Raw genomic sequence first — 72089 nt, 5'->3', positions numbered from 1 at the left:
ACCAGACGACGTCGCCAACCGCAGTGCCGCTGCCCTCCTCCATGCCGTGCTCTAGCCGGAAGCTGACTGCCACGACCCGATCTCTCTGTGCGTTGGCACCGTGTGTCCATCGTGTTGTGCCCTAGTTCCCGATTCATGGTCTCCGCGACACGGAGAAGCGCCGACCATCTCTGGAGATTTCCTGTTCGCGTGCCCTAGACTTCCTCTTGCTGCCGGATCCGAACAAAGCAGCAGTGATGGTATCAAGAAGGTGCCACGGTCCTGATCATTTGGTGCCACGGTCCTGATCATTTGGTGCCACTGTTGCTTGCTGTCATTGCTTGAGAAGAAGGCCAGCAACAACTCCTAGTTCCAGTCACTATATTCCTAAGGCACGCATCTCCGGCAGTGACTTAACAGCCGAATATACAGATTTGGGTGAGTTTTGGATTGAGGTAAATGTATTGTTGTTAGTATAAATGGATTATGTTTGGAATAAATCTAATGGTATGATTAGGGTTAAGACAATTAACCCTAATTAATCGTTGGAAATAATTTAGGTAGGGTTAATGCTATATGATTAGGGTTTTCCCTAATCGAGGATTGGGTATTTTATTTAGCTGATTGATTCATATGCATTTAGCTAAACAAAATATATATTAATTAATGCAGGATTTTGATTTGAGATGAGTGTCTTGACGACGGATTGATTGATAGGACCTTTCTATTGGAGGCGGGTACCTTGACTTATCTTTGATAATGTCATGTTGATATGTTTAGTAGGTTATAACCTTTAGTAATGATTATGTTCGCCTTTGCTTCGGTTGGTCACTACCCGATACATGTTACATGCTTGTTTTGTTTACTTATTATGCACTTCATGTTAGTACCTACCTAATTATACATGCTTATAGGGGTAGTGATATAACCATGTGTTTATTATGTTCAGGATCTAAGTTTTTATACCTTATCTGATCTGTGTACCTTTGATTTGGTTCATTGTCCTATAGTACACATTATATATATATATGGATATTGCTATGCTGTTCAGGATTTTGCCATGCTTAGTGTCATGCACCATTCACATGATTGCATGCTGCGCGATAATCTGCTCCATTATTGTTGAGCACATCGCCAGTTTCATCTCTGTCGGTGCTCTGCTGGTCCGCTCATGGGTAGCGTGGTGCAGCGTGGTAGCATGTCAGTTTTGCTCGGTGGTGCTCCACTGGGACGCTCATGGGTAGTGTGACTGCAGCGTGGTAGCACGCTAGGATCCCTCCCCGTCATCGTGTACCGGGAGATGAAAGCATTGTGCTCCCACACTTATGATTTGGGGTAGGAGGATAGGTGTACTCCGACAGCATCCCGTCCACTCGGTCACTCATCCGGAGCAATGATGGCAGAGTGCACGGTTGTCACAGCCCTACCCACTCGGTCTCACCATCGTGTGTGAGATGGTTGATTGGCGTCAGGGGTGACCATGACATTGGCATCATACGCATTTATGCATTTGCTGATTGTGTTTGCTGCACTTATATGCTGCATTTGGATGGATGCATATGTTTGACATGCATACAGGATTTATGATACTCTCGGTCTGACGACCTGACTATTCTTATAGGAGGCCCTGGTGAGTACAGTTCTTTTCAGCCTTTTCTATTTTGCATCTTCCAGCTTTTGTCCAGGAGACTGTACTCTATAGTTATTACTATTTGTTATAGTTTACTATATATGTCAACTAGGTATCTGCTGAGTTGTTGAGCTCATCCCTATGGACACTATCTTTTTCAGGTACCAGGTTGTTTATGGAGTCGCTTGGAGTATCCTGCCTGCTGGTTCCCACATCACATCAGAAGACCTGTCTCCGCTTTTGTTTTATTTTTATTTGGGTGTATGAAATTTGTGTATTTAGCTTTGTGTTCCAGTTTTATTTCTGGAGTGTTGTTTTGTTGTGTCATGTAAGCCTAGCCAGCTAGCAGTCTTCGTTTTTAGTTTGTATGTGTTGTACATTGTATTTCCGCTGTGTTTAGTTTTGGTACAGCCGAGTGGGCTATTAGATTTATATATAACTGCGTGGTTGTATTTTTTATTGTATCAGCCGAGTAAGCTACATATAAACTGCGTGGTTGTGTGTATATTCCAGTCGCTTGTAGCTGAGGTATATTGTGTCTGTAGAAATGGTTCAGATTATCACCCGTACAGGGGAGATGCTGCCGGAATTTTCTCTGGCAGGGACTCTTCTGGGGCATGATAATTTATTTGGTATCAGAGCCAAGTTTACGAGTCCAGTTTTTCGGGTTGTAATTTTCATGATTTGGTTTTCTCGATGTGACTTTTCGGGTTTTGGGACCAGGCAGCAGCATGACATCTCCAAGCTATAGGAGGTATGTTGGTATATTGTTATCCTACCTTTTTTGTTAGTATATGCACTATTGACTATTATAGTTATGATATGTATTAGCATTTTTTATTAGTACCTGTCTAGTTGATATAGCATATATTTTATGTATTAGGTAAACCACTGATCATGGTCGACCCTAATAGAGATCAAGGATTATAGTCTCTGGTGATTTTTCATATCATACCACTAATAGTTTTAGCTTCTATTACTACTAGTTGGTTAGGAGATGGAGGCACATACCAGCCTCTGCTATTATTAGCTGTGTAATTGATAGTATCTACATATTCATGTTGACTTAGCCAGTAGTATACCATTTTATCTTAGTTAATTTCATCAGTAGATAATTGATTTACTCTTCTTAGATCGGTCAGTAGAAGACTGATTTACGTTTGTCGACTTGGGTAGTCGTAGATCGATTTACCTTAGTTGCTTACGGAGGATTAACGTACATTTTTTAGATTTAGATAGTCGATTACCAATTCATTTTTTGGTTGGTCCGATCAGCAGGGGATCGACTTACTCTATTTTATAAAGATGATCTTTGGGTTATTCGTGCTTAGTTGGATATCTTGAGCACATTAGGTACATGGCTTGTACTGACATGGAAAAGGACTGAATTTAGCCGTATACCATTGTTGGTTTGGTCAATCAATAGAGGATCAACGTATCCTATTCCATGAGTACTTTAATTTTAGACTGTATGTACCTAGTTGGATAACTTAGAAGGTAGCATAGGGAATGTCAGGTTGATTGGGTTAAATATGCTGATTATTTATATCTATGTTGCGTGTACATATGATTGTTATGTGTTGTAGGAGTCCTGTGGTAGATTGTCCATTTGCAGGTAGTATTTGTATACATGTTTTCGATATGGTTATTGTAGGTTCCTTGTGAATTATAGCTATGTAGTTAGGTGTATGTGTTCGATTGTATTATTGAAGGTATCATGTTGATTAAATCTGTGTTATGGTATGTGTACATGTGTTTGGTGTTTAATGGGAGGTATCTTGTTGATTATAATTGTTCTGAGTGTACACTCGTGCCTATTATGATTTGTTGGAAGTATTACATTGATTATACTCTTGATATAGGTGTATATATATGTTAGGTGAATGTTGTTTGAGGTGTATTGTCGATTATACCTACGTTGATTTATGCACACGGGTTCGGTATGTATTGTTGGAGGTATCACGTTGATTTATACGTGTGTTATGAGTGTGTTGGGTGTGTACTAATTGGAGGATTATGTCGATCATACCTATGTTGTGTGTTCATGTGTGCTAGGTGTATGGTTGGTAGAATCATGATGATTCTACCTATGTTGAATGTAGAATGTTGAGTGTCTACATTATGTTATTGGTTGTATTACCCTGTCAACTAATTCTCCTATTGTTGGGTGACCGACCCACTACGATGTTGAGAGAGTTGACAATGGATTTCATTTACTTACTGGGTTGTTACACCTTTGGTTGTTCACAGTGATATGTGGTAGAGTGATCTCGTGCAGTCTGTAGTTGGAAAGTTAGACGTCTTGGACACATATTATGGATTGTTTGTGGTGGAGCGTTGCTCCCACATATTATGGATTACTTGTGGTGGAGCGTTACTCCCACATATTATGGATTGCTTGTGGTGGAGCGTTGCTCCCACATATTATGGATTACTTGTGGTGGAGCGTTGCTCCCACATATTATGGATTGCTTGTGGTGGAGCGTTGCCCCCACATATTTTGGATTGTTGTGGTGGAGCGTTGCTCCCACATGTTATGGATTGTCTGTGGTGGAGCGTTGCTCCTACATATTTTGGATTGTGGTGGTGGAGTGTTGCTCCCATATAGGTTGCCTTGTTGGTGGTGGAGCATTGCTCCCACATATGTAGTATTTCTTGTGATGGAGCGTTGCTCTCACATTAGATGATCTATTCTTGATGATTTTGGTATTCCTAGGATGTTTGGATCGGTTTCCATTGTCTTTGTTGACAATGATGTGATCTGTTTCAGATCCTAGGTGAATCACTTACACTATTTTCGAATAGTTCTAGAGCTGACGACGGGAACATATGTATGTGAAGTTCAGTAGTGCGTTTTGGAATTGTCTTCTGTGAGATTTTTAGAACACATGGTTACCAATAGGAAATACCGTGGATCCACAGGAGATAGAGTTTGTTACCAGTGGGTAGTAGTCGTAGTCTATACAGGAGACTCGCAACTTCCTTGGTCTGGCTTGATATTACAGATGGTTCGTCGAGGGTTCTCCCGCATAGCTATGCCACTGACACGCCTGACCAGGAAAGACGTGAAGTTCACGTGGTCCGAGGACTATGAGACCAGCTTCTAGGAGCTGAAGCGGAGGTTAGTATCGACACCAGTTTTGGTTTTGTCTTCTAGAGAGAACGGATTCGTACTCTACACCGATGCTTCTCTACAGGGTTTGGACGCTGTTTTGATGCAGCACGGCAGGGTAGTCTCCTATGCTTCTCGGCAGTGGAGGAGCATGAGAAGAACTACCCATTATATGATTTGGAGCTGGCCGCCATTACTTTTACCTTGAAGATTTGGCGGCATTATCGGTACGACATTACCTTTGAGATTCTCACGGATCATAGAGTCTCAAATATATTTTCACCCAGAAGAAACTTAATCTCCGACAGAGGAGATGGATGGAATTCCTGAAGGATTATGACTATACCATTAGCTACCACCCAGGGAAAGCTAATGTGGTTGCCGATGCACTCAGTAGGAAGTCCAGAGCGACTTTAGCTTGCCACCGAGTAGTGGTCACAGATTTGATGCAGGGATTCTCCGAATTGGGCCTTGAGGAGCAGGGAAGGACAGAGCAGGGTATTCTGGTTACCATGGTTGCTCAGTCGTGGATCAGGATGAGGATTCAGGAGGCCCAGGCCGGAGATCAACATTTACAGTCCATTGGCAGCCAGATAGCTTCCGAGTGGCAGACCGAGTTTACTCGAGATAAAGCGGGTATTATATATTTTCGAGGCCGCTTATGCGTACCTTCATCTCACCCGGTCAGGGAGGAGCTACTTCAAAAGGCTCATCGCTCCAGATTTGCTATCCACCCAGGGTATACCCACATGTACCGAGATTTGAGATGTTCTTATTGGTGGAACGGTATGAAAAAAGATATCGCGGAATTCGTAGCTAGATGTTTTGTTTGTCAGCAGGTGAAGGCTGAGCACCAGAGACTGGCAGGATTACTTCAGCGGATTCCTATTCTTGAGTGGAAATGGGAACCTATTACCATGGACTTTGTGGTGGGTTTGTTGAGGACACGACGAGGCCATGACGCGATTTGGGTAATCGTTGATCGATTAACCAAATCCATGCACTTCTTAGTGATCCAGAAGACTGATTCCCTGGATCGATTGACAGATCTGTATTACTGGGAGATCATCAGATTACATTGTAACACCCACTAAGCTTTTAAGATAAAATAAGAGAATGATGAATTTGCCTTAGAAAAATATTAGTAGAATGTTGAACCAAAAAGAAATAAAAATAGGGAGTTGTCAAGGATTGAACCTTGAATCTCTCATGATGTAAATGATAGGATTAATGGGTAATAACCAGTTGGGATAGGAATAATATATTGATAGCAAAGGAGGGAAACTCATGATAAGGATGAGAGTAAAAGCTAGCTAAAAGAAAACAAGAAAAGAATAAGAGAAAGACAACTTGCCTTCCTTCTTTTCTTTTCCTCTTCCTCTTCTTTGCCGTGACTTAAAGAGGAGAATTAAGGGGATTCATTCCCCCTTGTTTCATCATGAATGATGAGAACAAATAAATAAATAAAATAAATATAAAATGGGAAAAAGGGGCTAAGGGAGAAGGAAAGCAAAAACCAATTTTGCTACCTCTTCCCCCTTAACATAAAAGGGAGCATGTAAAGAGAAGATTTTATTTTTCTCTCATTTCTCTCATTCTCCCCTCTCCATCACCGAGAACCTCAGCCCCCTCTCCTCCATTTTCGGCCCCCAAAACAAAGTTCCTCCTAGGATACAAGTAAGGCTACCAAGGGAAAACAAAGGAGGAGAACAAGAAGAAGAAACCCTTTCTTCCATCACCACACTTTAGAACCACAAGCGAAAAGGATGTAAGTATCCCCTCACCTGTAGTACAAGTAGTTTTGATGTGTTTTTGGATTTTATGAGGATTTTAAAACCTAGAACAAAGTTGTGAAAAATTCGGCCAAAGGAAGGACTTGTGATCCTAGGAATGTTTAAAATAAGCCTTGATTCATGATAATTTTTCTATGCTTTGTAAGAAGGTTTTCTCTCATATTTTTATATATAGGTGATGTTGGATTAGAGATGTATCTAACCCTAGAGTTTCGGCCAAAAAGGTTTTATAAGGGCTAGGGAATTTATTTGTTTACCTAACTTGCACAAAACCCTCTAAATAAATGGTTAAGGATCCATTATTGTTTTCATACTTGAAGGTTACTTGGAACCAAAAGTACCCCACTCACAAGCTTCGGCCAAGGAAGGGTTTAGGGTTAGGAAGACTTTGAATTTAAACTCACCATGTTTATATGATAGAATATAGAGTTTCTTAAAGAGTTGCATGCTTGTATGTTGATAGAAACTCATGAACATCACTTTTAATGTTTCGGCCATGGTAAGGTGGATGCTTTAGAATAGCTTAAACAGATTTTTAACATGCTCAAAACCTCCATGACAATAAGATATGAAAGTTGTTTGATGCTCCCATGCTTAATTAGAGTATAGGAAAATTGGTTGCATGATATATGATAATTATGACCACAAGGGTCCTAGCTTGTTTGGGAACCAAACTTATATGTATAGTTTCTTTGATATTTTTGCCATAAAACTTGTTTAGGTTTTCCATACTTTAGGCCACCTAAAACCTAGTTTAAAGACTTGGAAGGTTTCGGCCAAACATATGCTATGAGATAAAGAAAGGAAAAACCTAGGAAACCTAAGATACAATTTAAATGTATGCTTATAGTGCTTGACTTTTATACATGTTATGAAATGTGTTATGACTTTCTATGCTTTTATGCCATTTGAACAAATTCCATGCTTGATGCGGTTCGGCCATGTAGGGTTTAAAGACCTAGAAACCTTAAAATTTAGACCTCATGTGTTAAAGATGCTTCTTATGAAATTGAGATAACATATTGATTGTGTTCACATGCTTATATATTTAACTATGATTCAAATGGACACCTTAAGGTCTCGGCCATGAAGGGATACAGGCCCTAGAAACCCTAGAACTTACATTGAACATGCTCATGTCACTCTCCATGAAATATGAAATGTAGAAAGCTAAAAATTCACATGCTATATGTTGTTAGTGACCTAAATTGATGCTAAGGGAAGTTTCGGCCATGACCACTTGTATGATGCCATTTATGAATTTATACATGATGTTAGAGTAAGTTCACATGCTTGTATGCTTGCTTGAAAACCTAAATGAGTACTTGTAAGTTTCGGCCATGACATAACTTTAAGGGCTTAAAGAATTTAGGAACTAGCTCAATTGTGCTTACCATATTCCTTGAAATAAATGCTATAAATATGGTTAAGGTTCCCATGCTTTATGTCATCTAGAACCTTGTTTCACACTTGTTAAGGTTCGGCCAAATGAGGTTTAAGGACTTGGAGAACTTAGAGTCCAAGTAAATCTTGTTTATAATACTTCCTATGAAAATGATATGTGGATGAATTAGGTTCTACATGCTTGGATGTTGTTTAAAACCTAAATTGGTACCTAAGAGGGTTTCGGCCAAGATAAGAACCCAAGGGATTAGGAAGCTTAGTACCCAAATTAATCATGTTACATTGTTCCTTATGATTGGATGAGCACATGATACACTTTTATGCTTAGACATGTATGCTTGTGAGCTATACAAGATGAGAATTTCTACGATATGTTATGAGTTCAAAATATGCATACTTTATGTTATGATATGTGGGTAAATTTTGCATGCTTTGATGATATGATATGAGCTGAAAATATGCATGCTTATGATATGATATGTGGTTAAATTATGCATGCTTTGATGCTATGTTTAGTGCTTAAAATATGCATGCTTTCATGATATGCTATGTGGTTAAATTATGCATGCTTGATGATATGCTTTATGCTTAAGATATGCATGTTTTTATGATCTATGCCTAAGTGATGCATATTGTTATGATATGATGTATGCCTAAGTGATGCATACTTTTATGGTATGATGTATGCCTAAGTGATGCATACCTTTATGACATGATGTATGCCTAAGTGATGCATTCTTTTATGACATGATGTATGCCTAAGTGATGCATACTTTTATGATATGATGTGTGCTTAAGTGATGCATGCTTTTATGATGTATGATATGTATAAGTATGACATGTACTTTACTTTATATGGCTTGTACCAAGGGTGGACTCCATAAGCGCCCCGGGGTCGATGGAATAAGACTCGGGCCTCGTTAGGGATGGACTCCTAAGTGCCCCTAGGTCGATGGAGTAAGACTCGGGCCTAGTATGTTGGCCTTGTAGGGTTCAAGACTTGCTACCTTGGACCTACATAGGTTGCGCGCAATATGTAAGTGGTACATAGCCGGGATCCCCTTTAAGTTGAGATTATATTCAAATATATATGTAAGAAGAAATGGTTTTAAAGATCATGAGACATACACATGTTTTTCGGATACATGTTTTTCAAAATCATATTGCATATACCTTATGATGATTTATGATATGCCATGGTTAGATATGATTATGTTATGTTCCATGATATGTCCATGTGTAGGATATGCCATGACTCCTTATGACGATATGCCATGGTTATATATGATTATGTTATGTTCCATGATATGTCCATGTGTAGGATATGCCATGACTCCTTATGACGATATGCCATGATTAGATACGATTATGTTATGCTTCATGCTATGCTTTACGCTATGATATGCCATGACTAGTTATGATTTCTTCATGTTGCATGATATGCTTAAAAGAGTATGTTACATTATGTCATGACTAGTTGAAATGATGCCATGTTGAGACATTCTTTGATTATACTATGATTTTCGGTTTTAGTGAGTAGGAAAGGAACTTACTGAGCCATGAGTGCTCACATCTTACTGTCCTTGTACCACAGATAAAGGAAAAAGCTGGATGAGCTAGAGGAGCAGCAGGAGGGGCAAGGAGATGTGTGTGGCAGTGGCTAGGCAACCAAATAAGAACCTGCTTTAAAAACTTTTAAAGAACTACGCTTTGGTATCATGAATTGTAGTACCTTATGTGTGACTCGATGTTATGTTTCTACTAATTTTGATATCATGTTATTGAGGCCATGATAGTGTAGTTCGGTTTTGGTGAAAAGAAAAAAACAAAAGAAAAGTTTTTATGAAACTAAGAAAATTATTTTAAGTCTTCCGCTGTTATTTGTACATAGAGTATCGTAGCCCCGTCCCTTAGGGTTAGCAGGGAGGGCGGGCGTTACATACATGGTGTCCCTTTGACTATTATTTCGGATAGAGACCCTCGTTTCACGTTCCGATTCTGGCAGAGTCTGCAGCAGACCTTGGGCACTCTGCTCCGTTTCAGTACATCCTTCCATCCGCAGACAAATGGACAGTCAGAGCAGACCATTCAGACTCTAGAGGATTTGCTGAGGTCATGTGTATTGGATTTCGGAGGCAGTTGGGAGGACCATTTGCCATTAGTAGAGTTTGCCTACAACAACATCTTTCATTCGGCTATCCAGATGGCACCGTTTGAAGCGTTGTATGGTAGGCCTTGTAGGACACCCACCCTCTGGGATGAGTTGGGGAGGCCTAGTTGTTGGGACCTCATAGAGCTCAGCAGGAGGTAGAGTTGGTTCGTATTATCAGACGGAGGATGTCATAGGCGCAGGATCGCCAGAAGAGTTATGTTGATCGGAGACGCTGACCCCTGGAGTTCTCTATAGGCGACCATGTATTTCCGCGAGTTTCACCCACAAAAGGGGTGAAGAGAATTGGCCTCAGAGGTAAGCTAGCTTCGCGATACATTGGACCTTTCCAGATCTTGGAGAGGATTGGAGCGGTAGCTTACCGTTTGGTACTACCACCATCCCTGGCAGGTGTTCACGACGTATTCCATGTGTCTATGCTGAGGACATACATACCCGACCCGACACATGTGCTGACAGATATCTCAGTTCCTGTTCAGCCTGACGTCACTTATGAGGAGATTCCGGTACGGATTCTGGACCAGAAGGAGCGTCAGTTGTGGAACAAGACTATCCGACTGGTTAAAGTCGGATGACAGTATCATACGAACGAGGAGGCTACTTGGGAGCTCGAGGATACGATCCGAGCTCGATATCGATACCCCCACCTTTTCACTAGAGGTATGTAAGTTATGGTTACATTCAGCATTTATACCGTGTTAGCTTTTAGTATTACTTGCTGATGATAGATAACGAAATTTGGAGACCAAATTTTTATTAGTGGGGGAGAATGTAAAATATTGAAAATGGGCGAATCATCATAAGGGAATTTTTCGAAATTTTTAGAATTTTTCTGAGAATTTTATAGAGACCGTATGGTGTAGGTTACAGGGATAAAAACTAGGCCCCGGGAAAGCCTGTTTAGGCTACCCCATTTAAGTGAGGAAAAGTTTGATTTCTTTTCTTTTTTGTTTTTGTTTTTCTTTATTTTATTTTTCTGCCGTTTTCTTTACCCCCGCGCCTCCTCCTCTCTCGATTTCCCCGACGTCGTGCCCTAACCACCCTTCCCAAACCGACGCCGCAAAACCGCCTTCTCCTCTTACCCTTTTTGATTCCGTGACACCAAACCTTTCCTCTTCCTCTTCTGCCCGACGCCGTCTGAGCCCTAGCCATCTTCTCGGTCGCGCCTTCTCCACCCGACGGCATCGCCAACCGCAGTGCCGCCGACCTCCTCCACGTCGTGCTCTAGCCGGAAGCCGACTGCCACGACCCGATCTCCCTGTGTGCTGGCACCGTGTGTCCATCGTGTTGTGCCCTAGTTCCCGATTCATGGTCCCCGTCGTACGGAGCATCGCCGACCATCTCTGGAGATTTCCTGTTCGCGTGCCCTAGACTTCCTCTTGCTGCCGGATCCAAACAAAGCAGCAGTGATGGTATCAGGAAGGTGCAACGATCTTGATCGTTTGGTTCCATTGTTGCTTGCTGTCATTGCTTGAGAAGAAGGTCAGCAGCATCTCCTAGTTCCGGTCACTATATTCCCAAGGCACGTGTCTCCGGCAGTGACTCAACAGTCGAATATACAGTTTGGGTGAGTTTTGGATTAAGGTAAATGTATTATTGTTAGTATAAATGGATTATGTTTGGAATAAATCTAATGATATGATTAGGGTTAAGACAATTAACCCTAATTAATCGTTGGAAATAATTTAGGTAGGGTTAATGCTATATGATTAGGGTTTTCCCTAATCGAGGATTGGGTATTTTATTTAGCTGATTGATTCATATGCATTTAGCTAAATAATTGATGCAGGATTCTGATTTGAGACGAGTGTCTTTACTACGGATTGATTGATAGGACCTTTCTATTGGAGGCGGGTACCTTGACTTATCTTTGATAATGTCATGTTGATATGTTTAGTAGGTTATAACCTTTAGTAATGATTATGTTCGTCTTTGCTTCGGTTGGTCACTACTTGATACCTGTTACATGCTTGTTTTGTTTACTTATTATGCACTTCATGTTGTGACCTTTGTGCCCGCTAGAGGGGGTGAATAGCGTTTCATCGCGCTTGAGTTGGTTTGCTTCTTCTTGATGATGTGCAGCGGAAAATACAAGAACCAAACACCAACAACGCTAACTCTAGGGATTTACTTGGTATACACCTTAAGCAGAGGTGACTAGTCCAAGGATCCGTACACTCACGCACCCTCCACTATGAAACACTCCTTCTCGGTCGTAGTCGGAGGCGGAGAAGCCTCGTACAAACTCACACAACAACACACACAAAAATACAAGAAGAGAGTACAAGATACAAATGAAAACACTACTTCTTCTTGCTTACTTGTAGCTTGTTGTTGCCTCTTGAACCTTGGAGAAGCCCCTCCAAGTGCCTTCAAGACTGGCAGTGAAAGTCGGAGAAAGCGCTGTGAAGATCGCACACAAATCGCAGATGAAGCTCGCTAAGAACTGGCAGGAAGAAGAACGCAATATTCTAGTGAAGAAAATGCTCCGCCCCGGATTTATACAGTGCTCCCAATCGATCCAAATTAGTCCCAATCGATTGCCACGTCACATCTGCACAATCCCAGCCATCCATTGCTCGTTTCCTGCTCAACGGTCACTTCCCAATCGATCGACCGATCGATTGGGACCATCTGAATCGATCGGCCAATCGATTCAAACCCATTCTGTGCTCTCGCGTCCACGCGAGAGCTTCTCCTCCCCAATCAATCGATCGATCAATTGGTTGATCCCAATCGATCACCCGATCGATTGGGAAAGCTTTTGCGCTTGCGAGTAATGCTCCCAATCGATTGGCTGATCAATTGGAGTCATCCCACACTCGCAGCACACTCCAATCGATCGACCGATCGATTGGACATTGGTTCAATTGATCGACCGATCAATTGAACACCCTGAACTTGCCTCAAACTCAAGTTCAAGGTCCCAAACCCAACTCCCGGTCAACCATGACCTGTTGGGTATCTATGCCTAGCATATTGCCAACACCTGACCGACCTCGAACTAGTCTTCTAGCCTCCTCCATCAGCCTTACGTCCCTCGAATATCTCCCATCCTTCATGCCTTGCCTTCAGGAGCTTCCTTTGGCCTCATCCTAGTTGTCGGATTATACACCACACTCGATCAACCTTGAACTAGCCTTTTAGCCTCCTCCATCAGCCTTCCATCCCTCGGATATCTCCTATCCTTCACGCCTTGCCTTCAGGAGCTTCCTTCGGCCTCATCCTAGTTATCGAGTTCTCCTTGCCAAGTCATACTAGGACTTACCTTGCCAAGACCACATGCTTGGACTTTCAGCTTTTGCCAAGATCACACTTGGACTTTCCCAATTATCTGGCTCCTCACCAGGATTTTCTCCCTTTGCCAAGATCACACTTGGACTTTTCAATTGTCTGATTTCACTTATCAGAACTTTCACCACCAAGTCTAGTCAACACTGACCTACTTGGATTTTCACTCTTGCCAACCTTCCTATTGGACTTACCTTGATGCCTAAACTCCAGTTAGGACTTCTCCATTGCCTAAACTCCAGTTAGGACTTCTCCACTGCCTAACCTCCAGTTAGGACTTCACCACTACCTAACCTTTAGTTAGGACTTCACCATTGCCTAATCTCCAGTAAGGACTTCACCATTGCCTAACCTCCAGTTAGGACTTTCAGACACCTAACCTCCAGTTAGGACTTACCCAGTCAAGTCTCCTATCATCCTTGACCTACTTGACTTGTCTTCTTCTCAACCTGGTCAACCCTTTGACCATCTCCACAACCGGACGATTACCCTAGCAATCTCCATATATTGTCAAACATCAAAACTCAAATCTCGACTCAAGCTTGACTCAACTCAAGCTTAGTCAAACTGGTCAAACTTGACCTAGGAAAATTGCCCCAACAATCTCCCCCTTTTTGATATTTGACAATCCTTCTTAGTTAATACCTCTAAGTTAGGTTAAATCTCATAGCCTTAACTTCTTCTTTATCACAAGGCTAAATCCCATAGCCTTAACCTTTCCATGACAATGTATGAATGAAGGTCTAACTTAACCTTCAATTCTCCCCCTTGGTCACATATCAAAAATAGAAAACAACTCTTCCCCATTAGAGTTAACCTCGCAATGAAGATCACATAACCTTCATTGTCTCCAAAGCTCCCCCTTGAGCTCTACTTGACTCCACAATGCTCAACCTAGAGCATTCACCATTTGACCAATGAAAATCTCATTCATTGTATCCAATGCTCCCCCTTGAGCAGTAATCTTCTTCTCAATGCTCATCCAAGAGCATTTTTCACTTTACCAATGAAGGTCTGATCCCTCTCATTGAACCCAATGCTCCCCCTTGAGCAAACATCTACTCCAAAATGCTCATCCAAGAGCATTTAACATCCTAGCAATGAAGATAACCAACCTTCCATTGCTCTCCAATACTTGATCCTAAGTATTAATTCATCACGAAGATTTAACCCACCTTCCAAGGTCTTTGAAAATATTTTTATGTTTTCAAAGAGTAACTCCCCCTAAAAACATGGTCAAACTTCTATCATTGCACCAACAATGACTTGGGGTTCCTAAATAATTAGGAAAATCAAAACTCGAAGTTTTGAGGTTCAAAATTCAATAATGAAACTAACTTCAACCTAAACTTCACCTAAGTCGACATTAACCAAACCATGCTTATTTTCATCATGAAAACTCCCCCTAAGTATATACAAATGTATTCCAAAGGGTTAGGAATGGTTAATGACCCTTGAAAACCAAAACTTGAAGTTTTAAGGTTCCAAAATTCAGAATTGAAACTAAACCTTATCCTAAACTTCACTTTGGTATTTCTTAACCAATCCATACTTGTTTTCACATGAAAACTCCCCCTAAATGTATACAAATGTATTCCAAGGGGTTTGGAATGGTTAACAGAACTCGAAGTGACTTGAAGTGCTGAAATCAGGCTTTTCCAGCCAAAATCAGACTTCCCAATCGATTGAAGTTGGGACTCAATCAATTGAAATCACTTCAATTGATCCATTGATCGATTCTATAAGCTACTGCTCGCAGAAATTCCCTCTGAATCGATCGACTGATGGATCCAGACTGGGTCAATCGATTGGATGATCGATTCACTACCCTTCTGTTCATAGGAATTGACTTCCAATCGATCGGCTGATTGATCGAACCCATCCCAATCGATCGCCTGATCGATTGGGTTTCTGATTTCCTGAAATTCAATTTCAGTGAAATTTAGAAACTCCCTAAAAATTCTACAAAATTTGAAAAATCACGAAAATTCATGTAGACACTACTTAGGGTATATACTATCAAGGAAAAATAGTTTTCTATGAAAATACTTCCTATTTTCAAAGATTAACACAAACTTGAAACCTCTTGAAAATTTCAATGTTTTCTTCTAGTTTGTGACTAACTTTCCAACGATGATTACTATCAAAAGATAGTCTTCACCAAGGTTTTCCAAAAGAATTTTAAAATCATTTTCAAAACCAATATCCAACCATATTCTTTGGGCTCAATACACATGACTTGTACATTAGCTTTCCCAATGATTGGAAGACATATAACTATGTGTTTTGATGAACCTAAAACTCAACAAGATGCACTAAATCAACATCTTGAATTTTGTTCACCATCTTAACATCTCACTTGTATCTAATGTGTACTAAAACACATACAAGTCACCTTATGATTATTTGTGAGATGTATATTTGGTTTTGCCCTAAACTAAGGGATCATGCATATCTATCTAGGCATTATGAGACTTATGATCATTCACCTAGGATGTCATTTTAGTAGAATCCCACTTGTTGGGATATTCACCATTCATAATAAATGCCCTTATCCTTAATCACAAGGAAATTAACTTAATGCATGATGCTACATGACATACATTAAAATAAGAAACTTTCAAAAGAAAAACATGCTATAACTACATGATGTATGTATGACATGATATGGTATTTTTATATTTTTCATAATAAACATGAATGCTGTTAGGATGTATACTAAAAGCCTAGCTTTTGGTATAAATATTTATCTAGAAATAAGAATCACATTGGTCAAATGTCTATATTTGTGATAGATGTAGTTGTTCAATTAATTTATATTGTAGATAACATAGTGTGTGGTGTCACACACAAAAGATCATGTTATCAATTCTTTATAAATTATAAATAGTTGCTCACGACTAAGATGGAAAGTAACAAACCATTGGAATAGTCGTAGTATAATTAGGTATTAGTTTATCTTGACTAATAAATTACACTAGTACACTCTAAGTGTATTGAGTAGGACCATTTTAGGTAAGTTCTTTTTATACTGACTTGATAAAAGAACTAGACCTTAGTTATTATGGAAGTGTGTGTTCTTAATCCTAATATAATAACAAGCACATATATTTGATATTTATTTCTTTAATTTATCAATGGGTGAGATTTAGTTCGATAAATCAATAAGCCCGATAAGTTGGGAAATGATATCACTTATAGTGTGTTGTTGATTATAGAAGGAAATTGTGTCTTAGTGATCTAGGTTGATAATGTCCCCAAGAGGAGCTCATAAGGATTGTCATGTTAAACCCTGCAGGTGGACTTAGTCCGACATGACGATAAGGTTGAGTGGTACTACTCTTGGACTAAGATATTAATTAAGTGAGTTGTCAGTAACTCATTTAATTAGTGGACATTCGAGATCTTAAACACAGAGAGACTAACACACTCATAATAAGAAGGAGCCCAAAATGTAATTTGGGATTGGTGTGGTAGTTCAATAATAGTTCTTTAGTGGAATGAATTATTATTGATGAAATTAAGTTGTGTGTTCGGGGCGAACACGGGAAGCTTAATTTCATCGGGAGACCAAAACTAATTCCTCCTCTCGGTCCCTGTCGTAGCCTCTTGTATATAGAGATTTATACCCACCACATACCCACCTTCTTACCCATCCTAATGGGGTCGACCAAACTAGCTTAGAACCGAAGCTAGGGCCGACTAAGACCAAGTGGATGAGCCAAGTTGGTGGCCGGCCAAAGCTTGGGTCCCAAGCTTAGGTGGTCGGCCACTAGAATATTAAAAAAGATTTTTATTAAAATTATTTATTATGTGGATATCATGGTTTTAAAAGAGAGTTTAAAATTTAAATCTTTCCTTTTATAGCTTTTTACAAAAGATTAAGAAAAGATTTGAAATCTTTCCTTATTTGTAGATTGAAAGGAGATTTTAATTTTAAGAAAACTTTCCTTTTTAACCATGATCATAATTTAAAAGAGAGTTTAAAAATTAAATATTCTCTTTTATTAGTCTCTACAAAAGATTAAGAAAAGATTTGATATCTTTCCTTATTTGTAGATTGAAAAGAGATTTTAATTTTTAGAGATAACTTTCCTTTTTGGAAATTATCCACATGTTTAAAAGAAAGATTTTAATTTATAAAATTTCCTTTTTATAACCCACCATGAAGTGAAAAATTATTGGAGAAATTTTTTATAAATTTCCGGAAACAAATTAGGAAGTTTTAATCCTTGTTTTAATTAAAACTCTCCTTGTTTTGGGGAAATAAGTGACCGACCATGTAATAATGAAAAGGAAAATTGTTTTTAATTAAATAAAATTTTCCTTTTCATGGCAAGAGAATTAAGGAAATTTTTAATTAAATTTCCTTATTTTCTAAGACCAACGATTATAAAAGACGGGGTAGAGGTGCTTTCATGATGGACAACTCTATTATTTTTCTTCCTCTCTTTTCTTCCTTGGTGGTGGCCGGCCAGGTTTTCTCTTCTTCCTTTTCTTTCTTCTTCATTGGTCAAACCTCATCATCTCATGGAGCTTGAAGGTGGCCGGATTCTAGCTTGGAGAAGAAGGAGAGAAAGGAAGCATCCCTTGGAGCTTGGTGGTGGTGGCCGGACCTCTACTTCTCTTGGAGAATTATGGTGGCCGAATCTAGCTTGGAGAAGAAGGAGCTTGGTGGTTCTCGTCTCGGAAGATCATTACCCACACAACGTCCGAGATTAGAAGAGGAATACAGTAGAAGATCAAGAGGTTATTTTTGCTTACAAAGAAAGGTATAACTAGTAATTATTTTCCGCATCATACTAGTTTTCTTTGTATAGCTATTTTTGGAAATACCAAACACAAGAGGCATGTGATTCTAGAGTTTTCGAATTTGTTTTGAAGTTGTGTTTTTTTTTATTTTTAGAATTTGTGATACGATTATTTTTTTTGGTTAACCTAGAGTTATTTAAGGAAATTAAATATTAGCTTTCCTTAAAAGGCTTTGTCTAGGCGGTGGTGGTTGCTCCCATATCCAAGAAGGCCAGGTGCCTCGCCATGCAGTCCTGGAAGCCAATTTTGGAAATTAATATTTAATGAATTAATAACATAGGTGGATTTGAATCAATAGTGTTAAGTTTCGCTTGCGATTCAAATCTAAACCATTAAGAACAGATAAGTTAAATTTGGAATCAATGATGTTAAGTTCCGTCTGCGATTCCTAATTTAACTTCTAAAGAACACAATAGGTTATTTAAGGAAAGGTTTGACACTTGTACAAAATTTTTGTATAGTGGAGCCAGTACAGTTTTCCTAGGACTAACCAACAAATGCAACACATGATGTCATGACATATGAAGAGCAAGCAATCATGGCATTTTAGCATAAATAAAATATACCTAGATAATCTATCTAAGTATCCTTAAACCTTAGCTAAGCCTTAAACTTAATCCTAGATTGCCTATGCCTTCCTTAAGAGAATGCCACAACCAACTTGGCATTTCTTTTGCCTTTATTCTATTTGTGCCAATTGAAATTAAGACTTTAATACTCAAGTATTTGTTTGGCACATATTACTCCTTTTAAGGATTAAATGTTTAGATTGAGACTTAAATTTGCCCTTAATCCCTTAAGAACATACTAATATCTCAACTAGACAATTCCTTATCCTGTTTCCAAGTGTGCCAACTTACATTAGATGTGATTCCTCAAAGTTTGGCACAACTTACTCTTCCAAGGAGTAATTAATTTGATTAAGGTTTAAATTTTCCCTTAACCCCTTAAGAGAATACCACATTTCTAACTTGACATTTCTTTTTGCATTTGTGCCAATTTAAATTTAAGTCCAATTCCTCAAGACTTGGCACATTTTACTCCTCCAAAGAGTAAATGCAATCAAACATTAAAACTTAGATTTTCCTTTAATTACCTTAAGAAAATACCAAAACCCCAATTTGGAATTTCTTATGTTTTTCCAATTGTGCCAATTTAATTCAATCATAATTTCTTAAGATTTAGCACATGTTACTCTTTCCAAGAATGACCATTTGGATTAAGGTATACATTTACCTTAATTCCATAAAAAAAAAATGTCAAATTTCGAATTTGGCATTACTTTTGCTTCTCAAGTGTGCCAATTTCACCTAATTTCAAATCCTCACACTTGGCACCTTTTTCCCTTTCAAGGCTTAATCACATTTGATAAAGTATGAGTTTTCTCTTGATTCCTTAAGAAAGTATCACAATTCTAACTCAATTTTTCTTATACTTTTCTTAAGTATGCCAATTTAGATTGAGTTCAACTCTTCAAATTTTGGCACATATATCACTCTTTCAAAGAGTAACCCTATAATCCTTTTCATTTTCGAAGGTTAACAATAACCTTGAAAATGCTCTCAAGTGTCAACTTTCCCAAAGTTAGGTTAACTACCTTTCCAAATGGAGTTGACACTCTCTAAACCCATCTAGGGTGTAGAGAATATGCTCCTAGGAATCCAAAACCTATTGGTGCTCCTTGGATGCTCTAAGTACTCACTAGGGATGACTTCCCTAGATACCTTTCTAAGGACCTTTCTAGGCTTCTTAGAATCCTTGGTCACTTCTACTAGGTTAACTCTAGGAATTGCTTCCCTTGTAACCTTCTTTGTGACTTTATTAGGTGTTTTTGGAGCCTTAGTCACCTTTACTAGATCAACTTTAGGGATGACCTCCCTTGTGACCTTCTTTGTGACTTTGTTAGACTTCTTAGAAGTCTTGGTCACATTGGTCTTGCCAAAAGAACCTTTAGGGCTTCCTTCCCTAATATCTTTGACTTGACCTCTAAACCTAGGGTTGATCCCATAGCTATATGGAACTCTATGAAAGGAAGTCACATCCTTCTTGACTTTAGGTTTGTATCCCAAACCTCTATAGCCATTGGATGACTCTTGTCTAGACTTTCCTAGGTTAAGCTCATTTTGACCCTTAAGCATATTTTTCATTTTTGCTAGGGTTCTTTTTAAGTTATCAAGTCTTGATCTCAAGACTTGGTTCTCCGTCATTAAATCCATAGATTTGGATTTTTCTTGACCCCTATGAGCATTTCTATATTTAGGCATATATCTATAATCCATAGAGTTATTGCCTAAATTGTTATCTACCTTCCTAACCTTAGGTGTGGTAGTTCTAGCATGAGGAGGAATGTATTTACCCTTAGTGCCATCATGCTTCCTACTTTCATGATAATTAGCATTAAAATAATAAGAATTATTTCTAGCATGCTTCTTATCATGACTAAAAGGAATTGCACTATTAAAGGTTACCTTGGGTTTGCTTTTAGAAGCTGCCTCTTGATTTGTGCTTCCTCCTTTAACTTTGATTGGCTTCTTCACTTTAGGGAATTGACTCCGGTAATGCCCATTTTGATTGCATGAGAAGCACACAATGTGCTCCTTGCTCTTGCGTTTCGTGGGACCAATCTCCTTGGGCTTCTCCTTGCCCTTGGGTACTACTTGGCCCTTCTTCTTGGCTAATTTGGGACACTTACTCTTGTAGTGCCCATGCTCCCTACACTCAAAACAAATGATATGACTTTTATTATTTACAATACAAATTTTTATACCTTTGTTTGTAGGGGTAGCACTCAATCCTCCATTTGATGTAGCTTGAATTGTGGAGGTTGCATCATCTTCTTCTTCTCCTTTTGAGGATGCGGGTGCTTCTACCTCTTCAACCCTTGAGGATATGAATGCTTCCACCTCTTCCTCTCTTGAAGATGTAGAAGATCTCTCATCTTCTTCCTTCTCATCCTCTTTCTTCTTCTCCTCGAATGTTGACCTCTCGTCAACATCGGATTGGTCCTTCTCTTCTTGGACCAATGAGCCCTTCTCCTTGGGCTCTTCCACTCCTTGGACTTGTGTAGGGTCTTCATGATAGACAATGATCTCTTTCCAAAGATCACTTGCATTTGTGGTTTCATCTACACTCAACAAAATATTAGAAGGTAGTAAATTATGCAAAATTCTCGTTACCTCCTTATCCACCTCCGCTAGCTCCTTTTGTTCCTCAGTCCAATGTCGAGGTTGGAGGCGTTTACCCTTCTTGTCCGTAGAAGCTTCAAATGGGGCACTCAAAACAATCCATTGGTTCCAATCCATTTGGAATCATATCTCCAGCCGATTACTCCAAAAGGCGAAGTCTTCCTTGTCGTATGGAGGAGGAATCCGGATATCCCATCCAAGTGGACCTCCCAAGTCCATCTTCTTCCTCTAGCTTCTTGCTCTCTTGGCGGTTAGTCCGTAGAAGAGTAACCTCGCTCTGATACCAATTGTTGGGACCTTTGTACCCGCTAGAGGGGGGTGAATAGCGTTTCATCGCGCTTGAATTAGTTTGCTTCTTCTTGATGATGTGCAGCGGAAAATACAAGATACAAACACCAACAACGCTAACTCTAGGGATTTACTTGGTATCCACCTTAAGCAGAGGTGACTAGTCCAAGGATCCGTACACTCACGCACCCTCCACTATGAAACACTCCTTCTCGGTCGTAGTCGGAGGCGGAGAAGCCTCGTACAAACTCACACAACAACACACACAAAAATACAAGAAGAGAGTACAAGATACAAATGAAAACACTACTTCTTCTTGCTTACTTGTAGCTTGTTGTTGCCTCTTGAACCTTGGAGAAGCCCCTCCAAGTGCCTTCAAGACTGGCAGTGAAAGTCAGAGAAAGCGCTGTGAAGATTGCACACAAATCGCAGATGAAGCTCGCTAAGAACTGACAGGAAGAAGAACACAATATTCTAGCAAAGAAAATGCTCCGCCCCGGATTTATACAGTGCTCCCAATCGATCCAAATTAGTCCCAATCGATTGCCACATCACATCTGCACAATCCCAGTCGTCCATTGCTCGTTTCCTGCTCAACGGTCACTTCCCAATCGATCGACCGATCGATTGGGACCATCTGAATCGATCGGTCGATCGATTCAACCCCATTCTGTGCTCTTGCGTCCGCGTGAGAGCTTCTCCTCCCCAATCAATCGACCGATCGATTGGTAGATCCCAATCTATCGCCCGATCTATTGGGAAAGCTTCTGCGCTTGCGAGTAATGCTCCCAATCGATCGACCGATCGATTGGAGTCATCCCACACTCGCAGCACACTCCAATCGATCGACCGATCGATTGGACACTAGTTCAATCGATCGACCGATCGATTGGACACTGGTTCAATCGATTGACCGATCAATTGGACACTGGTTCAATTGATCGACCGATCAATTGAACACCCTGAACTTGTCTCAAACTCAAGTTCAAGGTCCCAAACCCAACTCCCGGTCAACCATGACCTGTTGGGTATCCATGCCTAGCATTTGACCAACACCCGACCGACCTCGAACTAGCCTTCTAGCCTCCTCCATCAGCCTTACATCCCTCGGATATCTCCCATCCTTCACGCCTTGCCTCCAGGAGCTTCCTTCGGCCTCATCCTAGTTGTCGGATTATACACCACACTCGATCAACCTCGAACTAGCCTTTTAGCCTCCTCCATCAGCCTTGCGTCCCTTGGATATCTCCCTGTTGGGTTATCGGTTCGCGAAAACCGCGTTTTCGCGTCGTGGAAACCCCGAATCACCCATGCCACTGGATCTCGTGCGAAGAAAAACTTTCGAAAATACGAGTAGGAGTTTAAAACTATGATCTACAGTAGATCTACAAAGGAAAAACATTTTATACCTTTGAAGCGTGCCCTCGCAAATCCCGCTCGTCCAACGGTACGCCGGATCTTGAAGTTGTCAACGTAGACAACTCTCTAGTGATATCCACACGAACAAGATGTGTTCTCTAACACTCAAGGATGGAGAAGAGAGCACCACAAGTGTGCTAGCACTCTCTAGGGCTCTCGGGTAGGATTGGAAGAAGAAGAAAGGAAAAGAAGAGAACACACTCCTCTAAAATCTCTATGTGACTTTCACTAACCTTTCTTCTTGGATTAGATTCACTCTCCTTTCTTCTCCCTTGCTTGAAACCCACGACCAAGAGAAGAGAAGGAGCATGAAGAGAGCTTAGGAGGAGGAAGATCACTTGAATGAGAGTTACACTTGCAAAATGAAACTCTTTTCATCTAATTAAGTGGTTTGTAACCTCCATGGGATACCAAGAGTCACAACTCTTGGTAACTCCCATGAGGTGGCACTTCACTTAAGTAACCATCATGATGTGGAGAATCATCATTGGTCCACTTAATGCCAACTCACCAATGAGGTGGCATAAAGTCAAGTCAAACTTGACTCTTCATCTTCCTCTCAAGTCAAGTCAAACTTGACTTAATCTCTCTCATGGTTGATCTAATCCAACCATTTAATTCAACCCAATTTAATATAATGAATCTAATTCATTTAATTAAATTGATTCAATGAGTCATAATCTAAATTAGACTCATTGAACACATGAATCAACTTGAGTCCAACTCAATTAGCCCAATTAGGATTACTCTTAATCGAATTTGATTCATCAAATGAATCTAATCCTCTTGGTTCATCATATGAACCTAATCTCCATCCACTTGTTCTTTGTGTGTGACCCAATAGGTTCTTGTAACGATGGAAATGCTCTTAAACTCATTTAGAAACATAAGTAATGAGCGGTATCTAGCAATACATCATTACTACCCAAGTTACAAGAATGTTGAGATCCAACATCACCTTGTGACTACTAATTGTGACTCCTCACAATATATGACAAGTGTCCTTCTATCCTAGACATCTAGATTGATCAATGTGAGGCATAGACCGTGTCATCCTCTAATCAATCTAAATCTTGAACTCCAAGTAGACTCACTCAATCAAATGAGCTCAATATCTCATATTGACTCATTTGGGCATGGCCATGCACTTCGTGGTCTCACTCTATCAAGAATACCGATGTCTCTCCCGTCATATAGGAGGGATAGATCCCATCTACATCACTCACATCCCTCCGCATAATTTGTTACATACCCAGTAATCGCCTTTATAGTCCACCCAGTACGGGTGACATTTGACGAAACCAAAGTACATAACTCCTTATGTAGGGAACCATGGTGACTTCAGGTCTAAGGACTAGTAGTCATACTAATAGCCACATGGGAAAGTATATGACACTCATATAACGATCCATGATACTTTCTCATGGCGGGACATTCAGTATACATTCTCCAATGCATACCCATGTGTCAACTTGATATCTCTATATCCATGACTTGTGAGATCAAGTCATCGAGTTGACCTACATGCTAGTCTTATTGCATTAACATTGTCCTTGAATGTTAATACTCGACTAGGAATGATTAAGAGTAGTGTTCCCTATATCATCTCACTATCGGTTCAACTAACCGATTGATATAGGTGAGAACCTTCTACTCAAGGACGTTATTATACTTAGTTTATTTGGCACCAATACAAGTAAGTATAATAACCAAAAACCAAATGCCTTTATTTATATAGAATATGATACAACAAGTCCAAAATACAATCATCAAATGATTGGCTCTAGGGCTCTAGCTAACACTCCCATCCTTCACGACTTACCTTCAGGAGCTTCCTTCGACCAACCTCATCCTAGTTATCGAGTTCTCCTTGCCAAGTTATACTAGGACTTACCTTGCCAAGACCACATGCTTGGACTTTCAACCTGTCACGCCCCGGAGGAGTCCCTGTCCGAAGAAATTTTAGCAGCATCTCCCCTATACGGCGGACAATCTGAAACTTTCTACAATCACCATATACCTCAGCTACGTGTGGCTGGAATAATAACAATAATAAAACAATCACCACGTAGTTAATATCAATTTCAGCCTCTGTCTGACACAACCACGCAGTTTAATAGTAAATAAATAAAACAGTAATGCGATGACTCGAAAACAACCCTACTCAACTACACTCGTAAAGCTCAAATCCGATTTTTCCTACTCCACTACACTCATAAAACACAAATCCGACAAACTCACCTCTTCTACCGTCCAGGCAGGCATGGAGTAAAACATATCTAAATCATACCAAAATCCATCAACGATAAGAATCCATACAAGATCCAAGTATCAAAATAAACCAATTCTAAACATAGTCAAATAAGAAGAAAAACTAAAATGCCAATAAATCCTCATGGCCTGCAGGGGACCAGCAACTGGAACTCTCTCCTGACAGCATCAACCTGAAAAACAACAGCAATGGAGGCGGGGTGAGTCCAACACTCAGCAGGTACAACTGATATGCATAATAAAGTAAATAACAGACAACACTAATCATGCGTACAGTCTCCTGAATACGAGAAGAATAAATGCAACTGAAATAAAAACAGGAGAAAACTGTACTAATCAGGACCAAGGTATAAAGGTAACAGGGTCGTCAAACCGAGGGTGTCATAATCCTGTATGCATGTCAATCATATGCATCCATATAAATGCAACAAGTAAATGCAGCAAACACAAACAATAAATGCATCATGCATATGATGCCAATGACATGGTCACCCCTGACGCCAGTCAGCCATCTCACACACAATGGTGAGTCAGAGTGGGTAGAGCTGTGACAACCGTGCACTCTGACATCACTGCCCCTGATGAGTGACCGAGTGGACGGGATGCTGTCGGAGTACACACATACTCCTACCCCGAAATAATAAATGGGGGAGCGCAATGCTCTTATCTCCCGGTACACGATGACAGGGAGGACTCTCTGCCGGCTACCACGCTGAGTCACACTACCCATGAGCGGACCAACGGAGCCAAACAGAGTCCAACTGCCTGTCGGCTACAACGCTGCTACACTAAACCAACGGAGCCAAACAGAGCGGAACTGTCTGTCGGCTACCACGCTGAGTCACCAGACCAACGGAGCCAAACAGCAGAACTGTCACACACCTGTCTGATATACAATTAATCCATGAGTGGTGGTGTGTACAGATACATGTAACTGGCGATGTGCTCGACAATAATGGAGCAGACAATCGCACAGCATGCAATCATGCAAGATGATGCGTGACACTAAACATGGCAATATCACGAATAGCATAGCATGATCCATACATAAATAAAAGGTGTACCACAAGTCAATGTATCAGATGGAAGATACACAAACATATAGGGTATCAAATAAACCCTAGGTCCTGAACATAATGTATCATATGGTTGTGTCACTACCTATAAAGCAGGTATGATCTGGTAAATAATAACATGCAGTGCATAACGAGTAAACAAGCAAACATTTAATAGATCATGTAGTGACCAACCGAAACAAATGGAAAACACAATCATGCTATATGTTAAACACATTATTATGCATATCAAAAGACATAAGTCAAAGTACCCGCCTCCGATAAAATGGTCCAATCCGGTAATCGAGATACGCGCCTCGCGTCAAAATCCTGTGCCACCAATATATATATTTTTATTTAGCTAAAATTCTCATAAATAGCTAAATAAAATCTCTAACTCTAAATTAGGGTAAAACCCTAATCATATCACCATCATCCTTTTTATAACCAAAGTATTACATACCAACATATTCTAACACAAATTCCAATACCTTCATTGATCGAATTAAACCCAACTCGCCCACATCAATAATCCAACAGCCAAAGTACCAAAACCAGTTGCTAAAGTTAGTGTTTACCTCTAAAATAACAGCAGGACAGCAAAACACTCCCCTGTGATCTGTGAAGAAAGAGTTCACTGTCCCTTCATCATCTCAACACGTACCAAGATTCCCACTCCTTACCTAACTTCACAGCCCCTATTTTGAACTGGAATCAAAGAGTTGATAGCGGAAATTGCGCCGCTAAGGGTTGTTGGCTGCTGTAAACAATACAAGCAAACAAAATCAATAATTTCCTACCAAACCATGTTCCCAAATGGACCCAAATCAGAATCCAAATATCTAACATGCCTTACCTACTCGTCACCCCCTGTTTTCTCTCTGCCGGCGACTTGTGGAGAAGAAGGAAGACTCGTCAGTGGAGTCTAAAGCACGGCAGAAGGTTGCTGGACCTTGGCGTCGGCAGTGGACGTTGGGTCAGAGGGTATAGGAAGAAAGGAAGGCTCGGCAGAACCCAAGGCAGAAGAAAGGGTCGGCTATCAGCGGTATGCGGAGGTGGAGAGGCTAGGGCATGGGGCGGCTCGGGAAGAAAGTGAAGATGAGGCCGGCGTTAGGGCACAGTTAACGGCGACTGGCGCTGGGGTTTGTCTAGGGCAGAGGAAGGGTGGCCGGTGCTCTCCGTTCGACGGCGACGAACGGAGAGCGCCGGAGAAGCTAGAGCGCAGCCTCGGCAGGAGGAAACTCGGCGGCGCTTGGCGCTGGGAAGGAGGTGGAAGAATCGACGCTGTCGCGAGGTGAGGGGAGAAGGGTTAGCGGCTCGGGCAGAAGAAATGAAGAGGAGGAGAAACTGTTCCGAGCAGTTAGGGCTCGGGTTTGGCACACGCGGGGAGGAAGAAAGAAAACTGCGGAGGAAATAATAAAAAGAAAAATAAAAATAAAACTTTTCCTCTTTAAAGCGGGGGTAGCCTAAACAGGCTTTTTCGGGCCCCGTTTTTATCCCCGTTAACTCATCCGTACGAGCTCCGAAAAATTTCCGAAAAATTTCCAAAAATTTCGAAAAATTCCCTTATTAATATTCACCTATTTTCGGTATTTTACATTCTCCCCCACTAATAAAAATTTGGTCCTCAAATTTCAATCTCTACCATCAGCAAGTACTAACAACAGATTTAAAGTATAAATGTTGAACGGTAAATTAAATCACATACCTCAAGTAAAAAGATGGGTGTATCGAGCTCGGATTGTATCCTCGAGCTCCCAAGTAGCCTCCTCGTCCGAATGATGCTGTCATCCGACTTTAACCAGCAGGATAGTCTTGTTCCGCAACTGACGCTCTTTTCGGTCCAAAATCCGTACCGGAATCTCCTCATAGGTGACGTCAGGCTGAACTGGAACTGAGACATCTGTCAGCACATGCGTCGGGTCATGTACGTATCTCCTCAGCATCGATACGTGAAATACATCGTGAACGCTGACAGGGACGGTGGTAGTGCCAATCGGTAAGCTACCGCTCCGATCCTCTCCAAGATCTCGAAAGGGCCAATGTACCGCGGAGCTAGCTTACCTCTGAGGCCAAATCTCTTCACCCCTTTCGTGGGTGAAACTCGCAGAAATACATGGTCGCCAACAGAGAACTCTAGTGGTCTGCGTCTCCGATCAGCGTAACTCTTCTAGCGGTCCTGCGCCTCTGACATCCTCCGTCTGATAGTATGGACCAACTCTGCATCCTGCTGAGCTCTATGAGGTCCCAACATCTGGGCCTCTCCAACCTCATCCCAGAGGGTGGGTGTCCGACACGGCCTACCATACAACGCTTCAACGGTGGCATTTGGATAGCCAAATGCAAACCGTTGTTGTAGACGAACTCTCCAATGGCAAATGGTCCTCCCAACTGCCTCCGAAATCCATAACACATGACCTCAGCAGGTCCTCTAAAGTCTGAATGGTCCGCTCTGACTGTCCATCTGTTTGTGGATGGAAAGCTGTACTGAAACGGAGCTGTGTGCCCAAGGCCTGCTGCAGACTCTGCTAGAAACGTGACGTAAACCGTGGATCTCTATCCGAAATGATACTCAACGGAACATCATGTAATCTGATGATCTCTCGGCAATACAGATCTGCCAATCGGTCCAGGGAATCAGTCCTCCGGATCGCTAAGAAGTGCACGGATTTGGTTAATCGATCAACGATTACCCAAATCGCGTCATGACCTCGTCGTGTCCTAGGCAAACCCATCACAAAGTCCATAGTGATATGTTCCCATTTCCACTCAGGAATAGGAATCTGCTGAAGTAACCCGGCAGGTCTCTGATGCTCAGCCTTCACCTGCTGACAGACAAGACATCTAGCTACAAATTCCGTGATGTCTTTCTTCATACCGTTCCACCAGTAGGAACGCCTCAAATCCCGATACATGAGGGTCCCGCCTGGATGGATCGCAAATCGAGAGCGATGAGCCTCCTGAAGTAACTCCTGTAAGACTGGATGAGACTGAGGTACGCACAATTTACCTCGGAAGTATATAATACCCTCCTCGTCTCGTGTAAACTCGGTCTGTTGCCCAGAAGCTATCTGACTGCTAATGAACTGCAAATGCTGATCACCAGCGTGGGCCTCTCGGATCTTCGTCCTGATCGACGTCTGAGCAACCATGGTAACAAGAATACCCTGCTCTGTATGTCCCTGCTCTTCAAGGTCTAGCTCGGAGAAACCCTGAACCAAGTCTGTAACCACAACTCGGTGGCAAGCTAAAGTCCCTCCGGACTTCCTGCTAAGTGCATCGGCAACCACATTAGCTCTGCCCGGGTGATAGCTAATGGTACCATCATAATCCTTCAGAAACTCCATCCATCTCCTCTATCGGAGATTAAGTTCTTTCTGAGAGAAAATATATTTGAGACTCTTATGATCAGTGAGAATCTCAAATGTAATGTCGTATAAATGATGTCGCCAAATCTTCAAAGCAAAGATGATGGCGGCTAACTCTAGATCATGTACAGGGTAGTTCTTCTCATGCTCCTTCAACTGACAAGAAGCATAGGAGACTACTCTGACGTGCTGCATCAAAACAGCGCCCAAACCCTGTAGAGATGCGTCGGTATAGAGCACGAATCCATCCTTTTCAAAAGGTAAAACCAAAATCGGAGCGGACACCAATCTCCGCTTCGGCTCCTGGAAGCTGATCTCATAATCCTCAGTCCAAGTGAACTTCACGCCTTTCCTGGTCAAGCGTGTAAGTGGCATAGTAATCCGGGAGAAACCCTCAACATATCTCCGGAAATATCGAGCCAAACCAAGGAAGTTGCGAGCCTTCTCTATAGACTCTGTCTACTCCCAATGGTAACAACCTCTATCTCCTGTGGAACCACGGTATACTCCTACTGGTGACCGTGTGTCTCAAACATCTCACAAAAGACAACCAAAATACGCACTACTGATCTTCACATATAGACGTTTCCATCGAAACATCTCTAGAACTATGCGAAAATGGTGTACGTGATACACCTCAGATCAGGAATAAAACACCACATCGTCAATAATGATAACGAATTCTGATCCAATATCCTAGGGATACCCAAATCATTGCATCCATGAAAACATCTAAGGCTCCGCAAGCCCTAATGGTAACACCAAGACACATAATATCTGTATCACAAGCATTCCTAACCATAAGATCCCCAACAACAAGTCAGGAATCTAATCACCAACGATATAAATCATCTAAGCGTAGATCCTCCAGTGTGAGAGCAACGCTCCATCACAGAAAATACCATATATGTAGGAGTAACACTCCACTACAAATAATCCATAACATGTATCTGCAATAGATATGAGAGCAATGCTCCTCTACAAGCAATCCGAACTATGTGGGAGCAACAGTCTACCACAACAAACAATAATATATAGGAGCTACGCTCCACCACAAATGATCCATAACTTGTGGGAACAACACTCCACCACAAACAATACATAAATGCCCAAGGCACCTAACTATCCAGCTAGAGACTACACGAGATCTCTCTAACGCAGATCACTGTGGGTAGCCTAAGATATAACAATCCAGCAATCAAATCAAACTCAACGTCAATTCTATCAACATCCTAGTGAGTCACCCACTGATAAGAAAATGGGTTGACAGGGTAATCCAACAAATGACATAATGCAGACACTCGACATCCTGCATTCAACATACGTGGAATCATCATGCTGCTACCAACAATACACCTAGCACACGTGCACACACAACGTAGATATGATCGACATAATCCTCCAATTATTACACACCAAACATACTCACAACAAAGGTATAAACCATCGTGATACCTCCAACAATGTATACCGAACCCGTGTGCATATATCAACATAGGTATAATCAACAATACACCTCAAACAACACTCACATGGCATATATACACCTATGCCAAGTGTATAATCATCGTAATACTTCCAACAAATCATAATCGATACGAGTATACACTCAGAACAATCATATAATAAACAAGATACCTTAATTATTACACCGAACACATCTGCACATATCACAACTTAGATTAAATCGATAAGATACACCCAATACAACACTCAAACATATGTGCACATTTCACAACATAGTTTTTAATTGACAAAATACCTCCAATAAACAATCAGACATGTATGCCTAACCACTCGGGTATAATCTACTAGAAACCCACAATAATCATATGTATGAAGGTGTACGACCCAAAAGAAAAAGTCAGAATTCAAGAACATCAAGACACTCTCATTTTTTTTTTATCCTCAAGAATATCAGCCCACATAATATCAGATGAATAAGTCTCTACTCCCCATGAGAGCAAGTTATCATTCAAAACATCAAATCATTATTTATCCACATAGTCCAATATCAGATGAAGCAAATATCAATTTTATCATCCTGTTAACTAACCACAACTAACCAGATTTATTAAAATCTCATAGGCACACTCAACCGTAAACTCTTTAGCACCCGATTATAATCTGATCACCAACTATAATCATCAAACCTGTGAATATCATACATGACACTTACTATGTCACCATCAACGACAACCCAAATAATAGATCATCAAAATAGTTATCCACTAATAGATCATGAAAACAAATATCTAGTAATAGATCATCAGACAACCACATAACATTTACTCGCATAATTATTAGAAATCAACATATCACAATATCTGATCTCACAATATCCCTCAACCTCAAACCATTCTCAACAATGATCAAACAAGATAACTCCCCAATGACCAATTTCCATCGTATCGGGTGCCCTATTATCCAATAGATATGAGTATAAAAACTCTACTGGCTAAGTCCACAAGAATATGTAAGTATCATCCATTACCCAGCTAACAATAGCAGAGGATGGTATGTGCCTCAATTTCCTACTAGTAGTAACAGAAGCTAAAACTACTGATGATATGATATGAAAAATCACCAGAGACTGTAATCCTTGATCTCTATTAAGGTCAACCATGCTCAATGGCTAACCCATCACATGTAACATATGTTACAACAACCAGACAGGTACTAAATAAAGAATACTAATACATGTCATAAACTATAAAATTACACATCATACCTATATGCCGTCTGGAGATGTTCCAACGCTGTCCAGTCCCCAACTTCTGACCTCAAAATTCCGAACATGAAAATCATCAGAAATCCATATAAATCCTAAACGGAAGTCCGAAACATAACACAACAGAAATCCATACAAACCGAATTAAAGTAGATATTCAAATATCCAGAATACCTAAAGCAGGCATCATAACCCGCTCTAAAACCAATAAATTAGTATCAGATAAATCTCGAAAATCCAACACATGGAAATCAAACAAGTATCGCCAACCTGACGTTCTGATACCATATAAATTGGTATTAGGTTATCCCAAATATCCAAAATACAAAAACAACGATCGTAAAACATAAGCTCTGATACCAAATAAATTGTCACGCCCTGGAGGAGTCCCTGTCCGAAGAAATTTCAGCAGCATCTCCCCTGTACGGCGGATAATCTGAAACTTTCTACAATCACCATATACCTCAACCACATACGGCTGGAATAATAACAATAATAAAACAATCACCACGCAGTTAATATCAATTTCAGCCTCTAGCTGACACAACCACGCAGTTTAATAGTAAACAAATAGAACAGTAATGCGATGACTCGAAAACAACCCTACTCAACTACACTCGTAAAGCTCAAATCCGATTTTTCCTACTCCACTACACTCATAAAACACAAATTCGACAAACTCACCTCTTCTGCCGTCCAGGCAGGCATGGAGTAAAACATATCTAAATCATACCAAAATCCATCAACGATAAGAATCCATACAAGATCCAAGTATCAAAATAAACCAATTCTAAACATAGTCAAACAAGAAGAAAAACTAAAAGGCCAATAAATCCTCGTGGCCTGCAGGGGACCAGCAACTGGGACTCTCTCCTGACAGCATCAACCTGAAAAATAACAACAATGGAGGCGGGTGAGTCCAACACTCAGCAGGTACAACTGATATGCATAATAAAGTAAATAACAGACAACACTAATCATGCGTACAGTCTCCTGAATACGAGAAGAATAAATGCAACTGAAACAAAAATAAGAGAAAACTGTACTAACCAGGACCAAGGTATAAAGGTAACAGGGTCGTCAAACCGAGGGTGTCATAATCTTGTATGCATGTCAATCATATGCATCCATATAAATGCAGCAAGTAAATGCAGCAAACACAAACAATAAATGCATCATGCATATGATGCCAATGACATGGTCACCCCTGACGCCAGTCAGCCATCTTATACACAATGGTGATTCCGAGTGGGTAGAGCTGTGACAACCGTGCACTCTGACATCACTGCCCCTGATGAGTGACCGAGTGGACGGGATGCTGTCGGAGTACACACATACTCCTACCCCGAAATAATAAATGGGGGAGCGCAATGCTCTCATCTCCCGATACACGATGATGGGGAGGACTCTCTGCCGGCTACCACGCTGAGTCACACTACCCATGAGCGGACCAACGGAGCCAAACCAAGTCAACTGCATGCCGGCTACAACACTGCTACACTAAACCAACGGAGCCAAACAAAGCGAAACTGTCTGCCGGCTACCACGCTGAGTCACCAGACCAATGGAGCCAAACAGCAGAACTGCCACACACCTGTCTGATATACCACTAACCCATGAGTGGTGGTGTGTACAGATACATGTAACTAGCGATGTGCTCAACAATAATGGAGCAGACAATCGCACAACATGCAATCATACAAGATGATGCATGACACTAAACATGGCAATATCACGAATAGCATAGCATGATTCATACATAAATAAAAGGTGTACCACAAGTCAATGTATTAGATGGAAGGTACACAAACATATAGGGTATCAAATAAATCCTATGTCTTGAACATAATGTATCATATGGTTGTGTCACTACCTATAAAGTAGGTATGATCAGGTAAATAATAACATGCAGTGCATAATGAGTAAACAAGCAAACATGCAATAGATCATGTAGTGACCAACCGAAACAAATGGAAAACACAATCATGTTATATGTTAAACACATTATTATGCATATCAAAAGACATAAGTCAAAGTACCCGCCTCCGATAAAATGGTCCAATCCGGTAATCGAGATACGCACCTCGCGTCAAAATCCTGTGTCACCAATATATATATTTTTATTTAGCTAAAATTCTCATAAATAGCTAAATAAAATCTCTAACTCTAAATTAGGGTAAAACCCTAATCATATCACCATCATCCTTTCTATAACCAAAGTATTACATACCAACATATTCTAACACAAATTCCAATACCTTCATTGATCGAATAAAACCCAACTCGCCCACATCAATAATCCAACAGCCAAAGTACCAAAACCAGTTGCTAAAGTTAGTGTTTACCTCTAATATAGTAGCAGGATAGCAAAACACTCCCCTGTGATCTGTGAAGAAAGAGTTCACTGTTCCTTCATCATCTCAACACGTACCAAGATTCCCACTCCTTACCTAACTTCACATCCCCTGTTTTGAACTGGAATCAAAGAGTTGATAGCGGAAATTGCGCCGCTAAGGGCTGTTGGCTGCTGTAAACAATACAAGCAAACAAAATCAATAATTTCCTACCAAACCATGTTCCCAAATGGACTCAAATCAAAATCCAAATATCTAAGATGCCTTACCTACTCGTCACCCCCTGTTTTCTCTCTGCCGGCGACTGGTGGCGAAGAAGGAAGACTCGCCAGTGGAGTCTAAAGCACGGCAGAAGGTTGCTGGACCTTGGCGTCGGCAGTGGACATTGGGTCAGAGGGTAGAGGAAGAAAGGAAGGCTCGGCAGAACCCAAGGCAGAAGAAAGGGTCGGCTATCAGCGGTGTGCAGAGGTGGAGAGGCTAGGGCATGGGGTGGCTAGGGAAGAAAGTGAAGATGAGGCCGACGTTAGGGCACAGTTGACGGCGGCCGACGCTGGGGTTTGTCTAGGGCAGAGGAAGGGTGGTCGGCGCTCTCCGTTCGACGGCGACGGACGGCGGAGAAGCTAGAGCGCAGCCTCGGTAGGAGGAAACTCGGCGGCGCTTGGCGCTGGGAAGGAGGCGGAAGAACCGACGCTGTCGCAAGGTGAGGGGAGAAGGGTTAGCGGCTCGGGCAGAAGAAATGAAGAGGAGGAGAAACTGTTCCGAGCAGTTAGGGCTCGGGTTCGGCACACGCGGGGAGGAAGAAAGAAAACTACGGAGGAAATAATAAAAAGAAAAATAAAAATAAAACTTTTCCTCTTTAAAGCGGGGTAGTCTAAACAGACTTTTTCGGGCCCCATTTTTATCCCCGTTAACTCGTCCGTACGAGCTCCGAAAAATTCCCGAAAAATTTCCAAAAATTTCAGAAAATTCCCTTATTAATATTCGCCTATTTTCGATATTTTACACAACCTTTGCCAAGATCACACTTGGACTTTCCCAATTGCCTGGCTCCTCACCAGGATTTTCTCCCTTTGCCAAGATCACACTTGGACTTTTCAATTGCCTGATCTCACTTATCAGAACTTTCACCACCAAGTCTAGTCAACGCTGACCTACTTGGATTTTCACTCTTGCCAACCTTCCTGTTGGACTTACCTTGATGCCTAAACACCAGTTATGACTTTCCCATTGCCTAAACTCCAGTTAGGACTTCTCCACTACCTAACCTCCAGTTAGGACTTCACCACTACCTAACCTTGAATTAGGACTTCACCATTGCCTAATCTCCAATTAGGACTTCACCACTGCCTAACCTCCAGTTAGGACTTCTCTACTGCCTAACCTCCAGTTAGGACTTCCAGACACCTAACCTCTAGTTAGGAAGCCCAGTCAAGTCTCCTGTCATCCCTGACCTACTTGACTTGTCTTCTTCTCAACCTGGTCAACCCTTTGACCATCTCCACAACAGGATGATTGCCCTAGCAATCTCCATATATTGTCAAACATCAAAACTCAAATCTCGACTCAAGCTTGACTCAACTCAAGCTTAGTCAAATTTGTCAAACTTGACATAAGAAAATTGCCCCAACACTTCATGTTAGTACCTACCTGATTATACATGCTTATAGGGTTAATGACACAACCATGTGTTTATTATGTTCAGGATCTAGGTTTTTATACCTTATTATGACACAACCTTTGATTTGGTTCATGTTCCTATGGTACACATTTTATATATATATATGGATATTGCTATGCTGTTCAGGATTTTGCCATGCTTAGTGTCATGCATCATTCACATGATTGCATGCTGCGTGATAGTCTATTCCATTATTGTTGAGCACAACGCCAGTTTCATCTCTGTCGGTGCTCCGCTGGTCCGCTCATGGGTAGCGTGTCGCAGCGTGGTAGCACGTCAGTTTTGCTCGGTGGTGCTCTGCTGGGACACTCATGAGTAGTGTGACTGCAGCGTGGTAGTACGCCAAGATCCCTCCCCGTCATCGTGTACCGAGAGATCAGAGCATTGTGCTCCCCCACTTATGATTTGGGGTAGGAGGATAGTTGTACTCCGACAGCATCCCATCCACTCAGTCACTCATCAGGAGCAGTGATGGCAGAGTGCACGGTTGTCACAGCCCTACCCACTCGGTCTCACCATCGTATGTGAGATGGCTGATTGGCGTCAGGAGTGACCATGACATTGGCATCATACACATTTATGCATTTACTGATTGTGTTTGCTACACTTATATGCTGCATTTGGATGGATGCATATGTTTGACATGCATACAGGATTTATGATACTCTCGGTCTGATGACCTGACTATTCTGATAGGAGGCCCTGGTGAGTACAGTTTTCTTCAGCCTTTTCTATTGTGCATCTTCCAACTTTTGTCCAGGTGACTGTACTCCATAGTTATTATTATTTGTTATAGTTTACTATACATGTCAACTAGGTATCTGCTGAGTTGTTGAACTCACCCCCGTGGACACTATCTTTTTCAAGTACCAGGTTGTTTATGGAGTCTCTTGGAGTATCCTGCCTACTGATTCCCACGTCACATCAGAAGACCTGTCTCCGCTTTTGTTTTATTTTTATTTGAGTGTATGAAATTTGTGTATTTAGCTTTGTGTTCCAATTTTGTTTATGGAGTGTTGTTTTGTTGTGTGGTGTAAGCCTAGCCGGCTAGCAGTCTTCGTTTTTAGTTTGTATGTGTTGTCCATTGTATTTCCGCTGTGTTTGGTTTTGGTACAGCCGAGTGGGCTGTTAGATTTACATATAACTGTGTGGTTGTGTTTTTTATTGTATCAGCCGAGTAGGCTGCATATAAACTGAGTGGTTGTGTGTATATTTCAGCCGCCTGTGGCTGAGGTATATTGTGTCTGTAGAAATGGTTCAGATTGTCACCCATACAGGGGAGATGTTGCCAGAATTTCCTCTGGCAGGGACTCTTCTGGGGCGTGACAATTTATTTATTGTAACGTCACGGCCCCTCGGCCCCTTGGGCGGTCACACTAGCGGCCCAACTGGCGGCCCCTGATGGTCCCTTGGGCGGCCACAATGGTGGCCCAACTGGCGACCCCTTATGTCGTCATCCGACGACCCTTGGCCGTGCTGTTCGCTCACTTGGCTACTAGGATTCATAAACTCTAATACTTATCCTGGAGGTTTAGAGTTCGAATCCTGGGGAAGGCAAAAATCCACTGGTCAGGGGTGGGAAGTCCTTGTGAGTAACGACACGGCTGAGGGTCGTCGGATGACGACATAAGGGGTCGCCAGTTGGGCCACCATTGTGGCCGCCCAAGGGACCATCAGGGGCCGCCAGTTGGGCTGTTAGTGTGGCTGCCCAAGGGGCCGTGACGTTACAATAAAAAGGCGCATTTTGTTGTAACGACCCGGCCCCTCTGCCCCTTGGGCGGCACAACTGGCAGCCCCTCGTCGACCGACGACCCTCGGTCGTGCCGTTACTCACTAGGTCTTCCCACCCCTGGCCAGTGGATTTTTTCCTTTCAGAGGATTCGAATTCTAGACCTCCAGGCTAAGTACTAGAGTTTATGAATCCTGGTAGCCAAGTGAGACTCACTTGGCTACCAGGATTCATAAACTCTAGTACTTAGCCTGGAGGTCTAGAGTTCAAATCCTAGAGAAGGCAAAAATCCACTAGCCAGGAGTGGGAAGACCTAGTGAGTAACGGCACGACCGAGGGTCATCGGTCAACGACATAAGGGGTCGCCAATTGGGCCGCCCAAGGGACCGCCAAGGGGCCACCAAATAGGCCACCAGTTGGGCCGCCCAAGGGGCCGAGGGGTCGGGTCGTTACATATGCTATGTTTATATTCATGTTAGTTATAACTCCGTTAAGCTATTTTATTGTTCATTGAACCAGTTATAACTATGTTATGTTATGCTATGTCATATTCTTGTGATACTAGATTTATGTTTATATTCATGCTCGTTGAAATCATGGTATGACCATTAATAGGCTTTGGTTTACATTCAGACTATGCTAACTAGGTAGGTTCGTAATATAGATAAGTTTTTTTAAAATAATATGCAACTCTTACTTTTCTCTTAGTACGCACATTATACGAAGTATTCTTGCACATGATAGTTTTGAATATGTTGATTCTCTCGACTTACATACTTTAACATTTTTTTTCACACTATGGAACAATTGAGTCCGGAGGCATTGACTAGTGAGCCAGCTCGGAACAATGACAGTACAACCCGAAAACCTTCCGGTACACGTTTTCTGCATTTACTAGTAGTTCCTTTATTTAGTAAATACAACATTATAATTGATGACATGTAATAATAACTGTTAATGAAATGTTCTATATAGTAATCTTTCTAGATGACCGCATGTGTCTAGTAAAAAAAAAAAAAAAACTAAGGATGTTTAGAAAAACATGATTTAAGTTTTTTCTTTCACATTTATTTTGTTATCATGTTCATTAAATTTGGGTAAAACATTCCTAGAAACATGCCTATGCCTTTTTTGCATCCATAATTCCAACCCAAGATCTGAAGCTTAAGCCAGAAGGTATAGTACAGCTATATTTCCCACACGCATTCTAATTGATATCAAGAAAACATCCAAAATTTTCATATTGCCAGTGTTGCCACAAATGTCACTTTATTGTGCTGCGTCGTTTTAATTGCGAAAATTACTATGCGAACAAAAACCAAGTCGATAGTAGCTGGAAATGAGTCTTCTTCAACTCATTCAATCTATGAGCAAAGAAGACAAACATGGCTTCGTAACTCTTTAAATTGAAATAATTAAGTTCCTTTTAACAATCAATTAAGATGAATCAACTAAACATCTTCTTTGTTGTCGATCAATTCCCCATTCATATAGAAAATCATTTTTTTTTCATCGACGTCGACCTTTGAATGAATCTGCCGACACAGGCCCGTGAGCCTGCTTGTTTCTGTCTGATTCCCATAAACCAAATCCAGATTCCTAAAGTGTTTTTTTTTTTGTTTTCTTTCCATTCCAGCTTTGAAACATCTGGCCTGACATCTATCGCTAATACTTAAAATTAAAACTCATCAACTTCATGAAGATTTTATATTCCACCAAATCCAAGCACATACCATTTTACAGAAACATCTAGTTTGGTTGCACTCTCTACTTGGAGAGATGCTCCATTAGGTCAGCTATCTCAATCCCTGCATGGCCAGCTCAGTAACAAATTCATGCCTCATTTATGCAGTTGTCAGTAATTTGATTGTTCTTATGTGGTACGACTTCACTGTAACAAGCTGGTACCACCAGATGCCACTCTTACAACCAGAGGGCTGGTCACTTGAACCTTACCTGCCTCCCACGAGAGCAATCCGAAAACATAATCCTCGGAAGGCTGAATGACTGCAAATGTCACAGAAAACTTCAACTTCTCACCGTAGCTTCTGAATGTAAGAGTGTCAGGAACTACAGTTACATTGATGCCGGTCGGCGGAGAGACTCGAACTCGATAAGTAATGCTTGGATTTCCAACATTTGTCACAGTCCTTGTGATTCTGTAGCTGCCCTTAAGGTTTGGAACCGTGATTGAAGGATAATTCAGATTCGAAGCTGATGGCGAAGGTCCTCCACTGCACTTGCTTTGGTCACCTGTGATGAGCTGCAAGGATTTATCGTCGTACCCAACGGAGCAGAGGAATGCTTTATAATCCGAGGGCTGCACATCATAGACGAGACCAGCATCGAGCACCCTTGCAGGGTTCGGGAAGCCTGAACCATAATCAAAAGGGCTCGCTGGCCTTCCTTTCGGATCGGCTGTTATGGCATCACCATTCTTGTCCAACACACTTGCTGTATATCATTTTAATTTGTCGATGTCAGATTACTGAAAAACATATCAGTTCCCTAAGTAAAATGTCCCTAGAATGGATCGAGAGGCAAAACCTGTAGTCATAATGGCAGACTTAATTGCTGAAGGAGTCCAACTGGGGTATACAGTTTTTATCAAAACCGCCAGTCCTGTTACATGGGGGCATGCCATGGAAGTTCCAGATAGAATATTGTACTTGATTTGGTTAGCTGCCGGAGACCAAGCTGCTAAGATGTTCAGTCCTGGTGCTGCAATGTCAGGCTGAAAATAACATACTATTATTAGTTCTCACTTCTCACGGTCTGACAAATTTAAACTAATACGAACCTTCAAAATCTCTGCGGTTAATGAATTGGGACCTTTCGAAGAGAATGCAGCTACTCGAGGGGCGGGCGTAGATCCCAATACGGTCTTTGCCGGCAAAATTATCGCTTTCGGTTTCCTTCATGAATGCAAAAGGAGAGTTATAATGTTGATAATTGAAAACACATCCAAACCTGATGGTGGAAGAAGCTTTAGTAAACCTGGCGTTGTTGGCATATGATAAGATTGCATTTCCTGCTTGCTTTCCAACAGAAGCAGCAGGAATGACAAATGGAACAGCAACATCATTGTCTATTTCATCTATCAAGATCATTCCGATTCCCCCGGCTTTCTTAACCATCCGACTCTTTTCTACTCTTGATTCTGATGGACTACCAGAATGCCGACATATAAGAATTTTGCCTCTGGCCTTTGTTCTGTTCAAGGAGCTGTCCAAACAGAAGCTGCACAACAGAAATAAGCTGATCAGTGAAAGTGCCTTTGACACTCGAGCAATATCTGTTAAGATTCACCTGGACTGATAGGGAGTGAAGTAACCAGCATTTAGATTAGATGCTGAGACGATCCTGACTGACTTGTTCATTTTAAAAGAACTCATGCTCTCACCCTACTCATGTCAGAAAATTCTTAGGAGTCTAGCTTAATGAATTATAATTTATTAGAAAAAATGCTATGAATTCATCTACCATGAATTTCTTCCTATTTCCTAGTTGAATGGATGAAACAAAGTCTCTGTCTGTTGAACTGGCAGCTACTGTGAGAATCCACGGTGCAAGATTAGTCGCGGAGCCTCGAGTTCCAACATTTCCAACAGAAGAAACAACCAGCACACCATGGCTGGTAGCGTGGAACGAGCCTATCGAGATTGCATCATTGAAGTAATCTCCTTGAGGAGAATTTGGACCTAAAGACACAGATATGATGTCCACACCATCTTGAATTGCATCGTCGAAGGCTGCTAGTAAGTCTGCATCATAACAACCTGAGGCCCAGCACGTCTTATAGACTGCAATCCTTGCCATTGGAGCACCTCCGCGAGCACCTCCAGCTCCCAAGCCATTATAGTTCATGTCGCTCACATATCGACCTGCAGCTGTGGAGGCTGTGTGGCTACCATGGCCAGAGCTGTCCCTTGGAGACTTCAACTTCACGGCATTATCTTCTTTCACAAAGTCACCATGGCTTCCTTCTTCTGCATCATAGCCGCCGAGATAGTACCTCGCTCCAATTACTTTCCTGAAACAAAGTCAAAGTTATCTTGGCATTTTCCACCAAATCTCCATAGATGAATTTTTCATGCTCACAACCATGAAACATACTTGTTGCAGGAAGAATTTGTAAAAGATTCTCCTATTTGGCATTCGCCTTTCCATCTCGATGGAACTGGTGGCATCCCTACATCACTGAAACTAGGAGACTCGGGCCATATCCCTGTGAACAACCCATTTTAATCACAACACCGAGAGAAGTTCCAGTAACCACATTTTTAAAGAATTCTGATTGAATATATACTTGTATTTATATCTCGCAATAATTATACTAACAACTGAAAAGAATTGAACAAAAATCGATTCTACAAAAGCGGTAGCACAACGAACGCCGGGATGCTGTTCTACTCAAATAAAATTTTGTAGATTTCTCACCTGTATCAATAAATCCGACGATGACGTTGTCTTGGTTCTTGGTGGAAAAACCTGGAATCTCCATCTCCTCGTTGGTTCCCAGGCCAATGAAATCCCAAGAGTGAGTGGTGTGCAGGTTTCTCTTAAGGTTTGGGAACACTGATACCACATTTGGCATCTCTGTACCAGAGAAAACCCAAAGGAATATTCTCTGAGAACCTCATAAAAGCATGAAATTAATGACTTAGCATCATCCGGAAAGAATACCAACCAGCCATTTTAGAAGCCTGCTCTTCGCTCAACTTCGCTGCAAAGCCTCTAAACGCATTGCTGTAACTGTAAACATGTGATTCTTGTGCCTCTTCCAATCTGTCGACAAACCATTCACAAAGACCATGTTTTCACAACAAAAGGTAGCATTTCCACAACAGATAAACTAATTTTTCACAGTAAAATCCCAGTCCAACCTTCCTCCATGCACTGCGGCGAGCATTTGGTGGTTCTGCTTTAAGATATCATCGGAAGACTGCTCCTCCTTGCTGCCCATATAAACTACATAAACCTGAAAACAAAAAACAAAATCGAGCAAAAAGGAAAAAAAAAATGGTTATTTCCAAGGCTTAACATATACATTCTCATAAAAAAAACATACCTAAAAAGAAGTTTTCGAACAGAACAGGCCTCAAAAACAAAAATAAAGAAACAAAGGGAGAGAGAGAAGAAAAAAAGAATCCGACTTGTACCTGAGAAGAAAAACATGGCGTAAATGCAATCTCTGCAAATGAGATAGAGAGGAGAAGGTAGAAAAGCATTGTGCAGGGAGCCATTTTCGACCGATACAGATTGGGAGTTGGGAGAGAAAAGAGACGATTTTGGTTGGTTATCAGAGTGCCAACTGCTGGTTATAGTTAGGCTCACGATATCATTTTTCACGGTTTGCCGTGGCACACTACAAGAATCGCTTCTCTCTCTGAGAAAGAAGCCACTCACAGCGAAGAATAGCGAGATAGCGCCGATTTCAATTTTGGCTCTATTTTACACTCTTCTTTCTTTGTGTTTCTTCTAATTTAATTCTGCATTTAGGCCTTCTACTTGCGACAGTGTTTATTTTATCCTGTCAAAGAGGCACCAAATCTTCTTTTTGAAAGCCCCATCCCACTTTTTTTTTAAAAAAAAACAAACTAAAAGGTAACTATTTTTATTTTAAAATAAAGAGAAATTGATGTTGTTTGAGGCAGTGAAAAAGGTAAATAGAAGGCACTTTTGGATTTGTAAAGAAGGAAAATAAAGGGTACGGGCTGAATGATAAAGAAAAGGAAGTATGACACTTTATTGCAGATGAGAGGAAGTAAAAAAAACAACAATCATTTTTTTTGTTTTGCTGATATTATAGTTAATTATTAATAGAATCATTTTTAGAAAGAAGAGCTTTGGTGTGGTAATAATGAAAAGCAATCAGCAAACCAAATTTACTTTTTAAAAGCAAAAACAAAAACCAAAAAAACATTAGGAATAAAAAACATTTCGTTATGAATGTGATCGAGGAAAGGGAGAGATTGGGATATAATGTATCGTGCGTTGGCTGTCCATATCATCATGCTTGTCTTGTGCAGGGCCGGTCCTAGACTTTGAAGGGTCCGGTGCAAAAAAAAATAGGCCCTTTAAATTCAGATGCAAAATAATAAAATGGATACTATATAATAATTTTTCAACAGAGCATATAAACTAAAATTCATAATAATGAAAACATTATATTCAATGTTGCTAATACTCGGTATTAGGAAATGAAAAAGAACTATTACAATTAACTATGAAAAATTGATCTTCTTGCAGTTTTATCTGCAAAGTCATCGATCAATTTTTCATAATTGAGTTTTTCTAAAAACTCACTCTCAATCGAAATCATAGCTAATGCATTCAATCTTGTTTGGGTCATGGTTGATCTCAAAGAAGATTTCAACAACTTCAATTTAGAAAAACTTCTTTCTGCAGATGCGACAGTCACCGGAATAGTTAATAATATCCTGTATGCAATGAATGAATTCGGGAAACAATTCATTCTTTGCAAAAAAATTAGTATTTCACTTGCTGTTTTTGTTTCCTTTGGCAGAATATGTTGTATGATTTTCAGTTCTTGATATAAGTCATCTCCATCCAAATCTGAAACATCTTGTCTTGTACCATTTTTTCTTTGTAGTTTCCTTTCAAGATTCTTGCAATGAGCTTTCAAGTCCTCATCAATCAATGAACTCAACTTTTCAGCTGTGAAAAGAAATCCAAAAATATTTTCATATTCCTCATATTGCTCAAACCTTTTCTTCAATGACCCAATTGTTTGATCTACTATGAACAAAAAATAATGAACTCTAAAAGCTTCCTCGGCAGATTCTTGAGGTAGTTTCGAAGACTCACATGTAACCTCATCAAAATGTCTTTTTCTATATATTTGTCTTTTTTCAGGAAAAACAGGATCAATCTCCATTGTTGAAGCAAGTTCTTTTGCTGTATTGATAGCTTGTCCAAATCCAGATTCTCTATACTCTTCAAAAGAAGCAATTAACCCCTTAATCTTGGTCATAGCAACGTCAATAAGCATGTTTTCAGATTGTAAGCTTTTGCTAACAATATTAACTTTACCCAATATATCATACCAAATAATCATACCCACTAAAAACTCAAAATTTCCGAGTTCAAATGTTGCTAAAGACTTAGCTTCACTTCTTATTTTAGAGTCAGTGTCTTTTTCTTCTGCAACTTGAAGTAAAGCTTCTCTGATTTGTTGAGCTTGAAGTACCACTGCTTTTACACTTTCAGTACGACTTTCCCATCGAGTGATTGATAATGGCTTGAGTTAAACCTTTTACCGTTACATGATCTATCAAAATCTTCCATCTCTTTGTAGAATGAGAAAATATTGTATAAATTCGTTGTACTACTCCAAAAAAGTCTTTCGCTTTTCCACAGGAATTTGCAATATCACAAAGTGTTAAATTCAAACAATGACAACCACATGGAGTATATAATGCTCTAGGATTTATATCCAATAATTTTTTTTGTACGCCTTGGTGCCTCCCTTTCATATTTGCCCCATTATCATATCCCTGCCCTCTCACATTATCAATATCAAGATCAAAACTTTTCAATACATTTTGCAGTTCTTCAAACAACCCTTGTCCTGTTGTATCATCCACTTTTAAAAATCCCAAAAAGTATTCTTCTACTTTCATTGGACTTATAGAAACATCAACACATCTTATAACCAAAGTCATTTGCTCTTAGTTACTAACATCAGGAGTGCAATCAAGTATTACAGAAAAGAACTTAGCTTTTTTAATGTTTTCAAGAATAGAACTCTTTATTTGAGAAGCTAACAAGCATATCAATTCATTCTGAATTTTGTGGCTAAGATAATGATGATGTGTATTTCTTTCAATATGCTCCTTCATCACTGAGTCCCACTCAGCAATCATCTCAACAGCAGCCATAAAATTTCCATTGTTATCATCATAAAGTTTCTTATTACTACCACGAAATGCTATATTTTGTTTAGCCAAAAATTTCACAAGTGAAATTAATCGGTGTAATACCTTCCTCCAATGCTCTTTTGCCTTCTTGATTTGATCTTGAATAGCATGATCAATTGTTGTACCCTTCATTAACCTGATACGCAACTCAGACCAATTAGCATAATAATTGATATGCTCAATACTTGTCTCATGTTCCTTAAGTCTACTACTAAGATGTCCCCAATCGCAGTATCCCTCATTTGCTAGTTGACTTGGTTGAGGCCCCCTTTTGAACAACTTGCAACAAAAACAAAATGCTTTATCAAGTGCTTTTGAATAGACCAACCAATCTCTATGGTGTTTTTGACCATTTGGCAAAATCCGAGTATAGAAATCTGAAGAGAATCGTCTATTTGATCTGTCTTTGGGACCTTTCCCTGTTAATACATCTCTTATAGGACCCTTTTCCACTAATTGATCCTTCCACTTGGGATCTAAATTCTCCCAATTTTTAAGATCAAAAATGTCAAGTGGAATTGATGAACTTGGTTCTTCATTCACTTCATTAATAGCATCATCATCACTTTCAGAAAAATTATTTTTAAAGTCTAAGTCATCACCACTTTCATTGCCTTCAATCTCATTCACATCTCCCTCTATATCATTTTCAATGGCTAAGCCTTCATCTAATTCATTACCATTGTTTTCTTATTTTTCTTCATTAACCAAATCTTCAAGTGATGAATTTTTCGATTCTTTGACAACAAATCTGTCGATTGCCCCTCTTTGAGTCTCAATAAATTCTTCAACTTTTTTTCTTTTTTTCCGCTTATCATGTCCTGATAGATACTTCCTAGTATCAGACATTCTAATTTTCTACAAAAAAAAAAAAAAAATCAAACTCTCAAACAACCACTTATTATAAATATTAGACAAGCATTTATTATAAAATGTTCATTTTGCAACCAATCTAATTGAAGGGGGCCATCAATGCTAACTAATACAATTATATAAAGGGCATAAACTTTTGGCAGCCTTTGTTATTGAATTGCTTCTTCTATTATTATGTAGATTCCTTCTCTAGTCCTAGACATCTCACTTGAATTGCACTGAATCTATATAATAAATATATGCCATGATTTTTTTTTTATTATTCCTTTTCGTTATCTATATAATATTTTGGAAGAAACATTCAAAAAAAAAAAAATCATACTGTAATAGTTATAAACTTATAATAAACAAAGGCTCAATGCAGGTTCACCAGTTTGGCAAAAGTTTTCAATGGAAACAGAGGAATTTATGGCCATCACTCTGCTTCAGAACTGAGGTGCAGTAGAAGAACTAGAGAAGCAGTGTTTTTATATGAGATCATATCAATAGATCATTTTCAGAGTTCGATTGAAATCCACGGTAAAAAAAAGAAAAAATATTCCACATAAGAATTAAGAAGGACGGAAGGAATATGCAATTTCCACATATAAAATCCTTTCTAAGTAAAACTGTAGGTCCCTTTGGAGGCCGGGGAGGGGTGAATTGCCCTACAAATTAAAACCAAAAACCCTTCTCGGATATTCAACTAACTTAAAAGAACTTGTAATTAAAAAGGCAGAGACTAAGTAAAGAAAAACAGACACCAGAGTTTTACTTGGTTTGCAATCAGGGGATTGCTAATCCAAGGAATGTAAGCGCACTATCTGATTCTCCTCTGGGTGGAGTAGCCTCTTACAGCGTTGAACGTACAAGAAGAAAAGTAAAGCACACAGAAGTTGATTACAAGTTCGTCGTTCTAATTAATTCATTTGCTTCTGGACCAAGGCTATATTTATAGCCTTGGTCGGGGCGCCTGGAAGGGTTCCGGGCGCCCTGGGGGGATAAAACTTTATCCCCTAACGTTCAGATCGAGTTTGACTCGATCTGGTCAAAAACCTCATTCCGGGCGCCCCGGATGGTTCCGGGCGCCCCGGAGGGGTCCGGGCGCCCCGGATGGTTCCGGGCGCCTCGGACCCCAAAAGTCAACTCTGGTTGACTTTTTCCGTCTGGTCGCTCCGCTTCGGTTCAGCTCGTCTCGGTCCGGGTCTTCTGTTCCGGCTCCACTAGCTTGGGTGATCTCGGTCATCCGGAATAGGGCTCACCCGAACCCATGTTCCGACCTTCTCCTCGAGCAGCCTTCCTTCCCGGTTTCTCGTCCCTCGAACGCCGCGCACGTTCTTCTCGTCCACCGGTGTACTCTTCCGCGGACACCTCGTCCCTCAGACGCACCGAGCCCGTCGGCTCTCTCCCGTGCCGTCCTTCTCGCTAGCCGCGTCTTCCGCTCGACTTTCTGTGTTCTTAAGTTCATGCACACTTAGACACAAGGGTTAAACAACGCAGGACCTAACTTAACTTGTTTGATCACATCAAAACACCTCGGGGTTCCAACAAAAACATATGAGAAGAAAAAGAGGGGAAACTGGAAGAATTGCAGATTAGAGAATTTACCTTTGATTTTCTTGTGGAAATTCTTAGAGTTCATCCGTTTAGGGAAGATTCCAAGAGAACGTCCCTGTTGAGCCTTCGGCGAAGAGCAAAATTGCAAAAGGAGGAACTATTAGATTTTGCGAAACGGTGGAGGAAGAAATATCCACTGCGCTGTTAATTTTTTTGGCACTTTTACAAAAAAGTCCATAATAATTTATAATTTACAAGTAGGTCCTTTTAATTAAAATTTTAATATAGATCAACTTTGCTATAAAATCTAAAAAAGGGGCCCACCAGAAAATGGGGCCCTGTGCGTCAGCACCATATTGACCACCTCATGGCCGGCTCTGGTCTTGTGCTATGTGTGGCCCGAGCTCGCTCACTCTCAAATTTTATACTATAAAATCATTACATCACTCGAAGGGTATGATGACATGTGGTGCCACGCACTTTAATTATTTTTTTCTTCTCATTAAATTCGATTTAAAGGTCTAATTAATCTCCTATTCCTTCAAATTTAGCTAAACACCCCTTCGTCTCATTAATTACTTTCAACAAAAGGGTCCATATTCCATAATAATCTTGAATATTATTAGTATCTAACAATCTAAGTAGAACTTATTTTGATGGCAAATCAAACTCCAATATAATATATTGTTCTTGTCTGATATCGTCGACGAATGAGCCATCAATGAGCTATTTTTGATGTTGAAGAAGTCGCCAATCACCAAGAGGAGGAAGGGGTCGTCAAGGATGCTCGTCGGTCCTGAGAGAGAGAGAAGGAGTGTTAGAATAGAAGCCAGGGGATGCCCCAGCTCAGCCACTTCGATACTCAAGTCAGTCTTCGAAGAGAGAGAAATGTATAAGATGAATAGTACTAGATGAGTGTGTATATATTCATGTGCGTATGTGTACCTTGGCCCATAGATGTGGACTCCTTTTATAATACAGCTAAAAGGGTATTCTTTCTTCATTAGTTGGATGTCTTGTCATAGCAAGGAAAACGTCACCAGAGCCGGCCATGAGGTGGTCAATATGGTGATGACGCACAGGGCCCCATTTTCTGGTGGGCCCCTTTTTTTAGATTTTATAGCAAAGTTGATCTATATTAAAAATTTAATTAAAAGGACCTACTTGTAAATTATAAATTATTATGGACTTTTTTGTAAAAGTGCCAAAAAAATTAACAGCGCAGTGGATATTTCTTCCTCCACCGTTTCGCAAAACCTAATAGTTCCTCCTTTTGCAATTTTGCTCTTCGCCGAAGGCTCGACAGGGACGTTCTCTTGGAATCTTCCCTAAACGGATGAACTTTAAGAATTTCCACAAGAAAATCAAAGGTAAATTCTCTAATCTGCAATTCTTCCAGTTTCCCCTCTTTTTCTTCTCATATGTTTTACTTAGTAAGGATTTTATATGTGGAAATTGCATATTCCTTCCGTCCTTCTTAATTCTTATGTGGAATATTTTTTCTTTTTTTTACCGTGGATTTCAATCGAACTCTGAAAATGATCTATTGATATGATCCCATATAAAAACACTGCTTCTCTAGTTCTTCTACTGCACCTCAGTTCTGAAGCAGAGTGATGGCCATAAATTCCTCTGTTTCCATTGAAAACTTTTGCCAAACTGGTGAACCTGCATTGAGCCTTTGTTTATTATAAGTTTATAACTATTACAGTATGATTTTTTTTTTTTTTTGAATGTTTCTTCCAAAATATTATATAGATAACGAAAAGGAATAATAAAAAAAAATCATGGCATATATTTATTATATAGATTCAGTGCAATTCAAGTGAGATGTCTAGGACTAGAGAAGGAACCTACATAATAATAGAAGAAGCAATTCAATAACAAAGGCTGCCAAAAGTTTATGCCCTTTATATAATTGTATTAGTTAGCATTGATGGCCCCCTTCAATTAGATTGGTTGCAAAATGAACATTTTATAATAAATGCTTGTCTAATATTTATAATAAGTGGTTGTTTGAGAGTTTGATTTTTTTTTTTTGTAGAAAATTAGAATGTCTGATACTAGGAAGTATCTATCAGGACATGATAAGCGGAAAAAAAGAAAAAAAGTTGAAGAATTTATTGAGACTCAAAGAGGGGCAATCGACAGATTTGTTGTCAAAGAATCGAAAAATTCATCACTTGAAGATTTGGTTAATGAAGAAAAACAAGAAAACAATGGTAATGAATTAGATGAAGGCTTAGCCATTGAAAATGATATAGAGGGAGATGTGAATGAGATTGAAGGCAATGAAAGTGGTGATGACTTAGACTTTAAAAATAATTTTTCTGAAAGTGATGATGATGCTATTAATGAAGTGAATGAAGAACCAAGTTCATCAATTCCACTTGACATTTTTGATCCTAAAAATTGGGAGAATTTAGATCCCAAGTGGAAGGATCAATTAGTGGAAAAGGGTCCTATAAGAGATGTATTAACAGGGAAAGGTCCCAAAGACAGATCAAATAGACGATTCTCTTCAGATTTCTATACTCGGATTTTGCCAAATGGTCAAAAACACCATAGAGATTGGTTGGTCTATTCAAAAGCACTTGATAAAGCATTTTGTTTTTGTTGCAAGTTGTTCAAAAGGGGGCCTCAACCAAGTCAACTAGCAAATGAGGGATACTACGATTGGGGACATCTTAGTAGTAGACTTAAGGAACATGAGACAAGTATTGAGCATATCAATTATTATGCTAGTTGGTCTGAGTTGCGTATCAGGTTAATGAAGGGTACAACAATTGATCATGCTATTCAAGATCAAATCAAGAAGGCAAAAGAGCATTGGAGGAAGGTATTACACCGATTAATTTCACTTGTGAAATTTTTGGCTAAACAAAATATAGCATTTCGTGGTAGTAATGAGAAACTTTATGATGATAACAATGGAAATTTTATGGCTGCTGTTGAGATGATTGCTGAGTGGGACTTAGTGATGAAGGAGCATATTGAAAGAAATACACATCATCATTATCTTAGCCACAAAATTCAGAATGAATTGATATGCTTGTTAGCTTCTCAAATAAAGAGTTCTATTCTTGAAAACATTAAAAAAGCTAAGTTCTTTTCTGTAATACTTGATTGCACTCCTGATGTTAGTAACCAAGAGCAAATGACTTTGGTTATAAGATGTGTTGATGTTTCTATAAGTCCAATGAAAGTAGAAGAATACTTTTTGGGATTTTTAAAAGTGGATGATACAACAGGACAAGGGTTGTTTGAAGAACTGCAAAATGTATTGAAAAGTTTTGATCTTGATATTGATAATGTGAGAGGGCAGGGATATGATAATGGGGCAAATATGAAAGGGAGGCACCAAGGCGTACAAAAAAAATTATTGGATATAAATCCTAGAGCATTATATACTCCATGTGGTTGTCATTGTTTGAATTTAACACTTTGTGATATTGCAAATTCCTGTGGAAAAGCGAAAGACTTTTTTGGAGTAGTACAACGAATTTATACAATATTTTCTCATTCTACAAAGAGATGGAAGATTTTGATAGATCATGTAACGGTAAAAGGTTTAACTCTCAAGCCATTATCAATCACTCGATGGGAAAGTCGTACTGAAAGTGTAAAAGCAGTGGTACTTCAAGCTCAACAAATCAGAGAAGCTTTACTTCAAGTTGCAGAAGAAAAAGACACTGACTCTAAAATAAGAAGTGAAGCTAAGTCTTTAGCAATATTTGAACTCGGAAATTTTGAGTTTTTAGTGGGTATGATTATTTGGTATGATATATTGGGTAAAGTTAATATTGTTAGCAAAAGCTTACAATATGAAAACATGCTTATTGACGTTGCTATGACCAAGATTAAGGGGTTAATTGCTTCTTTTGAAGAGTATAGAGAATCTGGATTTGGACAAGCTATCAATACAGCAAAAGAACTTGCTTCAACAATGGAGATTGATCCTGTTTTTCCTGAAAAAAGACAAATATATAGAAAAAGACATTTTGATGAGGTTACATGTGAGTCTTCGAAACTACCTCAAGAATCTGCCGAGGAAGCTTTTAGAGTTCATTATTTTTTGTTCATAGTAGATCAAACAATTGGGTCATTGAAGAAAAGGTTTGAGCAATATGAGGAATATGAAAATATTTTTGGATTTCTTTTCACAGCTGAAAAGTTGAGTTCATTGATTGATGAGGACTTGAAAGCTAATTGCAAGAATCTTGAAAGGAAACTACAAAGAAAAAATGGTACAAGACAAGATGTTTCAGATTTGCATGGAGATGACTTATATCAAGAACTGAAAATCATACAACATATTCTGCCAAAGGAAACAAAAACAGCAAGTGAAATACTAATTTTTTTGCAAAGAATGAATTGTTTCCTGAATTCATTCATTGCATACAGGATATTATTAACTATTCCGGTGACTGTCGCATCTGCAGAAAGAAGTTTTTCTAAATTGAAGTTGTTGAAATCTTCTTTGAGATCAACCATGACCCAAACAAGATTGAATGCATTAGCTATGATTTCGATTGAGAGTGAGTTTTTAGAAAAACTCAATTATGAAAAATTGATCGATGACTTTGCAGATAAAACTGCAAGAAGATCAATTTTTCATAGTTAATTGTAATAGTTCTTTTTCATTTCCTAATACCGAGTATTAGCAACATTGAATATAATGTTTTCATTATTATGAATTTTAGTTTATATGCTCTGTTGAAAAATTATTATATAGTATCCATTTTATTATTTTGCATCTGAATTTAAAGGGCCCATTTTTTTTTTGCACCGGACCCTTCAAAGTCTAGGACCGGCCCTGAACGTCACATCATCGTTTCGTCGCCATATCATATGGTCACGTCACTCATACTCCATATCTATATAATCATATTGTTCCATGTGCTCCGACACCCCACACACTATCACACATGTTGTATCAATTCAAATGCTGGCACAAACCCATGAGACATATAATTAGTTAGGCCAAAGGACCTAGCTCGCTAAGTAAAGGAGAATCTAGTCGAGTCAGTAGGGATGAGCCTAATGGCGGGGGTCTGTCAGATAGGTAAAGCTCAGTAGGGTGTCGGGTCGGTGGGCCTAAAGATGTCAAGGGAATTGAGCCCTAGGAGCCAAGTAAATCGTTTGGAGGAGTCGAGTAGATTAACTGGAGAAGTTGTTAGCTTAGTTAGTATGTAGTTTAGATCTTATTAGTTGTTGTCATATTTCTTTTTACATCATAAATTTTTCTTTTTGATTATTCTTACTTGTCATCATTTTCTTATTACTTGTTTGTTTCTTATAGCATGACATTAGCATGATAGATTTTATGTTTTTGTATAATTTTCTAGTATGCTTAGCTCTCTCTTTTCTTGTATCATTAGTAGTCTGACTTGAGCAACATTTTTGTCATAAGAGTATTAGTGTTGGCCTAGTTGTTTAGGATTTTTATTCACATCATGCTTGATTTAGATAGTTAATATATTTGAAAATAATCATGATTTATAGAACTAGACCAGTACTCTTGTTTTCTATGTGACCCCTGATAAACACCATTTTGATACGATATTTTGATTCATATATACATATTTTTTTATCTTCTCATGTGCTAATTTTATGATTATATTATATTTCATGAGTTGCATTCATTCTTGAACTTTAATGTAATTTATCTCATCAGTGCAGTATTTGATGCTAATATTTGAATGTGATCCTTGTAGATGATTAAAGGGCCACGAGCTTGAGTTAGACCGAACCAAATTGAGCTAAAATCTAGATTTAAATGGGGAGATCAAGTTCTGGACAATCTGGATCGTTCATTCATGATTCGAGGAGATCTAAGCTATCCATCAAGATATGAGTCATCCAAGTCAAAGAGGAAGTAGATCATCATCGCTAATCTAGATATGAAACTTTGGATCAGATCTAGATCGAATCTCACCCTTGGATCATATATGGAAGAATCTCAATTGTCTGTTCATATTTCTTGAGATTAAAAATGAGAAGCAACAGTAGAGATTGAAGATAGACTCGACCCAAGGCCAAGTATGAATCAGACCTAGCTCAGAATCGAAATCTAGTCAATAGGTCGAGTACCCATTGACCCAATTCTGGTTCAAAAACTGTAACCAACTGACTGATTTGACAAGGTGTCGACCCTATTACGGTTAAACCCCCAAAAAAACTGCATGGTTAACTACTGTTTCGACCTAACTAGGGGTGGCAATTTTTGACCCAACACGAAAACACGACCCGAACCGAACACGAAAAAATTAGGTTAGGGTTGGGTAGTTTCGGGTTCGGGTCGAAATCGGGTTGACCCAATTAACCCAATTAATAAACAGGTCGGGTTCGGGTCAACCTAAAATGACCCAATTACAAACCGCGAACCCGTTTATAAATAATTATAAATTTAAACTAAAATTAAAAATTTTAAAAAGTTAAAAACCCTAAACATAGAGATATGCTATTGATTGCAATGTTGCTATGACTTATCATTTATCATATGGATTTTCAATTTGTGTAGATAAATGTTATTTTTAATTTTTAATTTAATATACAAAATTTCTTTAATGAATTCAGGTCATGTTCGGGTCAAACGGGTCAACCGGGTCAAACAGGTCAACCGGGTCAAACGGATCAACCGGGTCAAACGGGTCTGGTTCGGGTCAAGTGCAAATAAACAGATCAGGTTCAGGTTGAAAAGTTTGACCCAAATTAATAATCAGGTCAGGTTCAGGTTGTCATTTGCCAACCCATCAACCTGCCAACCCGAACCCGAACCGAATTGCCACCCCTAGACCTAACGGTTCAATGTTTTTTTTGTGTATCGGGCCATTAGAACCGTCGGTTAACCGGTGGGTTTGACTATTGAAATCGGAGATTCTAGTCATTGGGGATGGATGAGATGTGTTTTTTTATATTTTTTTAATAGTTAAGACTATTTGACTATTTTATGATCAATGACTACAATTTAGTGACCGTTACTCTCCAAACTCTGTAAATAAAGAGTTCATTTTATTATTTTTCATACACATCTGCTCTACTCTCATTTTTAATTCCTCAGTCTCTATACACTTTTGACTCAATTCTATACACTTTCAACTTCCTCTTTAGAGTTTTGACTACAATGGAAGGAGGTCGAGGGCAAGAAGGAGGCCAAGGGAGAGGAGGTTAGGAACATTCAATCTACCGATAATGAGATCAAACAACTTCTGAATCTAACTGTGACACTTGAAACACAAGGAAGTATTGATGCAATTACTTCTAAGGTTAGGAAAGTTCCTCTTTTAAAATCTTCTATTTTTATTAAATATTTAATAAGTTCACTCTTCTGTTAAGAGAATTACTTACAAAATGTAAGCACTACAATGCTTTCTATAAATTCTAAGCCGACGATAGTTATGGGTTGTTGAAAGGACACGTAGAAGTGAAGCACCCGAAGAAATGAGGATGCACAAGTTGGATCAATAAATTAAACTTATGCGTCCTCATTCCTAAGCAGCTCATACTTTCCAAACTAAATAGGAAGATGAGTTGAGTCAGAGATTTCATATGTAGTTGGATCAACTTGCAACATTTGATGCCCAACAATAAGCACAATACTCCAATGAGGAGATCGATTGTAAAGCTTGTGACATCCTTGATTCCTGTTCCAGTGCTCTACAGGACTCCTCTGATTTTGTATGTTGTGATCATATAGTTGTAGTTGATCCTAACTCTGATGATATTATTGTTGTAGATATTATTGATGATGTAGGTATTGCTGATGATGAGGGGGAGCCAGTTGAGCCTGATTATGTGTTTGTTCATGAGGAAAGTGTAGGGACTTGTGCTAAGGAGACAAAGCCTTAAGAATAACTTCCTTTGGTTGTACCACTACCAGACCTAGAGCCAAAGCCTTTACCTGATCAGGAGGATGTCACATTCATATCTCCAGAACCTCTAGGTACCTTTCAGTACGACAAGGTTAGTATTTCTCCTGATTTTTTTTTAGAAAATTTCATAGAGGTACTAGTAATTGATTTTATTGGATGTGATATATTTTTCGATACATGCTTTGTAGGGAATGAAATTATTCTATCTTTTTCATACACAGCATGCATGTGGGAGGTGTTGTCTTTTATTGGCTTTGTAGGTTGTCGTAAGCCTCCAAAGTGGGTGCTTAAATTGAACCATCTCCAACCACTAGGAATAACTTTCAAAGAGCATAATGTAAAGGGAGAGATCATGACTTCAACTCTTAGGATCCACTTTCAGAGTGGCTCCTACACCTGAACCATTTTCAACCACCTGGAGGTACCATCAAGGAGGTAAATATGGATGGAGTGGCATTTATTGACATTGATCTCTTCATAATAGCTCTCTCCCCCACTAGGACCATCCCACTACTACGTCACTTTTACTACTAAATTGTTTGCAACTACCAGAAATAAAAGAGAGTACATTCTTTGCTTTTCTTTTTACTGCATACTTTACTTTACGTTCACACTTTGATTCAAAATTTTCTTTCATACATTGCATTTTGTTTGATCTGTTGGTGCGGGAAGCATCTGACGATCGAACCAGTGTTTTGATAATGGCAAAGGATTCAAAGTTAAGGTTATGTTGTGATCTAATAAGTTTGAATAAGCTTGCAGGAAAGTCCTAAGTGTACTTAGGCAAAAGCCCTAGCTACGGTTAGGCAAGTGGAAAAGCCTAGGGGGTGGTAACCCTGGGTCATAGGGGGTGGTAACCCTATGCGGAAAGTCTTGGCGGGTAGAGGGCTTCAGGCAAAAAGTCCTAGGGGTGGTAACCCTAGGTGAAAAGTCCTGGTGTCGCGAACCAGGTGGAAGACTGGACGGGTCGGGGAGTGGGCGCCCAGCAGAAAGTCCAGAAGCATCGAGCGCCGAGCAAAAGTACAGTCGATCTAGAGGATCGCACTGGCAACAGGTAACTCTCCTGAGAGGAGTAGGTGAGGATGCGTTCCCCGCATAGGGAACAGTAGGCGTCGGGTCGACCTAGGGTTTCCGGTTAAAAATCCGAAATCAGACCCAGGATAGTCCGGAGACTATCAATATTTTATTTACCATATCTATTGTGTGCTAACTTTGTTTTGCAGGGTATGTGTTTGAGACTAACACATTTTGCAAGAACAAAGGAGCAACTTTCACCTCGGATGAACAGTGTCTGAGGCGCCTCCATGGAGCTTGGAGGCGCCTCGGGTGCAAGCCGATGCCAACTGTCCAGAGGAGCTGGAGGCGTCTTCATGGGGACTGGAGGCGCCTTGGATCACTGCTCAAAGGCGCCTTGGAGCGGCATTGAAGGCGCCTTTAGGTGGATAATGAGCAACGGTCAAAGTTTGATCGACAGCGATCGAAGCAGGATTAAACTTAGTTTCCAAGGCGCCTTGGAGCTTGATGGAGGAGCCTTGAACACCCTTTATAAGGGAGTCTCGACCAGCAGCCCAGGACAACACCTTCTGAACAATCCTTACGCTACAAGCTGCTAACGAGACGATCCCGAAGTGCTGCAACATCATCCCGACAACCCGGAGTGTCAGTTTTTCAGTATTCTATTTTCGGTATTAATTTAATTACTGTTTCTCTCTGTACTTAGATTGTAATAATTTTCGAGCTTATAGTTGTTGCACACCGGAAGCGATCAACGATCGCGGGCCTTGGAGTAGGAGTCGTCACAGGCTCCGAACCAAGTAACTCCTCGTGTCTTTGTGTGTGATTGCTCTTTTAATTTTCGCTGTGTTTATTACTCGAGTTTTACGATTTTGAAACGAAATAGCCACGAGCGCTATTCACCCCCCCTCTAGTGCTTCTCGATCCAACAATTGGTATCAGAGCGGGGTCGCTTCGATTTGGTGCAACCACCAATCAAGCAATTTTTTCGTGATATTTTCAATTTTTTAGAGTCGACCGGAATTAGTACAATTACTATATTCCAATCTATTTCTCGTTCGAATCGGTTTTGCTCGAAGCTGGTGCAACATCACTCGAGTTCATTTTTTTACATCCCGCACTACTAATCCAAGACCCAGTCTTGGAACAGATTTATTTGTGTGTGCAGGTTTTAAAATGACACTTCAAGAAGGTTATAGCACCGCTCGACCACCGCTCGACCACCGCTCTTCACCGGAGACGATTTCGGGTACTGGAAGGGTCAAATGGAGGCGTACTCGCAAACCCAGTTCAAAGTCTGGATGATCACCAAGACAGGCCTTGATCTCCCACTTGACGACTCAGCCAAATTAGTATCATACCAGAACTATGACGCATCCTTAATAAAGAAAGTGGAGGCGAACGCAAAGGCAACCTGCATACTCCAGTGTGGTCTGACCAAGGAGGAGTTCAACAGAGTTGGACCATTCTCCAACGCAAAAGAGCTATGGGAGAAGCTGATCAAACTCCACGAGGGCACCTCCGACACCAAGGTAAGCAAAAGAGATATGTTATTTAATAAATTATATAATCTAAAAATGCAGGAAGAAGAGACAGCAAGTCAACTCCATGCACGGATTCAAGACATTCTCAACTCCCTCCACGCGATCGGCCAAAAGGTCGAGAACAAAGACATCATAAGGTACGCTCTCAACGCATTTCCGAGGAGTACATTATGGGCATCAATGGTAGATGCTTACAAAGTCTCCAAGGACTTATCTTCAATCAGACTAGATGAATTGTTTTCTGAATTCGAACTACACGAGAAGACTAATGCACAGCCAACCGAGAAAGGCATTGCTTTGATTGCAGGTACAAGTAGAACACGTGAACCAAGAACACGGCGAAGAACCGAACCAGAGCCGGAAGAAGAACTCGACTCAGATGAAGAAGACGACGAACTAACAACTGAACTCGTGAACCTTGTGAAGAAGCTCTACAAGAAGAAGAAGGGTTTCAACAAGAGAGACCTAAAGAAGTCAGTACAATCCAAGGAGGTTCAACCTAGTTCAAAAGTCAAGTTCGAGGTGATCTACTACGGGTGCAACCAAAAGGGGCACATCAAAGCCAACTGCCCAAATCAGAAGGATACAAAGAAGCAGAAGAATAAGAAGGTGCTCAAAGCGACCTTTAAAGAATCCTCAGAAGAAGGTACCGATGACGAGCTTGAACAAATAAGTCTCCTAGCACTAATGGCTCGGGACCAAATCAACATGTCCGAGAGTGAGAGCGAATCGGAAGCAGACTCGGAAAGAAGCCACGGATCCGTATCCGTTTCCGAAGGACCCGATCCCTCTGTAAGTATTCCTCGATTAAATAATTTAGTGAATTACTTATTACACAAATTAGCAAAATCAAACATTCGGGTCAAGTCACTTCTAAAGGAAGTAGCAGTCCTTAAAGAAGTGGCTAACTCCAAAACCTTGCCTGACCCAGTTCAGACTGGAAATTCAACTCAAGTCCAAAAGCTTGAAGAAGAAAATTCTAGTCTAAAAACTCAGGTCAAGGATTTGGAGAAGACCCTAGAACGATTTTCTTTGGGGTCCAAGAATCTTGACCTAATTCTCGGGACACAAAGAGCCATTTACAATAGAACTAGACTAGGTTTCAAAACAAAGAAGAAATATCGATCATATCTATCCTTAGTCAACAGACTAAATAGTAAACTAGTCCAAGCATGGGTACCCAAGTCCAACTTGGTCAATCAAGTTAGACTTGGTCAATATTGGGTCCCCAAGGATAAAGTATATTACCTTGATAAACCTTATCGAGACTATGATCCAGGGGGAACAAAAAGAAAACTTATTTTAATTAATAAATAAACAAAAATTATCTTAACAAATAAATAAATAAATAAATAAAATTAAGTTAAAATTATTTTAATAAATAAAAATTATCTTAACACATAAATTTAAAGGAATATAATTCTAAATTAAAACTTTAAAAACAAGTTAAAAGGAAAATCAATAATGGAGGCTCCAGAATAGCTGGCACCTCCAAAAGGAATCTACCCGACTGGGTAACCAAACGCAACCTACCCGGTAGGGTAATTAGGGATAGAATAAAAGGGCTAAGTTTAACTTGACCCACGGTACTGGTGAAGTATTGGATGATAGTACATTAGAGAAGCTTAGTCTATGCATGTCTAGGAAGATATGACTTCGACCTGGTGTATTTGGCTAAGTGGAACTGACCGAAGCTACCCTTTATGGATCCTAACTAGTTAGACCAAGGTTTTTTACTAAGTTCAGTGGATAGGACCATTTGGAAAACCTCGAAGGCATTGTTACTTTAATGATGTCCAAGTGACTCACCATAACCCAACAGTTTATCCAAAGAATGCCTATTTGTTGAGCCCAAAGCTAAACCTAAATCTAACATAAAGTTAAACCAAAACCCTATAATTGAACCTAATTCATCTCACAAATTATAGAATCCCCTGATTGAAAAATCTAGATCGGGTGAGATGATTAAGGACAAATTTTAAATTAAAATTAAATAAAATTAAGATAAAATTAAATTAAAATTAAATTAAATTAAATCAAAATTAAATTAAATTAAATTTAAATAAAATTAAATTAAATTAAATAAAAATTAAATTAAATTTAAATTTAAATTAAATTAAGTTAAATTAAAATTAAAATTAAAATTAAAATGAAATTTAATTAATTAAATATTTTTCAAATTTAATTAACTTAAATATTTTTCAAAATTTAATAAATTTACTTAATATTTTTTAAAATCTAATTAACTTAATATTTTTTAAAATTTCATTAACTTAATATTTTTTAAAAATTTAATTAACTTAATATTTTGCAAATTTAATTAACTTAATATTTTTTAAAATTTAATTGACGTAATATTTTTCAAATTTACTTAACTTAATATTTTTTAAAAAATTTAACTTAATATTTTTTAAAATTTAATTAAAGTAATATTTTTCAAATTTACTTAACTTAATATTTTTAAAAAAAATTAACTTAATATTTTTTAAAATTTAATTAACTTAATATTTTTCAAATTTAATTAACTTAATATTTTTCAAATTTAATTAACTTAATATTTTTCAAAGTTTAATTAACTTAATATTTTTTAATTAACTTAATATTTTTTAAAATTTAATTAAATTAATATTTTTCAAAATTTAATTAACTTAATATTTTTCGAAATTAATTAACTAAATATTTTTTCTTAAAAATCTAATTAACTTAATATTTTTTAAAAAGTTAATTAAATATTTTTCAAATTTAATTAACTTAAATATTTTTGAAAATTTAATCAATTAACTTAAATATTTTTCACAAATATAATTAGCTTAATATTTTTAAAATTTCATTAACTTAATATTTTTCAAATTTAATTAACTTAATTAACTTAATATTTTTCAAATTTAATTAACTTAACATTTTTCAAATTTAATTAACCTAATATTTTTCAAATTTAATTAACTTAACATTTTTCAAAATTAATTAATCTAATATTTTAATTATTCAACCATCTCACAATCACCCATAGGAATAACTGATCGCCAAAACCTAGATTGGGTGAGATGGAAAATTAAGAAGCTTATTTCAATCAAACTATCTTTTGATCCATTAAAAAGATTCAAATACCTTATGTGTAGGAATTGGATCAATGGATGTTGGATAGTGGATGCTCCAGACATATGACTGGAGATAGGTTGAAATTCACAAAGCTCAAATACAAGAATCTAGGATTAGTTACATTCGACAACAACGGTAAACTTAAGGTAATCGGAAAAGGTAATATCGAACTTAATTCCGATTTCATTATTCGAGACGTTTTATTAGTTGAAAATTTTAACTTTAATTTACTTAGTATAAGTCAATTGTGTGATAGTGACTACTTAGTTACCTTTAATAATTCTGGGTGTTTAGTTAAGAATATGGATAACCCCGAAATCATACTTAAAGGACTTATGAAAAATAACATCTACACAATTGACCTATCCTCATTAAAGTATCTTTTGACACAATAAGAGGAAATCAACCTGTGGCACAGAAGACTAGGTCACAGCCATGTCAAACTCATTTAAAAAATGAGTCAAAATGGCTTAGTTAGAGGGTTACCCAGATTAAAAAACCTAGACAATACAATTTGTCAGGCTTGCCAACAAGGTAAGCAAACCAAATCAACTCACAAGTCAACCAACCTAGATAAAACTGACTTCTTACTTGAGCTCCTACATTTAGACCTATTTGACTCACATGGAGCCAAGTCACTAAGCAAGAATCAGTACTACGTAGTAATAATTGATGATTACTCTAGATACATTTGGATAAAATTTCTAAAAACAAAAGATAAAACCTTTGAATTTTTTAATAATTTTTGCAAGCTAATATAAAATGAAAAAGATACCAAAATTAAAAGAATAAGGAGTGATCATGGGGGTGAATTTAAAAATCATAGGTTTACCCAATTTTGTAAAATTAATGGATACAAACATGAGTTTTCATGTCCTCAACCCCCCCAACAGAACAATCTAGTGGAACGAAAAAATAGAACCCTACAAGAGGCAGCTAGAACCATGTTAAACGAATATGACTTAAATCATCAATTCTGGGCTGAAGCAATAAATACAACAAACTATATTCAAAATAGAATTCTAATTAACAAATTACACAATAAAACCTCGTACGAAATATATTATAATAAAATTTCCAACTTGAACTATTTAAAAGTGTTTGGATGTAAAGTTCACATTTTAAACACTAAAGATTACTTAGGAAAATTCACACCCAAATCAGTCCAAGGAATATGCTTAGGGTACTCCACAACCAGTAGGGCTTATAGAGTCTATAACCAAAATATCTTAAAAGTTGAAGAAAAAACTAATGTAATCTTTGATGAAGAAAATAACCTACCTAATATAAATGAAAATGTTGACATTAACCCAAGAATTATAAAAGATGAAGAAATTCAACCTAACACTAGACCAGAGGAACCAACTACTGACTCAAGTATAAGACCAACCAAAATAAGTACCTCTCACCCACCTGACCAAATTTTGGGTGACCCAAACCTAGGAGTTAGAACTAGAGCTTCCTATAGAAAACTGAGTCAGATTGCACTAATCTCTAAAATTGAGCCTAAGACTATAGAAGAAGCCCTACCTGACCCAGACTGGATCATTGCTATGCAGGAAGAATTAGCCCAATTTGATAGGAACCAAGTCTGGGAACTTGTACCTAAACCCTTAGATAAGTCCATAATTGACACCAAATGGGTATTTAGGAACAAATTGAATGATCAGGGTGATATAGTAAGAAATAAGGCCAGACTAGTAGCCAAAGGGTTTAGCCAGGTTGAAGGTTTAGACTATGACGAAACCTATGCACCAGTAGTCAGACTTGAATCCATTAGGATGTTGTTGGCATATGCAGCACATAAAGGATTTAGGTTATACCAAATGGATGTCAAGTCAGCCTTCTTAAATGGGTTCATTAAGGAAGAGGTCTATGTAAGCCAACCCCCCGAATTTGAGGACATAGACAAATCAAACCATGTATTCAGACTGAAAAATACCTTATATGGCCTAAAACAAGCACCTAGGGCATGGTATGAATGGTTATCCAATTACCTAATATCCATGGGCTTTAACCAAGGTCAAATAGATCAGACCTTATTTGTCAAAACCTTAGAGAAAGACATCTTTATAGCCCAAATCTATGTTGATGATATAATTTTTGGCTCAGCCAACACTAAACTCTTAAAAGAATTTGTTAAATTAATGGAAACTGAATTTGAAATAAGTTTAGTACGGGAACTCAATTTTTTCATAGGCCTACAAATTAAACAAACCAAAGATGGAATCTATATTTATCAAACTAAATATGCTAAGGAACTAATTAAAAAATTTGGCATGAAAAATTCAAAAATTATAAATACACCAATGGCAACTAATGTCAACATTGATTCCGACCTTGAAGGAAAGCTAGTAGATCCAAAACACTATAGAAGTGTTATAGGTAGCTTACTCTACCTAACTACAAGTCGACCCGATATACTATTTGCAGTAGGTATGTGCGTAAGATACCAATCTTGTGCAAAAGAGTCACATCTAACATATGCTAAAAGAATACTTAGGTACATTAAGGGCGCCCTAAATGTAGGACTCTGGTACCCTAGAACTTGCACCTTTGACCTTTTTGGCTATTCTGATTCAGACTATGCCGGGTGCAAACTAGATAGAAAAAGTACAAGTGGAAGCTGCCAAATTCTAGGTCAGTGCCTAGTAAGTTGGTCAAGCAGAAAGTAACACTGCGTTGCCTTATCCACTACTGAAGCTGCCAAATTCTAGGTCAGTGCCTAGTAAGTTGGTCAAGCAGAAAGTAACACTGCGTTGCCTTATCCACTACTGAAGCTGAATACATAGCCCTACGAGAATGTACTTCTCAACTTTTGTGGATGATGTACATACTAAAAGACTATCAACTAGAATATAAAAATACAAAAATTTTAATTGATAATATAAGTTCAATTAATCTGACCAAAAATCTAATTCACCACTCTAGAACTAAACATATAGAGGTAAAACACCATTTTGTAAGGGATCATGTAGATTGAGGTGAAATTGTGCTCAACCATGTGGAGTCCAAATCAAACCTAGCTGATATTTTCACAAAACTCTTACCTGAACTCGAGTTCAGTACACTTAGAAGACAAATAGGAATGTGTTGGGTAGAATAGATCTTGATTTTCAAACAAATTTCCTACATCTAATTTTGAAAAAAAATTTATCTTCAAAATAGCTTAACCTTAAAATTATCTTTTAAAATTCTAGGAAAAATAATGTTTTCAAAATCCCAATTTTATTAGTTTTTCAAAATTTGGACTTAGCCTAGGATCTTCTCGCTAGAAATCATGTTCCCCTAGTTTCAGCCAGAGCATCTCACAAACACACTAGGCATAACTTGCTTGTGTTTTGAAAGAAACTTAGAATGACGTGAGATGCATAGGGTACAACTTGGACTCCAGAATGCTTATTTTTGTGCATCATAGTGAGTCTGGGCGTTAAAACTAACTTTACATTAATCAAGTTAAATGATCTAGCCATAGTCAAATCTAACTGGATTACTAACTTAACTTGACTAACCAAGAGAAAACTGTTGCCCTCTAGGTATTCAGCCAGTAACTAAAGGTTAGACAATTGGTTAAGGATATTAAAATTTCAAGTTGACTCATGCTTGCACTTTAGGGCTCTAATACCTCACCAAAGGAAATTGGTTAATTTGAAATCCATTTAACTTGACTCATGCTTGGACATTAGATTCTTAATTAATTGCTCCTCCTTGGCCGTTAATTTAAAATTCTTTATTACGACTTCCATAATCATCTTTTAACTAAGTCAAATCAAAAGACTTTTTTCCTCCAACTTTACTAACAATTTTCAAAAATGTTCTGTTCAAGTATTTTACAAAAAGTCTCAGTTTACTTTTTCAAACTTTTAAAAAATATTCGAAAAAGCTTTGTAAAAGTAATGTTTTTTTTTAAAAAAGAAACGGCTTTAAAATTTTTTTTTAACGAAATATTTTTCAACAAAGCCTTACGAAACTAGCTAAGTCATTTTTATTGCAAAACTTAAGCTTACTATTTCTCAAAACTTGCCTTTTGAAAATCATTTGTTTTAATTTTTTCCTAAACTTGCACAAAATTTGGCTAAGTTAAAGGAGTTGTTCAAAACAGTAATCTTAATTTAGCTATGTTTCGGTTCAAAGAAAAATCTTTTTAGCTAAATTAGTTACTAAACTCAGTTTTCTTAAAACCAACTTTCTTAGGCTTTAATTTGTTTATTTCAAAGACAAGTTTTCCCTTAGCAAATTTCACTTACAAGAAATATTGCTTTACAGTGTTTTAAAATATAACTTTTTAAAGCTGAAAATGTAAGTTGTTAAAAAAACTTAGTCCTTTTCATGTTGTCTTTTTACTATTGTTTCTCCATACAAAAGTTTTTGATATATGGCAAAGGGGGAGAGTAAGATAAATTCAAATTATTCAAAATTCAAATTAAGGATAAGAGAAAGAGAGCTCTTATTAAGGGGGAGCCTTATAGCCTTATACATTTAGCTTGCTTACGTTCTTACTTGAAATTTGTACTTAAAAAGCTTGCTTATGTATATTGATACATTCGTTTACTTATGCTCATTTTACTTAACTTTGAATTTAAGTTGTCATAATCAAAAAGGGAGAGATTGTTGGTGCGGGAAGCATCCAACGATCGAACCAATGTTTTGATAATGGCAAAGGATTCAAAGTTAATGTTATGTTGTGATCTAACAAGTTTGAATGAGCTTGCAGGAAAGTCCTAAGTGTACTTAGGCAAAAGCCCTAGCTGCGGTTAGGCAAGTTGAAAACCCTAAGGGGTGGTAACCCTAGGTCATAGGGGGTGGTAACCCTATGCGGAAAGTCTTGGCGGGTTGAGGGCTTCAGGCAAAAAGTCCTAGGGGGTGGTAACCCTAGGTGAAAAGTTCTGGTGTCGCAAACCAGGTGGAAGACTGGACGGGTCGGGGAGTGGGTGTCCAGCAGAAAGTCCGGAAGTATCGAGTGCCGAGCAAAAGTCCAATCGATCTGGAGGATCGCACTGGCAACAGGTAACTCTCCTGAGAGGAGTAGGTGAGGGCGCATTCCCCACAAAGGGAATAGTAGGCGTCGGGTCGACCTAGGGTTTCCGGTTGGAAATTTGAAGTCAGACCCAGGATAGTCCGGAGACTATCAATATTTTATTTACCATATCTATTGTGTGCTAACTTTGTTTTGTAAGGTATGTGTTTGGGACTAACACATTTTGCAGGAACAAAGGAGCAAGTTTCACCTCGGATGAACAGTGTCCGAGGCGCCTCCATAGAGCTTTGAGGCGCCTCGGGTGCAAGCCGAAGCCAGCTGTCCAGAGGAGCTGGAGGCGCCTTCATGGGGACTGAAGGTGCCTTGGATCACTGCTCGAAGGGGCCTTGGAGCGGCATTGAAAGCGCCTTCAGGTGGATAATGAGCAGCGGTCAAAGCTTGATCGACAGCGATCGAAGCGGGATAAAACTTAGTTTCTAAGGTGCCTTGGAGCTTGATGGAGACGCCTTGAACACCCATTATAAGGGAGTCTCGACCAACAGCCCAGGACAACACCTTCTGAGCAATCCTTACGCTACAAGCTGCTAACGAGACGATCCCGAAGTGCTACAACATCATCCCGACAACCCGGAGCGTTAGTTTTTCAGCATTCTATTGTCTTTATTAATTTAATTACTGTTTCGCTCTGTACTTAGATTGTAATAATTTTCGAGCTTATATTTGTTGCCCACCGGAAGCGATCAACGATCGCGGGCCTTGGAGTAGGAGTCGTCACAGGCTCCGAACCAAGTAACTTCTCGTGTCTTTGTGTGTGATTGTTCTTTTAATTTTCGCTGTGTTTATTACTCGAGTTTTACGATCCCGAAACGAAATAGCCACGAGCGCTATTCACCCCCCCCTCTAGCGCTTCTCGATCCAACATGATCTATATAGCATTTGATTATGAATAAATATCTCCTTATGTGTTTTCTAGTAATATATTGAAAATAGTAAAAGTTATTTAAGTTTGACCATCAAGTTTCTAGGTCTTGGACATGATTGAATGCTTTATTTGCATGCTATTAGTTAGTATGGTAATGGATTGTATTTTGATTAATTGAGTTTGATTTCTAAAATAACATAAAGAAGACCACCTAAAGCCAATACTTTATCCTCTTGTTGTGTGATATGTGCTCATGATAATTGAACTCTAGAACTTGCTTTGTTTCTTTTCAAAATCACAATATCTTATGCACGCATGAACATGATGAAGGATATTTCTTTCCCCATTCTTTTCCTTTTAAATTCTAATTGAATAACTCACTCAACATTTTTTATCTCCTACCATATTTTTTCACTTAATTAAATTAAGAATTTCGGTTGATTTCTTGATGAGTTGGATTGTTCTAGACAGATAAAGCTTTAAGTGTGGGGAGAATTTGGATATGTTCAAGGATCTTAAAGATTTTGGAGGGTTTTATGGTAATGAATTTTGTTTTTTGAGCATGATAAAGGAGTTAGTATAAAATTGGATGGCTTTGCGCAAACAATTGCAATGGGTGCATTTGAATGCTTGCATATTGTTTTGTCCTTACCAATGGAGTGCAGATGTTGGAGTTTTGCATCAAGTTTTTCTATTCGAGCGATTTGATAAGAGAATTGGTCAATTTACTCTTGTATGATTTCTAGAAGTACAAGGAGATGTGTTGAAAAAAAATCAATGCAAAATTGCAGGAATTAAAACTATTATGATTTGTTAGAGAAGCTGGGAAAATCAATCTTGCTATTTTCTGGAAAAAATGAATCCTGGCACATTCAATAATTTCAAATTTCTGGTGAATGATTGTTAGAAAACAAATCCTTTGAAAATTCAATTCTAGAGAAAAAAAGAAGTTGATATATGAAATTACTGGTTTGTGTTGAGTGCAATTCTAGAAGTTAAGTGTTGAAATTTGTTAGTTGAGTGCCTAACATCAGTGATGATTCACAATTTTTTCAATTAATGAAGTGAACTTGATAAGCAAAGGGATAATGTGCCATTTGAAACTCGAAAGATAGTAAATTACTTCGCAGTAAACAAAAGAAAAGAAACCAAAGAAACTATTTTGTGCCAAAGTCTTATGTTGTTTATGACCAGCATCACTTTAAGTTCAAGTTCCAATCACTTTAGTGCCAAATGAAATCTTCTCCTAAACTTAGCTTTACATGATTTAAGCCAAAACTCTTTCAAGTTCTAGTTTATGAAATTGGAAGTTGAGAAACCAGTTATTCAGAGATGAGTGTTATTCTTGAATTGGCATTTCTAATCTGTTTCCTTAAGTGTTGAATGCAGAGTTCAATGACATCCTAGATGCTTCCTAGTTTATGTTAGTAGCATTCCAAGAATTCGGAAGCAAATGGACAGTGATCAGTTAGTGTTAAAAACCAAAGGAATTTAGAAGTTGCAGTAGGAAGAGTCCTGATTACAAATCAGAATAAAAGAATGAAACTTACATAAGAATTTTTTTTAACCTTGATTAGTGAAAACTTAAATGAAGTTCTTGTTTACTCAGTGATAAGTGGTATTCTTCTTTTCTCTAAGTCTCAAACAATTCAGCATTTGGAGTGTTAAGGTTCTGAATTTCAAAGGCTTGTACACTTGAATTAGAATTATGAAATTGCCAGCTGTAGTTGCAGCTGAATGCAATGGGGAACTGGATGAACAAAGAAATGGTGAATGCTTGGGAGTTATCTTATCTCATCAACTTCTTTAGCTTCTGTTCCTCCCAATGCATTATGTGCAGGATTGCTGAGGTGAATTGTACAGAGCTGTAATTCTGGGAATTATCAAGTTGAACTTACTGGAATAATTGGTTAAATGAAGTTAGTCATTCCACCCATTGGGAAATCTGAACTCTCATCTTTAATGGGTTCTATGCAAGTTTAAGAGTGATATAAGAAAGTCAGACATCTTGGCAGATCTTCGCCAATGAAACAGGGACCAAAATTTAGTCAATAAAAGTTGTGAATGAATATATCAACTTCAACATGCTGTGTGCCAAATTGTGCTGTGATTTCTAAATGACAGCAATTAGAATTCAACCTCTTATTTATTTAGTGTCAATTGACATGCATTGATAAGCTTAGCTATTTGTGATTCAAGACAATTCTTCAAAATTTTAATTTCTGAAACCTATGTGCTAAAATGCATGATTATAAAATTGAGTGTAAGGGGTTGTTGTAGTTCCTAAACCTTGTTTGGTTCTTCACCTATGCAAAATGAATGAATTTGTTAAGCCATAAGGAGGAGAGAAGAAACCTGGCTGATCACTGAAATTGAGATTTGTAAAAAACCAAAATTCTAAAATCATCTTTATTTTTGAATTCTGAAATTATTTCTGAATTGAAGAGTTGTTGCTTAAGAATCTGAATTCAAATAGGGAAGATGGTTGCAGTTGAACATGGAGCAAAAGTTTGAATCTGAATTTGAATCCAATCCTTGGATTAGCTGCTGATTTCTTCAAACTGGATTTTTAAAACTACTTCTGAATCTACAGAGATTGCAGCAGTTTTAAATTAGAAACTTCTGCCTCTGAACAATAATAATGCTAACTTAAAGCATCTCCAGAAAGAAGGTGGAACTGAAGTTGTTGGATCAAGACGTTCTAGAAGGGCGACTGGGGGGTGGATGGGTGAATAGCACTCATGATGTTTTCACATTTTCGTAAAACACAGAATGCACACCAGAAATAAAGAAATAACAATCAATCGCAAATACTAAGATTTATTTGGTTTGGAGCCTATGGCAACTCCTACTTCAAGGCCTGCACTTGAGAGTGCTTTTGTTGGAAAATTACTATAGTTTCAGAAATTCAAGTACAAAGATGAAGTACAATGATAATGTAATTAAAGTACTATGAACAATTATACCGACAACTTTAGAATTTGAAGAGGTGTGCTTTCGGTCGTCAAGGTTGCATTACAACTTCGTAGACTTGTCTTTGGAGCAGTGCGCAAGAGCAATAGATGTTCTGAATGTTATGTCGAAGTGCTGGTCAAGGCCTTCTTTTATAGCTGAGTTGAGCCTGATCCAGATCCACTGATCTTGGGATCAAGTTTGACTCGATGTTGATTGGTTAACTGATACCCTTGATCAGTCTACTAAACTCGCCTAAATTTGTTGGCTTCTCATCCAGATGTTGCTGCTCCATATAAGTCTTCGTTCGATCTACCAATACTGTCGTTCAATCGACTGAACCCTCAACACTCCTTGTCTTATCTGGTCCGATCAACCCTATCTGAAGTTTATCCATCGTTCGATCGACTGAACCTCCCTGTTTAGTTGATCGATCCCTTGATCTACACTTCATCGCGACCTGAAATCTAATCTTCTAGCTTTGTGGTTTAGTCGACTGATCCGGACATTCGGTCTACCAAACAAGGCAAAATCTGAACGTGTAAAACAGCTAGTTTCCTGCAAAATAGAGTTAGAATAATAGGTAAATAGTATAAAAATGTAACTTTGACAGTCTCCAGACTGTCTGACTTGACTTTGGGTTTCGCTAAAATTCTAGGTCGGACCGATGTCTACTGTTCCCTCTTTGGGAAGCGTGTCCTGACCTACTCTTCTCAAGAGAGTTTATCTTTTCCCAGACCGGTCCTCCCTATCGTCTGGACTTTTGCTCAGCGTCCGAGATGTCAAAACTTCATGCTGAACGTCTGATCCCGACCCATCCAGTTTTCCACCTGGTGTTTGCGACCCCCAGGATTTTCACTTAGAGTCTTCGACTCTAGGATTTCGTCCAACGTTCTCAACCCGCCAAGACTTCGCCCAATCCCCAGGACCAGGACTTCGTTGCCTAAGTGCAGCTAGGACTTTCTATAACCTAGGGTTACCTTCCCCTAGGATTTTCTACCTGCCTAGAATCCACTAGAACTTTTACCTAAGAACACTTAGGACTTTCCTGCAAGCTCAGTCATTGTAACGCCTGCCCTACTTAT

At 39.1% G+C, this 72089-nt stretch overlaps 4 protein-coding genes and 1 long non-coding RNA gene across 6 annotated transcripts; 1 reads left to right on the top strand and 4 right to left on the bottom strand.

Annotated features, from left to right (window-relative positions):
- Positions 1 to 34550: 34550 nt before the first annotated feature.
- LOC121977516 lies at positions 34551 to 35663 on the bottom strand. Its single transcript, XR_006110890.1, has 3 exons — positions 35132 to 35663; positions 34854 to 35035; positions 34551 to 34605 (listed from the first exon to the last, which is right to left on the bottom strand). It is a non-coding gene; the product is annotated as an uncharacterized LOC121977516 (long non-coding RNA).
- Positions 35664 to 39935: 4272 nt separating this feature from the next.
- Positions 39936 to 43780, bottom strand: LOC121974999 (subtilisin-like serine-protease S). 2 transcript variants are annotated; one of them, XM_042526332.1, is made up of 12 exons: positions 43432 to 43780; positions 43156 to 43250; positions 42960 to 43057; positions 42710 to 42868; positions 42386 to 42497; positions 41753 to 42302; positions 41579 to 41673; positions 41267 to 41509; positions 41070 to 41184; positions 40817 to 41003; positions 40350 to 40723; positions 39936 to 40276 (listed from the first exon to the last, which is right to left on the bottom strand). In XM_042526332.1, the coding sequence occupies exons 1-12, from the start codon at positions 43513 to 43515 to the stop codon at positions 40211 to 40213; spliced, it is 2178 nt and encodes a 725-aa protein (XP_042382266.1). In that variant the 5' UTR covers positions 43516 to 43780; the 3' UTR covers positions 39936 to 40210. The 2 variants fall into 2 exon arrangements, with proteins under 2 accessions (XP_042382266.1, XP_042382265.1); XM_042526331.1 differs by having other exon boundaries at positions 39936 to 40723.
- A 712-nt stretch (positions 43781 to 44492) lies between these two features.
- Positions 44493 to 45266, bottom strand: LOC121978230. The gene has a single exon (XM_042530604.1). The coding sequence runs from the start codon at positions 45264 to 45266 to the stop codon at positions 44493 to 44495; it is 774 nt and encodes a 257-aa protein (XP_042386538.1).
- Positions 45267 to 45963: 697 nt separating this feature from the next.
- LOC121978229 (zinc finger MYM-type protein 1-like) lies at positions 45964 to 47501 on the bottom strand. The gene is made up of 2 exons (XM_042530603.1): positions 47456 to 47501; positions 45964 to 46880 (listed from the first exon to the last, which is right to left on the bottom strand). The coding sequence occupies exons 1-2, from the start codon at positions 47499 to 47501 to the stop codon at positions 45964 to 45966; spliced, it is 963 nt and encodes a 320-aa protein (XP_042386537.1).
- A 3173-nt stretch (positions 47502 to 50674) lies between these two features.
- On the top strand, positions 50675 to 56472 carry LOC121978228 (zinc finger MYM-type protein 1-like). Its single transcript, XM_042530602.1, has 2 exons — positions 50675 to 52964; positions 56360 to 56472. Exons 1-2 carry the CDS (start codon positions 50675 to 50677, stop codon positions 56470 to 56472), a joined length of 2403 nt encoding a protein of 800 aa, XP_042386536.1.
- Positions 56473 to 72089: the final 15617 nt, after the last annotated feature.

This window comes from Zingiber officinale, chromosome 4B (assembly GCF_018446385.1).
Source record: "Zingiber officinale cultivar Zhangliang chromosome 4B, Zo_v1.1, whole genome shotgun sequence".
NCBI lineage: Eukaryota > Viridiplantae > Streptophyta > Magnoliopsida > Zingiberales > Zingiberaceae > Zingiber > Zingiber officinale.
Note: the sequence above shows the minus strand (reverse complement) of the source record. Positions and strands in the feature narration are given on the sequence as shown.

Excerpts from the sequence above, each read along its gene's own strand:
- LOC121978229 (XM_042530603.1), bottom strand. The coding sequence starts at position 47,501 with ATGGCCATAAATTCCTCTGTTTCCATTGAAAACTTTTGCCAAACTG. Across the intron at positions 46,881-47,455 it reads TGAAAACTTTTGCCAAACTG|ATGAAGGCTTAGCCATTGAA; the intron begins GTGAACCTGCAT and ends GTAATGAATTAG.
- LOC121978228 (XM_042530602.1), top strand. The coding sequence starts at position 50,675 with ATGTCTGATACTAGGAAGTATCTATCAGGACATGATAAGCGGAAAAAA. Across the intron at positions 52,965-56,359 it reads AAAGGAAACAAAAACAGCAA|ATATTATTGATGATGTAGGT; the intron begins GTGAAATACTAA and ends TTATTGTTGTAG.
- LOC121978230 (XM_042530604.1), bottom strand. The coding sequence starts at position 45,266 with ATGACCAAGATTAAGGGGTTAATTGCTTCTTTTGAAGAGTATAGAGAA.
- LOC121974999 (XM_042526331.1), bottom strand. The coding sequence starts at position 43,515 with ATGGCTCCCTGCACAATGCTTTTCTACCTTCTCCTCTCTATCTCATTT. Across the intron at positions 43,251-43,431 it reads CGCCATGTTTTTCTTCTCAG|GTTTATGTAGTTTATATGGG; the intron begins GTACAAGTCGGA and ends TTTTGTTTTCAG. Across the intron at positions 41,004-41,069 it reads TAACCGCAGAGATTTTGAAG|CCTGACATTGCAGCACCAGG; the intron begins GTTCGTATTAGT and ends TGTTATTTTCAG.